General features: G+C 37.6%; 1 protein-coding gene across 2 annotated transcripts; it reads left to right on the top strand.

Annotated features, from left to right (window-relative positions):
• The first annotated feature begins 18,099 nt into the window (after positions 1-18,099).
• HPGD (15-hydroxyprostaglandin dehydrogenase) lies at positions 18,100-44,685 on the top strand. Of its 2 annotated transcripts, XM_037389892.1 has the most exons (7): positions 18,100-18,264; positions 18,395-18,518; positions 22,620-22,726; positions 32,287-32,383; positions 40,476-40,552; positions 42,498-42,661; positions 43,761-44,685. In XM_037389892.1, the coding sequence occupies exons 1-7, from the start codon at positions 18,172-18,174 to the stop codon at positions 43,897-43,899; spliced, it is 801 nt and encodes a 266-aa protein (XP_037245789.1). In that variant the 5' UTR covers positions 18,100-18,171; the 3' UTR covers positions 43,900-44,685. The 2 variants fall into 2 exon arrangements, with proteins under 2 accessions (XP_037245789.1, XP_037245798.1); XM_037389901.1 differs by lacking the exons at positions 40,476-40,552; positions 43,761-44,685 and having other exon boundaries at positions 42,498-42,614.
• Positions 44,686-72,089: the final 27,404 nt, after the last annotated feature.

Genomic DNA, 72,089 nt, shown 5'->3' with positions numbered 1-72,089 from the left:
TCATAATTACAGCACTGAAAATCCAGTTGGATTCTGGGACAAAAAAAATGCTGTCTGATTCCAGAAAAACAGAGAGAACACTTGTCTCAGTGTAGGTTGATAGTCAGCTGTATTTATTTACCTAAATTTTTCCCCCAAAAAATAACCATTTTAAACACTAGTCACAACTAGTTAATGTCATGAGAACTGACATCTCCTGCTGATGTAACTTCTAGGTTAAACGAACAACAATCCCAAATAAGAATTCGACAGACTCACAGATCTTTCTAGTTTATTTCTGCATCTCTCCTTCTTTCATTCTGTGCTCTTCCTGAAAATTATTTTAGCTATATCTAGATGCAATAATTATTCTACAGTTCTGACAAGATGAATTTTCTAATTGGAGTTGATATTTTCAGGATTCCTTTTATTCCCGACAGGGTGAGAAAGCAGCCTTTGCAAGGAATCATTTTGTTTAGACTTTAAATTAATCATGCTGGTACATATTTTAACTTAAAAGCTTAAAAACAAAAGAACAACAAAATTACCTCACATAATCCTGGTTATTTCCACAGCTACATAAAATGATCATTTAGTTTAAGATATACAGGCATGCTTCTGGAAGCATTACTTAAAGTGCCATAGTTTCAAAAGAAGGGCAGTCCTGCATGCCAAAACAGTACCACCATACAGCCTCCCAGACTTATGGTTAAGATACTTTCTAGGGAGGTGTGGATTTGAGTTCATTTGTTTTGTGGAAATTCTTAAACCCCTTAGCCCCATGTTGAATGGGAAAGCTCTAATTATTCAGGTATTCCACAAAACAGAGGACAGCTCCTCTCTCCTACCTATTCTGTAAATGTTAAAAAAAAGTGGCCAAAACAACTACCTTTTTTCTGAAGTTAATATGAAGCAGGACAGGTAAATACCTGGGCAAAGAAATGTCTATTTTCAGAATACTGATCAGATTTATGTTTCAAACAGCTACCAGCCTTAATCCTAGCAAGATGGCAGTCACTGAAAAGAGTGGAATCTTGTGCGTTAGTGGAGTTTCACTGCCAAAAATACAGTTCCTAACACTGTTCAGCAGGGCTTTTGAGAATCACAGTCTTGGATTTAGATGCTTAAACCATCTACAGATCCAGTTTTGGCACTGTAATATTTTTGTGGATTTTGGCGTGAAACTCCCTGAGCCTTGATTTAAGCTAGGATAACCCCAGTACTACAAGAAACCGTAGCTGTTTACTATGGGAAAGTTACTGCTACCCTTGACCCCCACACTATCTGCAGTCAGGAGTGCCAAGAGTTACTGGTGCTAGCAAGTATTGTATCAGCTACCATGAGGACTGCCTCCTCACTAATAATAATGGTTGAAAGGTGTAGGTATGCAATAAAATAAATAAATAAAAATAAATAAAATAAAAAGTGTTAAACAAAGTGTTTTCCCAATTACTGATATTTTCTCCAACTTTGCTGATTTCTCCAGCTCTCCCTTTTGAGTTTGCTACTGTGTTAGCTCTGCCCGATTAGTCATATACCTAAGTGAATCAGCATGAAATAATTCATGTGTGTCTTAGCTTAATTGGATTACATTTAGTCATGCAATATTTGATTTGTCTTGATTCCTAGATTCCTAGTGTATGATTTTGAATTCGCACATAGTTACTCTAAATTTTTGGACATCTTTGCTGGCTGTTGAGACATCCTGCCTTGAACTTTCTCTGCTCCAGATGCCAGATGTGGTTAGTAACTTTGAGCTAGAGCCCAGAAACTAAAAGAAAAGGCCAAAACAGATATGGAAAAAGAACCTACAGTGGTGCCAAGATCCACCCTCACTTTTTATGCGTAGAAGGTACTCTGAAAATTTTGAGCAAACAAATGCTTCATCCACTGTCCCAACACTGAAAAAAAATGAACCTCAGAAAACCTGCCAAAAGGAAACCTGAAGGCTTCAGCCTAGTAGCACAACTTGTACTTACTAGCCACCTCTGATTCAACATACAGAGAATAGCCTTTTGTGTCTTAAACCTGGGAAGCTCCTACAGAACTGATTTCAAGAGAACACATTTTTACCCTACAGAAGATAGACATTAATTAAACAAAAAAGAATAAGCAGGTTTACTTGTAAAAGCAAAAATTCCAAAATAGAATAAATAATTATATTTAGGAATAGACTATCCAATGATAATAAAAGGTACTGTGCTATTATCTTCTTTAAGAAGAACACACACTCTTTTACATAATTCAAGTAGGTCAATAGGCATTATGGAAGCAGAGAATATTTTTAGCTTATATTTAATGTCTTGTAGCTCTGTAATTTGTGAAAATAACGCATTTATGAAAATCTGTTCTAACCAGTGATATTCTTTTCCTTCATCCCCTATAAAATATTGGTTGTCTGTTGTTCTAAACCATATTATAAACTCTGTGGTTGAATTGTCTTTTGTGCATGTATGTGATCATGATTATAACCAGATTCTCAGTCCTTAGAAGCATAAGAACCACAGAATCACAGAATGGTCAGGGTTGGAAGGGACCTCTGGACATCATCCAGTCCAATCCCCTGCTAAAGCAGTTTCACCTACAGCAGGTTGCACAGTCGTGTCCAGGTGGGTTTTGAACATCTCCAGAGAAGGAGACTCCACCACCTCTCTGAGCAGCCTGTCCCAGTGCTCTGCCACCCTCAGGGTAAAGAAGTTTCTCCTCATACTCAGATGAAACTTCCTGTGTTGTAGTTTGTACCCATTGCCCCTTGCCCTGTCACTGGGCTTTACTGAAAAGAGCCTGATGTCCCTTTCTCTTGATGCTCACCGTTAAGGTATCTGTAGACATTGGTAAGATCCCCTCTCAGTCTTCTCCAAGCTAAACAGGCCCAGCTCTATCAGCCTTTCCTCATAAGGGAGGTGCTCCAGGCCCCTAATCCTCTTTGTAGACCTCTGCTAGCCCCTCTGCAGTAGTTCTCTGTCTCTCCTGAACTGGGGAGCCCAGAACTGGGCACAGCACTCCAGGTGTGGCCTCACCAGAGCAAAGCAGTGGGGGTGGATACCCTCCCTCAACCTGTTGGCCCCACTGCTCCTAATGCACCCCAGGATCCCCTTGGCCTTCTTGGCCACCAGGGCACACTGCTGGCTCATGGGGAGCTTGCTGTCCACCAGAACTCCCAGGTCCTTCTCTGCAGAGCTACGTTCCAGCAGGTCAGCCCCAGCCTGTACTGGTGTGTGGGGTTGTCCCTCCCTCAGTGCAGGACCTGACATGTGCCTTTGTTGAACTTCATGAGGTTCCTCCCTACCCAACTCTCCAGCCTGTTCACATCACTGAATGGCAGCACAGCTGGCTGGGGTATCAGCCACCCCTCCCAGTTTGGTATCACCAGCAAACTTGCTGAGGGGACACTCTGTCCCTTCATCCAGGTCACTGATGAATAAGCTGAACAGGACTGGACCTAGTTCTGACCCCTGGGGAGCATCGCTGGTTACAGGCCCCCAGCTCAGCTCTGCGTCCCTGATCACAGCTCTCTGAGCTCTGCCAGCCATCCCGATCTCAATCCACCCTACTGTCCCCTCACCTGACACACACTGCCTGAGCTTCTGTATGAGGATATTATGGGACACAGCGTCAAAAGCCTTGCTGAGGTCAAGGTAGACAACATTCACTGCTCTCCCCTTGTCTACGCAGCCAGCCATTCCATCACAGAAGACTATTAGCTTGGTCAGGCATGATTTCCCCTTGGTCAGTCCATGTTGACTACTACTGATAACCTCTTTTTCTTACACATGCTTTGAGATGACCTCCAGTATGAGCTGTTCCATCACCTTTACAGGGATGGAGGTGAGACTGACAGGCCTGTAAGAGCCATTAAATATCTCCAGATTATCTGAAATTAATTTAGAATCACACAGAAATTGGATTTATAGTCTTGACCTTAATCACACAATCTAGGAGGAGCAAGAACAAAAACTCTTACTGTAAAAGTGCTAAAAATATCATATATCAAAATTTCTTCTCATTTAAACAAGAACAATTTTTTTTAAGGTATAGAAACAGATAAGTTCATTAAAAGACACTTTGAGATACATATATATGTTTTTCTTGGCACCAAACTCTATCAGCCCCACCTAATGTCACCTAATCCAGGAAGAAAAACATAAACTCACTCAGTAAATACTGTTGCTCTTTTTCCAGGTTGTACCAGTTTGGGGAGTTTGTAAAGGGCTAATTTATCTTTCAAGTAGAAATTAGTGACATGGAGAACCAGACTATTTCCTAGGTATAAAAGGTATGCAGGCTACGTATATAAGTACACACATACACAGAAAAATATTTAGATTATTTAATGCATACTGATATATAGAGAAGGACAGATTGGAATATAGCTAGTTTAGGTTAAAAAAAATTCAAACATTCTTCAGAAATACTCTGTTTTCTCTTGAAAAATGTTCTGAAAAATGTGTGGAATAGATTTAGTTAACTTGGTAGGCATTATAGTACTGTCATAATATGAAAAACATGACTGTACTCGTTCTGAGCATATTCTATAATCCTATCTTTGACACGGTAACCAGAACATACATGTATTGTAATTCCTCTGCGTTTTGCTGTCTTGCCTTCAGTGATGGTAATTTGATGTCTAATCAACCTAAATGGCTGAGCATTTTTTGAACCCATGTAAAATTACCATGACATCCTATGGCAATAAGTTCCACAGTCTAACTGCATTGTGTATGTTGTAATAATTCCATCACCACTGGCATCTGTCTTTTAAACAGCCAAATATTCCTTTATTTGAACACTGATGCTAAGAAGTGGTGCTGGAGCCAAACAAACAGACACCCAAAGCACAGGGCTCAGCCCTATGTGAAGCTTAACATTCTTACTCACAAGCTCTAAGCATCTTAGCAGAAAAGTTTCCCCTTTAGATCACACGCCTCATTCTCTCCATGAACGGTATAGAAAACTTATGCGTAGAATGCCACACTTAAGTGATCTGAATCAACCAGCTGGGACTAGGTGCCTCATATCTTGGCATTGCTTTTCTTACTTGGAGGTGGTTGAACAGCCATTCTGTATTTTGGTCATTAACTGTAGATTTATACACGTGAGTGTATATGTGTATATATGTGCACAACAATGCCAACTGGCATCATAAGCCTGAGAAAAAGTTCTGTTGATGTGGACTTCTTTAATTTCAGTGCTGGATTATTAATATCTTTGGATCACCAAAACGTTTTAATTAAATTCTGTTGAAGATTTCTGCTGCAATACTGGAAACTGCCTTATAGATTTTGCTGTCTCAGCTGCTTAGAAATGGATTACGTAGTTCTTTACACCTAGGCTGCAATTCACAAGCCAACACAAAATTTCCTTCCAAAACTGGGAGGATGTTTTTATCATATCCCAGTATACCTAATAAATGTTTCTACAGCACACACTTTAGTATCTTATTGGCGCTTCATGACTTAAAGCAAAAGAAAAGTCAATAATTGGAAGACATTGAATATCGTGGGGGCACTGAATTGATGGTTTCACTCATGTGAATGCAGTCTAATAGTATTATCTTTATTTGTTCTCCAGGCAGAAAATCTGTCTAAATGTATTTGTTTATAAATTTTTTTAAAACACTGACCAGAATGGCTGAGAACTTGAAGTTCAACTTTATGGAAAATTCTCATGTTTCACACTTACTTTTATCACTACAAGGGAGTTCACAGTTAGGAAACTTCACAATTATTCATGGTATTATGAAATTGGAAATTAAGGGAAAAAAGCTAGGAAATTGGAACATATCAAGAAATACTATATATAACAGAAACTACACTATGGCATAACAGAACTGATAGAATATAAGATCCCAAATAAACAACAACAACACAAATTCAGAATGAAACACATTCATTTTTCAAAAGAAATCTTATAATTACTAATGAAATAAGAACAGTCCTATTTTAACGGGTTTTCTCTTTGAAACTTGTCAAAATAAGTGTTCCATAAGAGAACTTTTGGGCTTTCATAATACTGAAACACTGAACATCCCTACTTATGGGATTACTTTATTACTTATAGAGAATAATGACTTGAAACATGGTGTGGTATAATGATTTAGAAAGGTGGAATAATCCACTCTCATTAATTTCACATTTACAAAAATACTTAGACTGTCACTGGGACTCATTCTAGTCTTACATGGTTCACAGATTTTCGGTAGCGTATTTCCCATTTCCCTATATTCATTCTCATATTCTTATTTTGGATTTTTTACATCTCAGTTTTCAGGATTTTTTTTCAGTTGTCTTTTGAAAAAACTACATAGAGATCCTTCATGTCTCAAACATTATGCTGCTATTCAGTAACATTACAGGGAACAAAATAATTTGGATAGGAACAATATTTCTCTCTTAACTGATAAAGCATTTCACAAAAATAGATTTTTTTAAAAAAAAGAATAATGCTAAGGTATTGGCAATCATCATTCCAAAAACTGAAAATCAGTCACATAAGGATGAAGGTCTAGATCCATAAAAAGATGTCTATATCTCTGTAGTTATGTACATGTTTCATTTCTATAGACCTGTTAACTCCATCAATAGAAATGCATTATAAAATATAGGAGGGAAATTGGGTATCCCGATAAATAATCTGCATAGCTTAATACAAGATTGTTCAGCTCGTTCAATGTACACATTTGTAAATTTGTTCAAAGGTAGTAAGTAGGAAACAAGAAGAGGAAGGTATTTGCTGTGTCCCTGCCTTTGTATTTCATTTTGTGGCTGGCCTAATGAAATTTCATTGTTTCCCTGTATCACAAGAATGCCAGAAGCATTTAGACCATAAAGCAGCTTAAACTTAGGTGGGTAAAAAAAGCCTCCCAAAAGATACAGATATGGATTTGAACCTTCCCCTCTCCCTGATAGGAAAAAGAAAAGAACCACAGACTAGGCAAATATTTTGCCATGGAATTACTTTGAAAAGTAGGAGTTGCACATAAATATAATCTAGCAAGAGAGGCGTTGCCATGGTATTATGTACAAAGCCAAAATCAGTATCTGTGCCTGTGGCTCACATCGCAGCATATAGGACTGATCAGGAGACTGGAAGATTTTATGCTTGTACTAGACAAAGATTAACACACAGTTTACACTTCACATATTAGCACTGTCAGTGAGGGAGTTTTCCTGGTAAAAACAAAAACATCCAAATAGCTAAGCACTTGTTTGAAAAACTACTGAAGTTCTTTTACAGATGTAGCTCTGCATGACACAGCCAAAGTACACAAGGCATGCATGTAAGGGAGAAATACAATATGTATCTGTGTTTGAATCTACAAAAGGTCACAAGAATTAGGAATTCTTTTAAATCATCTTGTCCTATGCTGCATTAACTGTTTGAGTGTACCAGACAACATATTTAATGCATATAAACATGACTAGCAATGTCCTTACCTGTATGTCCTTACCTGTTCACATATAGTTCACCTCCTCCAAAGCAACCACTGCTCCATAATCTCAACAATGATGTATTCCTTGTTTAAACCCACCATCAAAACAAATGTCATTAGGTTTAAATGCATACCCCTGTGTTAAATTAATTGCCATTCAAATGTTTTAAGGTACATCAGTTCTTTCTTCACCTTATCTATGACTTAATTTTTAATTTTTTTTTATTTTAATCCTCAACCTTTTAACACACTCCTACATATGCATTTTTAGCATTAAACATCATCTTCAAAATGTTAAATTAAAGGAAAGGTTTAGGAAATTAAATACTATGACATCATGCATTTTATCCCCAAGAAAGTTTCCTGGTTTATTTGTTCAGACTCATCCAGGTTTTTCAATGCTGCAATGAAATATTAACATAAGCAAAGCAGAACTGGAAAGTAAAAAATTATCAAAGCTTTATTAGAAAAGTAAAAATTTTTATCAGATTTAATAAATATGAAAATTGAGTTAATTGTCATAAAAACATAGGTTGGTATCACAAAGAAAATACATTTTGTAAGATGTTATTTATAGTCACTCTACAGCCTTTTTGCACAGCTACTGAAGAATGGAAGGACATAGCTAATAGCATTGGGGCTCAGAGGGACAAATGAGCAGGAAAGTGGAGCCTCTGCTTTGCCAAAAAGGGTAATGTCCCATTAATTTCTCCAAAACAAGAGAACAATGTGGACTATGAAACTTCCAAGGCCTCCCTTCCCTTCTTTTGGGAACTCCATGGCAGACCAGAGCCAATTCAAATTCCTGACTACCATTCACTGGTCTTAATTCTTTCTTTACTTGTCTTTACCTGCCATTTTCCATTTGGAAGAAAAGACCTGGTATGATTTTTATTTTTTTTACTTTTGACATGGTAGAATTATGAAGAACTTTATGTGGACTAATTCTAAACTTCTTAGATTGTGCTACCAACCCTGTTTATAGCTACCCACATAATAATTTCTAGGCAAATGGTTTTATGTTCTTTTTCATTAAGATCTATAATTGTGAAAGTAAAAAACAAAATATTTGTTTAAAAAAAACCAAAATATTTGTTTAAAACCACTAAATTTGAAGAAAATAATTTGTTCACTGCAGTAATGTCAGTGCATGAACAAAATAATATATTTTCTGGAAATCTTTTTTATTGTCCCCAGTTCATAGATATACGTGACCTTAACCTTTTCATACTATTCTTTTCAGGAATGTACATGTATGAGATGAAATAAGGTTAAATGATTTTTAGTGCCAGGTGCTGTCCGTTTTACCTCAAAATGTAATTAATCCACTAATAGCTGAGGTTGGTGGTTTTTTTTTTTAATTCTGTACTGTAACTACTAGTTGAAAAATATGAAAACATTAAAAACAGTGTATCAGTTACTTTACTGTCAGAAACTGTCTGACTCAACTTCCATGGAGGCACAGTATGCACCAGGGACATACTCAGACTATACGCACATTGCAATGCAGTTTCCTAAGTGAGGAAGCCTCATAGAGAGTTTTCATGCAATCCAGCATGCCTTGGTATTAGTGAGGTTTCTTCACCAATGTAATCAATTACTTTTCAGTTTGAAGTAAGTACATTGCTGTGTTGAACACCTTTTAGTTGCTGTGATGTGTATTCAGTAGTTCCTTGTACAGCTGTATTACTTCAGTAAAAGCCACTTTCTGAAAGAGGTGGGAAAGCAATCTGCTTTCCTTCTTTGATTCTACAAAGTGATCCCAGGTTGCTCTGCAATTGTAAATGCATAATGTTATGTTAATGAGCTGTAGGGAGAAATCTGTTGTGCTTGTTTATAGCTTATTTATGGACTTAGAGGTCTTTTTCACACTGGAAGCATTTATCATCTAACCATAGCTATATTCATATTGAACAGCAAAAAGTAAACAAAAGATATTTATGTGTATTTTGATCTACTGGTTGGTGATTTAGCTTGATAACATTACAAGTGCAAACTATCCTTATAATATTCACAGAATCAGAAAATGTTAGGTTGCAGAGACCTCTGGACATCATCAAGTCAGCCCTTCCTGCTCAAAGTAGGGTCACCTATAGCAGGTTCCTCAACACTTCGTTCATTTACATTTTTGGCTACATTCAGGGATAGAGACTCCACAAGCTCTCGGGGAAACATGCTCCAGTGCTCACACTCACAAGAACAAAGAAGTTTTTTCTGCCGTTTAAGTGGGATTTCCTGACTTTCAATATTTGCCCATTGCCAATTGTCCTGTCACTGGGCACCACTGACTTTGGCTGTGTCTTCTTTACACCCTTCTATCAGTTATTGATACGTATTGATAAGATGCCCCTTGGCCTTCTCTTCTCCAGGCTGAACAGTCCCAGCTCTCACAGTGTCTCTTCATATGCTAAATGCTCCAGTCCCTGAATCATCTTAGTGGCTCTTCGCTGAACCTGGTCCAGTACATCCATGTCTCTCTTGTACTGGGGAACCCAGAACTGGACCTAGCACACCAGACGCATCTCACCGGGGCTGAGCAGAGAAAAAGGATCACCCTGCTCGACCTGCTGGTGATGCTTGGCTTAATGTAGCCCAGGAGGCTGTTTACTTTCTTTGCCTCAAGGGCACAGTGCTGGCACATATTCAGCGTTTTGTTCACCATGACCAAAATCATTATGAAAAAATAGCTTCACAGTCAGCTGCAAGGGAACTTTGTGTTGGGCTGAACCTGTTCTTAGATCTTAAATAAATTGCTTGATTTACTTCAGACCACATCTTAATGCTGTATCACGTATCTCCCTTTGTATATGACATTCTCACATTCCAGGTCTTCATTTATTTCACAATAATTCTTGATTGGGTTTTCTGTGTTGTCATTTAAAATTACATGCTGGTGACCTTATTGAACACCTAATGTTCAATTATTTAGTAACCTAAGTATGTTACTGTATTTGACATGGCCGTGGATTGTGTTTTTATATGATTTCTGAAATATCTTGGAAGACTTTTTTATACAGCTTTGCATAAACAATTTTGCAACGCATTACAGGTTTACCGTTCCAACAAAAGTATGTCAGGAGGTTTCACATTTCGTAACATAGTCAAAGACATAATTTTTCTGGAAGCAAAAAAGGCTTTCAGATGCCTTTAGTCCTGAAAATGAATAAGTCTATTTCTGCATGTTTGAATAGCACAAATACAAAATGGAAGAGACATATCTATTTATATCATCCTAGAGGAATGTACTTACTAGTAAGATTTCCAGATATCCTAGAATATAATGGCCAATTTGAACTTTGCTTAATAATTACACTGAGGATTTCAGTTTCTTCCTAATGGTAATATGAAGTAAACACTATCACATAAACAGGAACTAATCTGTAGGTCTCAGCAAATGAATTCAGCATGTGCAGATGATGCCTCCACATAGATTTGTACTAAATATTTTGTTTAGAGCTTTTAATATGGACAGAAGGATGAATGTGGCTGCATTTATAAAAAATAAAGGCACTTATACAGCATGACATGATCCTTTTACCAAGCTGCATAGACAAGTTTCTTAAAACCCTGAATGTTCCTTTGTAAGTCAAAATTCATCTAAGGATCTCAACTAGAAAGCCCATAATACATCATTCTCAATTGACTAGCAAATGCAGTTTATTTTCTAGTTGTAAACATTTTAAATTCTCAGAAACATCCAGTAACTGACTGTGAATTTCTAATAGCTAAAATACTTCACAGATTACTGGCTTAAATTTTAAGTATTAGCTATGGTCTTCCCTCTGACCTAGAATAACTTTATTAAAATATTTAATAATTTTTTTTAATAACTGCTGTTATTTTTAAGATCTACATTTAAGGTTACATGGACCATTCCTGAAATAAAGATTTATGCATTGTTTTTCTTCTTCACCAACTAATATAAGCAGTTACATTTCCTTAAGAAACTGAGAACTTGATTCTGGTAGTTTTATATTTTTTTGTTCTTGTTCTTGTTACTCAGTTTCTCATTTAATTTAATAAAAAATAATTTAAAGGCATGAACTTATAAGCAAAAGTGTCATGGTGTTGACATTTGAAATTTTCAACTCATCTTAATTTCACCTTAACTGATAAGTGTCATTTCTAGTAAGTACATCACTCATCATTTCTTTTGCTTCCCTTTTCATACCTTTTCTTTGAGGTTTGGTTCACTTTTCCATATTATTTCTGAATGCCACCACAGCCTTCTTTTGACCAGGTGGTAATCTATAGTACATTATAAGCATTCTGTAGCACTTCCAGGTTTTTGCACACAAGATAATTATGGCAGTTCTCTGAATTCCCTGAAACATACATATGACAACCACTTGGCAGCAAAAAATACTCTGCCCCACCCCAAAAAGGCTCTGTATGTGATATTTTTTTTCTAAAACAGAACATCCAGAAACTAATCTACCTAGACAGTGATTAGGTGTAGAAGAAGAAAAAAAAAAAAAAAAAAAAAAAAAAAAAGAGGGAGCCAAAACATTAACCTGAAAGATAACTATCATTGTCAGACCCTACAGAAATTGAAGAGCAGAATAAGGAGGATCACTGTATTCCTGGATCCCTGATAACTCCTTATTTTTCAAAGTCAGAATGAAGGTTTTCTGGGATTTCTCTCTCTCTCTCTCTCTCTCTCTAGGTTCTTACTTTTTAAAAGTTACAACATAATAAAAAAACATATTCCCTCTCTCTTCAACTGGATATTTGTCAAAGAAAGTACATTAGTAGTATTTATCAAAGAAGATCATTAATAAGATTCCAGCATTTCAACAAATATCAAAAAGCATGAGTTTTATCTGTGTAGTTATAACCCTTTAAGGAAGTAGACAACAATTCAGTTGCACTAGAATTGTACGGTTCTAAGAAACACAAGTGACTTTACTTTTGGGTGTCTGGTCTCATTAACTGCTCACACTAGCTTTTTAAGAAGCCTTTTACAGTTTGAGCGTAAGCCTACAACAATTTTTTCCAAAGGTATAGATATTTGTACTGCTTGATGAGTTGATAATCAAATGAATAGGGTAGACAGTCAGTCCTTCATATAGTGTCTTGCCAAAGTTGCAAGAGGCATGGGAGGGGTTCACATATTTTTGTTTTGTTTTTACTGCCAGCTGCCATACTGCTGTGGTGTTTAAAGACAGTGCCAAATACAGGGTTTTAAAGGTTCTCCTATAATTATATCAGATAGAGAAAGGGCAGGGCATGCTTTAACACTGAATCCTTCCTTATTCATTTAGAGCCTGGCTCAAGCCTTGAGAAGTTAAACACCTTGCAGAACTGCCTTCCTAGCAAGGCCTGTAGTGCCCTGGCTGTACACGTTCAAGCTCATGTTCTCATTCTTCCAGTAGACTATAACTTTTTAAAATGTGTTATTGGTTCTTAGGTATGGAATTAACCCCATATTCCCTAAATTATCTAGTGACTTTTAAAAAGTGATTTAAATAATAATACTCATATCATCATTGAGCACCCTGTTGCCTTAACTGCTTTTGGTTTGTTTTTTTCTTTAAAAGCATTAAGTATCTAAGATGAAACGCTAGCAGCTTATCGTTTCCCAGTTCTTTGACCTATATGCAGGACAATGGCTTGAAAAATTTACCATTGTGATGCCTAAGATACAGGCTGTGGTAATGTTCAGCACGACAGTAGGAATTTGATCAAGGAAAGGCATGCAGGAAAGCTAGAATGCCTCTCTGAACAGGTATCCAGGACTGGATTCCTAAATCCCCTTGTCCGTAACTCGCTAGGCAGCTATTTCCTACCCCTCTTCACTAGTTTTTTTTTTTTTACTCCAAAACCTTTTTCTCAGTCATAGATGTTTCCAAAGTAGCAGAAAGCTCTCTCACTCTTGGCATTCCTTCTCTAATGCCAGCTAAAAGCAATCTAAAACCCAGTCATCACCTCTCTTACCTCCCATTTACTGTAACATCCTCCCACATGCTCTGACAAATCTTTTCACAAAAACTGCATACTTTCTAGGCATTCTTACAATTCAGGAAATTGCACCCTACAAGTTTCTAATTCCCTTTTTGAATGTCTCCAGTGACTTCCCTTTTCTACTTTATAAAGCAAAGTGATCTAGTCTTCACTTTTCGATCCTCCTTAAGCTACTAAACCAGGCCTTTTTATTCTGGTATACTGCTAAGGCATCAACTTCCAGTTCTATTCTGACATTACTACTAACTTCAATTGCGATTTCTCGTATTTTCAAAAAGCACATTATGCGTTCTCCTACCCTGCCTGCTATTTTTGAAAAGACAGGCAACCACAGGGCTGTTTGTTTTAATGGATTCCTCTAAATCTCACCATGGAAGTCTTGACATCTTGCACAACTCATATAGTATGAGTATGCTCTGATAATAGATTTTTTGTAACTATTTTCTTATACTCTGCTTTTAGGCATCCTGTGTTCTCTTATTTTCCCCTAGTACATGATATTTTTGTGCACGTACTGCTGGTGTCCTGGATGAGCAAAATAATCTAGCCACTGACCTAGCACAAGCTGATATGATGTTGTGCTGTAAAAATGCATTTTGGCAAATCTCAAGCCTGTTGTTCATTCAGTTTCTTGCCCTCTAAGTTAGTTTGACGTTTCTGGCAGCCAGTCTATCTGTCTTGAATTATTTTGTATACACAGCTAGGTATAATATCTGAAATAAAGCATAGCTGCATAACCTCATCTTCTTATGCAGTAATTGCTGTTTTTCTAACAGTGCATACAAAGAGATCACACAGAAATCACATTATGAAAAAAAATCCTGAACACAGAAGACTGTCTTGTATTTGCTGAACACTTAACTTTCTTACTAAGGAAGGTTGGGTCACACCACATTAACTATGTGACCTGAAATCTGTCTTTCAGCTACCCTACACAAAGCTAGGCATTTGGGGCATTTCTCTAGCTTTTTTTTCCTACTCATTCTTTCTCAGCAGAAGTTGGAGAAATACACTAAACTACATACCAAAGCATACGTGCTGCATAACTGTGTTTGGATGCTCTCCTAAATGCATTGCCTGATAATCCATTCACAGAGGTGATACAGTTTATTTAGGTTTCACAGTAACCTGAGTAACACCTTGCAGAATATGAAGAGATGATAACAAAAATGAGGCATGGGTTGCTTTTTGAAAAACTATTTTTGAACTAATAGGGTGACATATGTCTGAGAGAGATCATAGTCCTGTTTCCTTTTCAGAAACAGATTAAAACCATCTGGATCTCTTCATGCTTTGATGCCACTGTGGTCTATGCAGAACAGTGGAGCATAGGCTATGGGCCATGGAAAAGAATAAATGTAAGTAAATGGAGGGAAATGGAAGAGGAAGCACCACAGCCATAAAATGAAAGCAGAAAGACATTGTATCACTAGCCAAAAGATCTACTGGAAAACAGTAGATGAAATCACATTCTGCATACAAATAGCATGCAAATGTTAATATGTAGTCGGCATTGCACTGTTAGCAGGGGTGCGTATGAAAGTTTTACTCTGAACAGCCTCAGCATCTAAGGGTTTATTTAGTATAATGGTTATTTCTTAACTTTTAGCAGAATGTGCAGATTGCCTATATGGAATTACTTCTCTCTCAAAGCACCCAAATCAAACATGCGTGGACTCATTTAGTATCTTTTCATACCTTTGATTTTAGGTAGTAGTTTTTTGTCATATTTTTGACTCTAGCTAACATGTTGGATAACAATCCCCTAGGGTGAGTGTTAGTGCACCTTTCAGCGAAAAAAAATCATAAATATGATACGATTTGGTTTGACTCTACCATTGAATAATGCAACATCATTTTTAACTGTCTCACATTTTCTTAAATTAGTATATCAGCCTCTCTCACAGACAGAATAAGGTACCCAAAGCATATACTCAGTCTTCTGTAAGCTGACTACTTAGGAATATAGATCCTTTACAGTACGTTACTGCCTATTGTGACAGCTCTTCCAACTTTTTAAGTGAAGTCAGGTACTGGTTTTTCTTAAGGATAGATTATCTGAAAAGATAGACCCCCAAAACATTGAGAAGTGGAAGTCCTAACGCTTCTGTGAAAGCTTTAATGAAAATTGAAGGCAAGATTCAAAAACAGTCAATTTTGAATCACTAAGAAAAAATGTTTCATAACTACCCACCCAAGTGTCAGCAAGAAGACTGAGATGCTAACTCCGGATTTCTAACAAAGTAAATGTCTACAAAGACCTTTTTTATTATGGGCAACATTTTATCTTTTATGCGGTTGGTCATATTACAAGTCCAGGGTAGTAAAGGAAAATCTTGCAACAAATTTCTTCAGAGCACCTGTAGCGAGTTAGTAGCAAAGCCAGTGCGGATCGAAGTAGCAGAGCACACACACCCCTTACAGCCAAGCCATCTCTGCTGGCTCCAGGGGTAAATCACAGAACATTTCTATTACTTCCTCCTGGACCTGGAGGACTGACACATACTGTTCTAGTAGGAACACTGGCTCTAATTTCAAATATACTTCGCCAAAGTTATGGGTATTGACATGGAACCTTTCCTGCCATCTTGCAAGACTTGTCATTTAGGTGCTTGAATGGAATAATGGGAAGAGTCTATTCAGCCAACAAAACCAGAGTTAGAAACCCTGGGTTAGTTTATCACAATACTTTTAAACAATTTCAACCTATGATACCCAGGATTATATTCAACCAAGCTGATCTTTGGGACACAGACTTATAAGATTTGTTTTATGGAAACAGTGTGTGCACTCAGATCTTAAAGCATTCCAGCATCTCTGAAGAGTCCAGATTGTTCTTAACATTCATGCCAAGTTATCAACAGTTTAGAAAACAGTTGCCAAAGGTCATTCAAACTACAGCTGTTTGGAAATACAGAGGAGTTTATTGATCTTTTCCTTTGCATAACACTTTAAAACAATATTACTACATTTTGGAAATAAAGAAAGACCATGACAGATATTAATCACGGCTTGGCCGAAAGTTGGAGGGAGGGGGTGTTATGAGGGTTGGGTTGCGGGTGAAGGACTCCACTGCAATGCTATTGTTAGGTCTCTGCATGGTAATACTGTTCTCACAATGTGACTTTGACCTGGCAGCGCACTAGTCTCTCAAGAAATTAGGGAAGCTGGCTCAGCTGGTTGAGAAATAGCTCATTAGGCATGGGACTTTAGGTGGCACAAATTTCACAGCTCCAAAGCAATCTGGAGCCCTCCCAGAAGTACAGGTATCATACTCAGACAAATCACTAATCCCAGAGGCCAGCTCCAACTGCTTTTATGAAGTACTGTGAATCATGATCTTTAGGAAAACTAAATGGCTGCTATCCAATTTAGCAGCTGGATTATATTAGTTCACATTTTTAAGGACAAAGGTTATAATAACAAGATCTTGTGTTACTCAATTTACTCAATTAGGTAACATAGTTACCTTAATGGTTCTGTAACAGTTTGCTGGTGTTAGGAGCAATATAATTTGTTTCTTCTAGGTAATACAAAAGAAAGGAAGTCCGTACATGAAGGCAGCCTAGCAGAAAACCGACAGGGCAAGATAGGCACACTGTTGCTGAGAAGCAAGGAAAAATGACAACAGAAGTTAATGACAGAGATGAAGTCTGAGTCAGAGTACTTCAGGGCCTTGAAAACACAAGCAAAAAATTTAAACCTGGTATACTAGGCAAAAGAAAACAGAGAAGCCAAAAGACAAGCACGTGTGTTAAAACACACACGCACATACATGACGTACATACATTTATGGAGCTTAGAACTGGAACAACAGGGGTTTTCCCCACCTACCCAACACTCCACCACACTGTATTTCCAATGGGATAACATTTGTGATTCTTATAACAGACTAATGATCAAGAAAATCAATTTTGGCTTTTAGTCATTAAGGCTGCTCTTATTTCTACCGTATGGTGATATATATCTTAGTATCGATGAATTTTGGTTGCACATAATTCACATCATGTAGCAGAACTTGGCTTACGAGCTGTAAAAGTGGCTAAACATTTGTTTAAGATACAAGCTATGTTATCCACAGACCCAAAAATTTCTAGAAAGCACTTATCTTGATATGTCTAATATCCATAAAGTTTGACGGCTGGTTTTTCATACAGGTTCTACTGGATAAGGCAGAAGGAGAAGGCAGGTGGGGTATTTTGAAGTGTGAAAAAAAGGCCCCATGTTTGTTTTTTTCGAGGCTGAACTTTCTTTTCAGTTCCTCACCCTGCTGTTCGTGCAGCTCGGGCCAACCAAAACGCACACAGACTGAGGAGCTGCCAAGAGCCCTTATCAAAGCGTGTAGCCATTTCTCACGCGATTTATGGGGGCGCAAGGCTCTTCCCCGCTGCGAGGGGGCGAGCGCTGCCCCGGGACCCCCACCCCCCGCCCGGGGCCGCTCCTCGCTGGAGAGCCCGGAGGGCTGAGGGGATGGAGCCGGTCTCCTCTCCCGCCCTTGATCTCTGGGGTTCCTCCAGGCACCCGGGAGAGGGATTTAGTGACCTACTCCGCCCCTGCTCCCCCCGCCCAGGCAGCGCCGGGCGGCTGTCGGTCACACGAGAGGGGAGCGGGGCGGGGGGGAATGAGCCGCAGCAGCGGCAGGAGGAGGAGGAGGAGGGGAGGAGGGAGGGCAGGAGGGAGGGAGGGAGCGAGCGAGGGAGGGAAGGAGGGAGGGAGGGAGGAAATCGGGCAGGTGACACCGCACTAGGTTGCTCCGGCTCGGCGGGCGCGGGGCCGGCGGCAGCAGCGCGGCAGCCATGCATGTCAATGGCAAGGTGGCTCTGGTCACCGGCGGGGCGCAGGGCATCGGCCGGGCGTTCGTCCAGGCGCTGCTGGGTAAGGGCGCGAAGGTAAGGCCCGGCGAGCGCCCCCTCCCCTCCGCCTCCGCCCGCTGCCCTCCGGCCGGCAGCCCCGGGGCTCGGCTCGGCTCGGCTCGGCTCGGCGGGTCCCCCCCGCCCAGCCTCCCTCGCTCCCGCTCAGGTAGCCCTGCTGGACCGCAACGCCGAGGCCGGGCAGGAGAGCAAGGCGGCCCTGGACGAGCAGTTCGAAGCGCAGAGGACGGTGTTCATCCCGTGCGACGTTACGGACCAGGAGCAGCTGAGAGGTAAGGAGGAAACTGTCAGCGCTGCGCTCCGGCGAAACATGCAGCAACCTGAAGGAGCCCGGGCTGCTGCACCAGTAAGTGTGCCATTCAGGTTTCTGGAGGACAGCCTAATCCCAATCGCTCCTGACAGTGACTCAAAAAGGATTTGTTTCAGAACCTGCAGATGTGAAATATTACCATCAGCATGCGTGTGTTTCACCGTGTTACTTGGCACATCGTAAAGAAAAGCCAAAGAAATCATTTCCATTGAGTGCTGTGTGTGACATTTTTGCATGAAAGCCTCTGCAGAAGATAATTGTTATTTTATGAGTAATATATATATAAACTTTAAAGCAGAGACTAGCTTTTTATGAGGCTTCAGTACAGACTCCAAGCTGCATTCCCTCATCACAGGGGTAATAAATTCTGCTCTGGGTTGCAGTGCTCTTTCCGTACAGCACACTTACTGTGAACGTGTGCTGCTGTAGCTGAACGCACAACTGGCAAAAGCTGGTACATGGCTTTATCATGGTGTTAAACATGGGATGATAACATTTCACATACATTTTGCAGATACAGGGAGTGGCAAGGAGCTTCCCTTGTGTGATTTGCATTTGTGTCTTCACTTAGCGAACAAATTGTGCTCCCTAGTAAGTTCTTAAGAGTATTGTATAACGTTGATGTACCCTCCACAGTATTTCATAACAGGCACATCACTTCATCAAAGTTTCATTATTAAATGATACATTCATATGTACTGACTCAGATTCAGATTTTGACATCAGTTTTGTCAGTGCCTTTTTCCCAGATTCACTCGTGTCAAGCTAGATGTGAACGTTTTTAGTTCTGCTTTTATTCACTATGCTTCACTGGCTGCTTTCTCAACAGCGGGGATTGAGCATGTCCATTCCTCTTTCACAAAATATTGCAGCTAGTCCAGAATTCAGCAATATTGCTCACTGCTCCAAGCTAGCATGATCTAATTACAAAGCTTTATACCGTCTGTTTGTAAAATAGATGCTGGACTTCAAATTTGAGATATGCTGTCATCAGCAAACAAAGTTTATATCAGTCAGGCTGATTATTTTTTATTATTATTATTTGATTACGATTTTGATTCTTGACTTTTCCTTCAGGTGGGAGGAGTAACCTAGGAGGAAGAAAAAGCATCCTAGGGGTAGGAATAGCATGGGCTGCAGCATGGGTGTTACCCCAGTGTGTTTCTCTCCCTTGATTCCTCCTCTCTTTAGTGCCAGGCTAGTGCAGGACCAACAGGGTGTGCGCTGGGAACCACAGTGAGCGGGACGGGTCAGCGAGGGGGGTTTTGGAACCAAGTTAGTAGGAAAAAAGCAAACAGAGTAGGATCGGAATGGGCTCTCGCAAGGAGCGAGAGCAGGAACAGCCAGCTGCTGCTTCATACACATATCTGATACTGCATTATTCCTGCTGCAGGTTTTTTAGTGTAAATTTGCAATTATGTCTTACAATTCTTTGGGGCTTCTAGGGTATTTTTTAGTGGGTTTGTTTGTTGGTTGGTTTTGTGGGGTTTTTTTCCTGCTTTATTTTCCTATTTTTTCACTTGTAATTGCAAGCTACCACTTAAAAAACTTAGATTAATTTCACTCCTAGTGATTAAAGTTCTTGGTGGATGCATCAAGTTCTGTACTTGCTTTTTATGTTAAAGGTCATGTGTGTGTGTGAATAAAGTACCTTTTATTTTAACTTTAGCCCTTTTGGTATGAAACAAGTCATAGTACTAAGACTAGTATCTGTAGTTACATGAGGCTTATGGGTAGGAAGTCAGCTGCTTCCTCTACTCTCAAGTCTTGCCTGTGCTTTTTTCTCTGGTGGCTCTTTCATATAGTCCCCTACAGAACTCTTCTATCTTGTCCCACTTTTGAAAAATCACTATATATTTATTTACTTTTGCTTTCTGTGAATATTTAAGAAGCTTATATAAAACTGCTGTTTGTACTTACTTTCCACTTTTTTCTTCCTTCTCCTTTAAAATCGATCCTCTTCTTAATTTTTAATTTTTCTTCATCTAATATTTTGCATGATCATCTGCTTTTATTTTTTATAATTCTAGAAGCACTAACTAGTGTGCAATGCAAACAGAATTATTCTACCTTTGAAAAGAGAACAACAAGTGATGGGTGATGAATGATGATACAGTAATGGGTGGCTGGTAACTTTATTGAGAACTTATAATGAAATCCTTCTTTTTGGGGATATGTAATAGATGGGACTACTGTAGACAAGTAAACTTTTACCAGAAATATTCCAAGTTTGGTAATCATTCCTTATTTTAACATAGATATGCAAACAGCTGAAAAAGATTTGGCTTTTTTCTCAATATGCAAACTAGAAAACTACAATTAGTCAAGACTGTGTGATTTTAATAAGTATCAATTGGCAAAAGTACCATTATCCATGGTATTTTTTGAAGGCAAAAGATTCTGTTAAGAATGAGGTTGATGAAAGATGCTATTTAGAGAAAGCTGAAAATTTCCAGAATTTGGGAACTAATTGAGGACCCAATTTGTATTTATTTTATTCATTGAAACTAAGTTAGATAACCAGTTCTGCTCCTAATAAAGCCAGAGGTTTCCAATTGCCCTTGCTGATACAGGACTGGAAAGATGGGAATTGATTGAGGAGTTAAGATGAGACACCAGAGAATGCATTAGTAACAAACATAACAAAAGCCAAAAAGGCAGCCAGACAAAAATAGAGGCTTTAGTAATATTAAAATGGTCTAGTACAGAATAAGAATGTTAGAAAAATCTGTACATTAAAGGCAGATGGACAAATAAACAGCTGCCCAGCTCTTGTTTTGATGACAAGATGATGACTGTGATGGACCTCCAGCATTCAGGCAAAGAAAAGGCTGCAACAGTACTGACCATCTGGTGCAAGAGAAAAACTTTGTAAACCCTGCAACTGCTGCAAAAAAGACAAGTGTCTCAAAGCAGCTACTGTGCTACTGATTGACCCTAATAGCCAAAGACTAAAGATCAGAGAATTAAGATGGTCTTGGGATCACCTTTTAACTAAGTGGTTTCATTAAGGCCTGCCAAGCATAATTTCAGCATACCTGAAACAGTCTAGGTTTTTAATCAGTCACCAAATGCTATCTTTTTGTATCAGTATTGGAGTGGTAGTGTCTTGGTTTACATAATAATAAATATTTAGTGATGAGGAACAACATTTAGAGGGAAAAACAAACAAGTTATCTATATATGTCAGACAATGTCTGCAGTCATGGAAAAATCTTAGTCTGGAATGAACATCTGGAGGTCATCTCATCCAATTATCCTGTCAAAGCAGAGCCAGCCTAGATGAGTTTGCTCATCACTATGATATACATCATCATGTTTTTCCATACATGTTTTTTATCTTAGTTCAAACACTGTCACCTGGGAGAATACAATGTCACTGTGGAAGTTTCCCAGTCCTTTATTTTGAAATTATTTGGAAGACAGGTCACTGTTTTCACCAACAGAAGGAAGATTTGATTTTGAGAAACACATTATTAAAGTTACCTGACAAGTAGGATGTGTAACTACTTATTCATAAATCGATATATTTAAACAAGAATTATGATGAACTATTTGTAGTTGAAAGATTCATATTAGTTATATTACTAAGAATTGCATTCTTAGGTTAAATTCAGACTCAACCAAGAAAATTTTTACGAACACCTGATGCTTTTGTTTTTCATTTAAAATAGATGGCACCAAATCTTGAGTTCATTAACTATATCAAACTGTTACAAATCAAGCTATAAATGCTTAATTTATATAATCAGTGTGCCAAACTGATTGTATAAAGCCAAAATGTATGGGTGTTAGGAACTTTCTTTATCTCCTGTTACCAAGTCTTACAAAACTGAATGAAAAGGCAACTATGGTATCTTAAACCTTTCAGTTTTCCTGAGTATGTTTAATATTGGTGAGCAGTTAGATAAATAATTTAATTGAATGTTGTTCATTAGTGGTTAAGAAAACAGTGAAGAAATTTTGGTGGACTAACAAAGCATTAATTTGTATGCATGCATTATATTTTTATACCTTACTTTCTAGAAATACTAAGAAATTTCATCCTTGGATTTCACTATAGGTGCTTTCAAAAAAGTAATTGAACATTTTGGAAGGCTGGATATTGTGGTTAATAATGCTGGAGTGAACAATGAGAAGGACTGGGAAAGCACTATACAAATTAACTTGGTAAGCATTATCTCCTTTCACATGTTCATACTTCAGTATTTGATGCTGGAATACACTTAGCAGCCCCTGGCTTGTATGGAGCATGCCATATTACAGAACATTAATTATTTGATTGGCAAGCACAGCTATTGAAACAATAACCATGTAATTGCACATGTACTAACCAATAAAAGTGTGTGATGGGTCCTTTAAGTTGTCTACCCAAGATGTACAGCACTGTGTACAGGTACTCAGGCTAACACCAGACAACATTCTTTTTCTATAAAACTCAGTGAAATCCCAGGTGTAACATATTAGGAAAAATTTCTTCACCAAAAGTGTCGTCAAGGATTGGGACAGGCTGCCCAGGGAAGTGGTTGAGTGCTTTCTCAAGCAGTACTATCAGGGAACTTCCCTGGATATCCCTGTGAGGTGTTTAAAAGACCTGCAGATGTGGCACTTAGGGTCATGGTTTAGTGCTGGACTTGGCAGTGTCAGGTGTACGGTTGGATTCAATGATCTTAAAGGTCTTTTCCAACCTAAATAATTCTGTGGTTCTGTGATTCTGTTCTTTTTGTCTTATCACCAGTCACTAGGCTGAAGCAGACTGTACGTGGGTTTGAACCATCTCAAGTAGCAGAAAAACTGGAATTCAAGTCTTAGAAATCTATATGCTTAACTATCAAGCTACTGCCCCTAAAAATTAAAAAAGGGAAGTTTATATAGTGTATACATTATTGTACAGGTAAGTTCACCATAAATGTCCTAATGGCTTAATAGCTAAATGTTGAAAAATTTCATCAATACATGCTGGTGACTGGCATAAGAACATCTAAAATGGTCAAGCAGAGTAGAAGTAAAGCCATGTGGATTAAATCAAGGACCCTCTAAAGAGCCAAATATCCTAATTTATCTTTTAATTTAAATATTCTTCCCCTGTCTAACCCTGATTCAACTAACTAGCTTATTTCCATAGGGCATTTCTATCTAGTTATGGTAATTTCCATAAACCAAGATATAACATTTTGTACTTTTTACTTTTTAACCATGGAAGAATAACAGCTGCTGCATGTAATACATTATATTGATGGGTTCCATAAAATATTTTTTGCTTCTTGTACAGAAAGGAGCAAAATATATATGAAATACATGATTTTAAAATGTCTCTTTTGCCCCAACACTGGATATTTGAAGTATCCCTTGTATTGTCCTTAAGAACAGGAATAACTTCTATGGCCACACATTCTGATATACATTATGTGCATATTGTCTACTTTAGAAAAACGGACAAAAATCCTCTACATGCCAGTCTTCATCTTAGTGATATCACATATATTGATACAACAAATATTCCCTCCCCAGTTTAAAGTACAAAGTACAAAAGTAGAGCAGTTCAGAGCAAGATAAATCAGAACAAACACATATGGGGTGTGTTCTTTATGGCTAAAACAGTTCACAGAACCGGTTGGTCTCCAGGAATGTTTTTAAAGGAGTGTAAGGAAGTTCCCTGATAGTACTGCTTGAGAAAGCATGAAGAAGAGAAATGAAGAAGCAGGTTCAAAAAGTGAGACTTAATTTCAAAGGAGTAAGAGGGAAGAAAACACAATTTCTACTTTTATCCATTACAGTTTCCCGAGAGTGAGAAAAGATAGCTTGATAAAAATGGAGGGGAAAGAGTATCAACTACTAAAAAGATATTCCTGTTGCAGTGATTTTCACCGTTTTGCTATATTTTGTGCTAAACATCCACCTTTTCATTACTTCATATATATTTCTATTAACTTCTTTAGTGAAATATTCCAGCGATGCCATTCATTCCACACCTGAAAACTCCAAAGCTGATAGGGTTGACTTGATCAATGGCAGCTTCAACTACTCATATCCATACAAATATACACTCTTGTTATTATAGTACATAAAAAAAGATCTTGGCGACCATACAGGAATTCCATTTTAAATGGATATTACCAGCGCAGTTTCAACAGTCCATGACACACAGACCTCCATGCACAGAATAGCACAAGGACATATGACACACACATTCTTATGAAGAGTCCTACCTACAGTCCTCTAGCATGACAAGAACAGCGTTCCTTGCATTCAACATCATAAGAACTTCATAAGGAATCCAAAAATTTTATAGTCTAACTTTTTTCTCAAGCCCCTAAAGAAAGAAAAGTGCCCACATCTTTATGAGCCTTACACATATGTGTTAGTTAAACAGTTTGGTGTTCTAAGAAGCTTCCCTAATTTTATCTTGTGTTGATGATGTAGGCTTTCTGGAACCACTGTAATTATAGTGGCTGCTGTAATTACAGTATCTTTTCTGTTTACAGATGCACTTAGCACGTTTTATACTAAGACAATCCCAAAAATTATTTGCAGGTTCCTCTTATGCTTGTATCAGAGGTTTCTGCACACTGACATAGGTAGCAGTTAAATGCAGCAGTATGGGTATCACATATGCTTACATTTTAAATATTACCTGAATCAAAAGTACAGAAACACATTACATAACTTTTGACTATTGTTTTCTTATCTCAACAATTTAATTATTTTGTAGATATATTTAAATGGATTCCCCAAATGAAATTAGACTCGTGAAAGAATCTGACAGGAAAATCACGATTATCTTCTGTTTATGTGTTGATTTTGCATGTATTAACACATTATTCTGGCAAAACTTTAAATTGCAGGGCACAACTTGGGCATGCCGAAAAACCCCAGTCATATGGGATCCAATTATTTAGGCGTTGCCCAGAGAGAAGTAGAATTCAAATACACAGATAAAATTTGTTCAGGTGCATGACAATCTCATCCTTCATTGCCAGGCAAAACGTGGTAGGGCCCAACAATTCAAAGTTTTTACATTTTTCAAGGGTTTGCATAATTTAATTCCACAAATGACAAAGGTAACAAGTTTCTGTGAATTTAAAAAGAAAGTCCTTTTCTAAAAGCAAGTCTACCTAACTCAGGGTTTGTCCCTGCAAAATACTTAAATTGGTACTACAGAGAAGAGAATGCAACACCGTATATATACGGGTGGCTCTGTTCAATACAGCTTATGGTGAAGAAAAGGTTCCAGCAACTAGCAAACCTTGCAAAATCAATTCATTTGCTCATCAGTAAGGAACTATTCCTCAAAAGGCCAATTAATGTCTGAGCAGAAACCAGAAGGGTAACTAGGCAAACTTCAGAAGTGACTAATTTTATTTATTTGGGGGACAAAGACTTCATGATCATCACAAAGCTATTCCATCATGCAAGGCATAAAAGGGATCCCCTGGATGTTTGCTGCAACCTTCTTTGGGTCATACACCTTGCTCTCCTTTCCTAGTGTACCCAGAAAAATGACAAGGACTGAACTTCCAACCCTAAATAGTGTGAACAGTGTGCTGGATTCAGCAGCTGGGAATTACCATGAGGTCCCACAGTACAGACAGAGGCAAGCATCATTTCATAATGCTACCAACACAGAAACAAAACAAAACAAAGTGCTAACTGTAGAAGATAAAATGGCACAGGTAACTAGTTCACCAAGCTTGCATTCTAAGACAACCAGAAACACGGCAATTCTGTTGTTCAGTGGCCTAGTTGCTTATTCTTCAGCATAATTTGATGTCAGAAAGAGGACTAAGTGCCAAGGGAGAGATGTGGCCATCAAAAAGTGAGAAGTACCACTTACCTTGAAATCAGTGGCATGGGAGTCAATCCCCTAAGTGCATAAAGCAGCTTGTAAGTATAACTATTTTTGTTGTTCATATTACACTAGGAAGGACACAGACTTACCTCAATTGCACTGTAAGTCAATGAACTTCTTAGCTTACAGTTTTAATGTAAGTTTACAGTAACCAATATTGAAGTACAATGAAAAACAAATGTCTTTCAACTAACTACTTAAGCCCAGCTAGTCAAAATGTAATACTATTCCTCTGTCCTTCAGGAATTGGGGTGGGGGTGGGGGGGTGGGTTTATAAAGAAAGCCACATGGTAAAACACTAAAACAGTGTTTCGTTCCCATGTTGTATAAAAGCTACTGATTTCTAGTAAATAATCAAATCCTACTGCACATTCCTTTCTCCTTTCTGGTTCTCCCTCCCTAGGCTTCTTGTTTTCCACAGTTTGAGCTAGAAATTGAAATTCAAGAGCCTGCAATTTCATTTCATGTAGCAACTAACCTATACATAGGAATGCCAAGGGACTTGCATGCTTGCTATAACCTGTCTGCTTCCTAGAAAACCTACATTAAAGACAAACTCAGTCCCACCTTCCTGTCTAACAGCAAAATGCTAAACTTTTCCATGGATATCACTAACAGCACTTAGTTTCAGACTTTTCAAGTTTGTCTTACGCAGTTCATAAAGTACTTTGAAATGTTTCCTTATAGATAGCCATCAATTTACAACATCACAGTACGAAAGTCAAATGATCTTGGGTCAAATTCCAGCCTTGTGCTAACCTGCTTTATGAAACCACAAGTCAATGGCTCTTTCATTTGTTTTCTGTTCGGTATCCCTAGCACTGAACTGGATTAGCTCAGAAACTTACATAAAATATTAGGACTGATAACTGATTACCATTTTGTTCTCTCAAAGGAATTCATATTGCCTTATCACCTTAATAACTATAGTCATCTTCAGCACAGAAAGAATGCAGCTATAGTTTCTCAGCATAAAATATTAGCATGCATAACAAGACAGCAGAAGTATCAGACAAGATGTGGCAAGGTATATTAAATAGGTATAAGAAACAATGTCAGTTGGAAAACCTGCCTTGAAACACTAGGAAAAAAAGCACTGTGTACTAAATTACTTTCAAAACAATTGTCACTTGCAAAGGATGATGATTAACAATATTCTGGGCACCATCACTAAAGAACACACTTATATTTTGTAGATCAAGGTAAAATGAAACACAGAGTATGAAAATTGACTTACAGTTGGAATACAAGAACATTGTACAACACTTGGTAACATTGGTTCCTAACACCAGAAAAAATTAATTAGTTCTCTATTGAAGAATTGGAGTCTTACTAGAATCAGACTTTAAATACGTAATTTCTTTTAGAACAATACAATTAAAACTATCCAGCTGTGGGATACATAGAAATGATAAGAGTCGCAGATTTTTTTAAGGTTTGTTTCTGATTTTGATGTTTATACCTAAATTGCCATTTAACCATTTGTTAAATAAGTTACTGATTACTGGTATGATACTTCCAACAGCAATGGCAAACGATTTGAATATTTGCACCATTATTTTGCAAAGTTTACCATGCTGTCAGATACTAAGTTTTGGATTTATTATTGTATTTATTACTTGGTGCTTCAGAATGTCTGATCTCCTCTAATGTAAATCATTTATGGAAGCTGATACTAGGAGATATTCCTACACTCACTGTTATAACTTCATTAGAAAGAATCCTAAATTTTCTACGGACAATTGAATAGTAAAATTGCCTCTCCTGGGAGCACGTTCAGACTTGCAGTGCACCTTGATGATCCATATTCATTATGTGCTATAGTAAAACAATGTATTTTGTTAAGAAAACAAACAGCAGTATCACTAAGATCACAGGTTTTTCAACAGTGAGTAGGACAACCATTTAGATTATTTTCTGATTTTAATGACACTAGTTTACAGTAGCCAGGAGCAAAGAAACCTAGTTGAGAATCAGCTGTCCCAATTTTCCCTTTACCTGCATTTAATTGCAAATTTGACTACTTTCCTACTCTTTGTTCTTGACATGTTTATGGACAACATCCATGCAGCTAAATGCAGTTCTAAACAAAGGAATTGTAAAAAATTCAAGTCTAAAATGCAACACGCTTCCTTGTACAAAGTTAAGTATCCCAGCATATTTTCATCTTAAAACAAGTCAGACAACTTTTTTTAATTACGTAATCTTAAATTTAACTTTCCCAGAATTTCTGTTTGCAACAAACTATGAATTATTGTTGGCTATGAGTATGGGATTAAATTATTATTCTTAAAAGTATACATGGAGAACTACACAATCTGAAGACACCTTTAGTTTCTTTCCATTTATTGAAAGACAAATTACAGACATTTGTCATCATATCCCAAAATGAGGAAACTGGGCTGCACAGAACACACCATTCTTTGCCTGTCTTACTTCCTATTGTCTGTTTCATGGTATAGTGAAGTAACAGCTGACAACCTTTCTTCTAGAATTCAGACTCAGTATTCTGATGTCAATCAATAAGAATCCAAAGTCACATTTCGTATGAAAAGATGTCTGAGGCTGCAATTTAGGCACTTGCAAAGATGGATTTCTTAACAAAACTGAAAACTAATACGCTATTGTTCTTTGGAAAACAATAGTCTAAAGACTATTGTTCTTTGGTACACCTCTTTCCCATCTGAGGGTTTGGCACCCAGATATGACAGCCACACTTTATCATCTCAGGTGGATCAACAGGCTCGACCAGAAGGCATCACTAAGGCTTCTAAGCACACATTGTATGACTTCTGTACTACAGTGAATTCAGCCACAGCTGTTCTTCCCTGGATAACTATGGAGAGGACTCTCTCTCCTGGAGAGGGGAATTCTGGCAAGACAGTGGGAGATCTCTCACAGCACGCTTTTCATCTGAATTGCTATCTGCTGAGTGTGCAGACAGCTGGGCTCTTCCCACACTGTATATTTGGTTCAGAGTTTATCTCCAGAATAATTCTTCATGTTATCAGCCCAAACATCAGAAACAGCCACGTCACTGCAGATCAGCCACAAGATAAGGTTTTTTCAAGGGTAACAGCAGGTGTAAGGGCAATATCCAAATGAAAGTCTGCATTTGTTCTGAAGACAACCTCTCACAATACCTACGTAAAGGAGAAAGAAGGCTTCCCCAGACACCTGAAAAAATGCTAAGTTAATGGATTTAGAGAGAAAAAAGAACAGTACAGAGATTTTGATATAAGAGTCAAGCTACCCACTTTTTTTCTTGTCTTATAATTGTGGTTTGGCCAGGGACTCATCTAGCTCTATTATCTCTTTGAATTAGAAGGCTGGAGGAATAGAAAAATCTTCAAGGAGCCCCAAGCTACTTCCTTCTCTAGCTGATTTATTCCCTCTAATCACCTTAAGCGGAATTCTCTTTTTCTGTTCAGCAGGCTGAACCACTGCTCCAGGGTGTGATAGGACCTGCACCTGCTCTCCATAGACATCATTAACCCCTGCCTTTCTAAAATGTCTTGTGTACAGCCTATCATGTGTACATGTTAAAAACCGCCACCCGCCTTAAGTCCAAGTCTAATTTCAGTTGGGCTGCCAATGAGTTTATGTTCAGAATAAGTCTGCCTCACAGCAACAGTGCCCGGCATTAATGATCTTGTTTTTCAATACATTCTTTAAACTTACATGTGACAATCAACATTAACCAGCACTAGACTGCATGTATAAGGGCTCTGCTACTTTCCAGGACATGCAAGAGAAATCAGATTTAGCATGGCATTTGTCAAGCCATTGAAGACAGTTCTTTGGAAAGTTTCTTTTAAAACATTTCATGAGTAACTTTCTTTTGGATATTAATCAAAACATTATTAAAAACCATGTTGCCTGAAACAAAACTTTCCAGGAGAGAAACAAAAAAAGCTTTTTATGGGAGTTGTTGGGGATTTTTTTAAGTAAAAAAAAAAAATATTGTTTGAGAATTTTGAATTATTCATATTTTGTGATTTTTTACACTATTCCAGGAAATAGCTATACTGAAAATATATTAATAGTGAAAATATCATATAAAATGCTGCAACTATAGAAAATTTAAAAAGCTGATTCATTATCAAAATTCCAAAGCAAACTTGGCAACGAGGTCTCAAGTTGTTTTATCTCTGGCAATGGGCAGCTTAATTTGATGTTACTTGGAAAATGAACAAGCGACATTAATAAAGCAGGACATCCAGTCTTCCAAATCCGACTCCTATTAAAACCAACAAACATGAAGGACAACTGAAATTGAATTAGAAGATTTACTTTATGTGTTTTAACATGTATGTCTAAAAATATAAGCTACAAAAATAAAATGTAATACCCATCTTAAAATTATTTCCAATTTTACTTTGAGATTTTTAAATAATAGTACACAAATATTTAACATTCTGATTTTAAAATATCTTTTTTTTTTCCAATACAACTAGCCACTAGCCATTAGGTTTTAGGCATATACAGATTTTTCACTGTGCTTTTTTATTCCTTTAGGAAATTTTTGTCTCCACGGTTTACAGTTCTGTAGAGTTCCCTGGTGAAAAATAAAAAAAAATAATTATGCACAGATGTGGAAATACTTTTAGGGCCACTTCATCTTTTGAACATCTTCATTTATTTGGGACAAATAAATAGCACTAACGAGTAATAAATTATAAATGGAATTCTCGTTTAAAAGTGGAAATAATATTTCCTTAAGAATAAAAAGTGACTCAATGCATTTGTTCATTTTAAGTAAAAATTGTAAACCAAATGTGAACTGATTGCAGGGAGATCTAAAAATAAATAAATAGATCTGTAAATAATTATGACATTCACCACTAATGCAGTAACATTACAACATTTCACTGAAGCTAGTATCTTCCACAAGCAGCATCATCTGCTGCCTTTCTAGTATAACTTGTTAAAATCTCAGGGAAAGGGACTGACTTACTCTCTGGGAGAGACTCTCTCAATTCGTTCAGGAGGCTGAGAACCCCAGGCTTGGTGTATCTTTAGGCATCTCAGTTTAAATGTCTAAGGGTTGGTGAGAGGAATCCCAGCAGAATTTCTGAATGCAGTAGGGTTCAAACATATATTTTAAGGAATCATGGTTACACAGTTCTCAGTAAATTTCTTCCTCAAAGTTTTCTTTAAAAAAAAAAACCCTAAAACAATACTTTTAAAAATCATGTTGCAGCTAATATTATCCTAACAACATTGTACATCTCTTAGAATGCTTTTTTACCTTATCTGTATTTGTCTGTTTGGGCTAACTTTCATTTGAAAGGAATGGTAAAACTCCAGTAACTTCACTCAGAAAAGAATACAAATTTTTAATATCCTGGGTCCAGAAATATATCACATAACTTAATCCTAAAAAGCGTAAATTTATCATGCCTTGAGCCAAACAGAGTTAGAAGTGTGTTATCTTCAGATTAAGTGTAGACTTCTATAATGCCGAGCAGTGCATCTAAACAAAAATGCTGGGATGTGGATCAGTTTATCCACCAATTTTATCCTTAGATAAAGTATGTGTTTCATCTGTAAATTATTTAGTTATTCTTTATTTCATTTTCTTTACAGCTTTTATTTCACATTGTAACTTTTTAGTACGACTATTGATTCTTAGTAAGAAAAATAATTAAGCTGCTATTATTTCTGTCCACTGTAATTGTGCTTCTGAAGTTAGAGTTGCATTACTGTGGAATGTATTCTGTGTTTATAATCTTCAAAGTATAAATAAGATCACTGGTAAAGCAATGCAGGTTCTAGGCACCACAATTAAAGCAAGTTTCAGTTTTTAGAAGCTCAAATATTGATAAATTTTAATATTGATATTTTGAATATAATTATCCCTTTCCCCCCCCCATATCAGACATCTGTGATTAGAGGAACATACCTCGGCCTAGAATACATGAGAAAAGGAAATGGAGGCAATGGAGGAGTAATCATTAATATCTCATCCTTAGCAGGTCAGAATATTTTCTGTATAAACACTTTCTACTCACTGGTTTGTTTCTGAAATAAATAAATCTTACTGATCCATCATACTTTTTCTTCTTTCTTATGGCTCTTCTCTGTTTATTCCAATTTTGATCTGCTTTTCATCATAGCAACAGAAGTAATATCAAAGGACCTCAACTTTCAATTGCTTTTATAAACCCAGTTCTATGAAAAATTCAGTAATTTTCTTAATATGTAAGTCTCATTTAATAATATTAAGTATAATGTAAACAGTTTATTTCAGGTTTCAATACTGTCATAGATTGAGGAAAACCTAACTAGCCTGAATTCATCATGCTTATTCAACACTTCAATATCACTGCTGAATTAAAAGATAATGTACACCACACTGTGTGTAAAAAGCAAAGTGTAACATATATAGACGTAATCTGACTTCTGGGTTACTGTAAATTTAATTATTTTTTATATTATAAAGTATTTACTGGGTGTCGAATATGGAAAATCAGATATCTTTTTCACAGAGAGTGACGAAACAGTAACAGGTCCTTCATTCAACTCCATAGTAGCACAGCTGTAGGAATATTTAAGATCAGACTGCATCTATATCTATTTTATTAAAAAAGATTGTCACACACCAATTCTATGTTCCAAGCCCCCTCAGATGTGATCTACCTCTACTTGAGAAGCCATAAAATTAACACTCATATTTCACTGAGCTTAAGCAAGCACATTCTTTGCTCACTACTTATCTATGCTATAACTGTATTTCAATTTCTTGGCATAAAAATAGAATTATACAGCTTCTAAGTCAGTCAGGGCTATTGCTGCTCAGTTGTGAGGCAAAATTCTGTACCCTTTCCTGTAGGTACGCTAAATGTTGCAGTAGCTGGGCTCACAGCAAAAAAGCACAACTGCAGAGGAAATGGTAAATGGAGAACGATGTCACCTGGCACCCTTCCTCAAAAATTGTGTGGGGAAATAATTGCATTCCCTCATGCTTGTTCGAAGAGTTTGTTCTCTCTTGCTACTGTCATACTGTCTGGGAAAAAGAATACATAGGCTAGCTTACACTTGGATTGTCAGTGCTTTCTTTGGTATCCATGCAGAATACCAAATGATAGCAATTTTACTCCAGTGTACTCCTATGTGTTTTAACAATGAAAAGCCAGTAAGACAGCAGCGGCCGTAGCTCCTGACCGTGGATAGGTATGCATGTTCTGAGTATTATTAAATTCTCTTCTAAACCTTTGCTTTTGTGCTGAGAAGTCCAGCTCACCCCGTTAACATAACGCATGTGGATCTTGAGGGTCTGACTTAATACATGCACCTATCTCATATGGGTGAGGGGTTCTTTATTAAAAGTCTCCATGTTCCTTTAAGTCAGCACTTGCAATACTGCCTAACACATTGCCTACTGCCACCAGTAAGTTTAGCTCCGTTGGCTCAAATAGACATTGTATGGGGACCAAATTAACCCAGAGGAAACTGCTATTGCAGTACGAGAGTTCATCAACACAAGTAAAAGATTAAACATTTTCACAGAAGTGCTGATGCCCATGCAGTGCCTTAAAGGCGGGCAGAGGTAGCAAGTAGTTTGATTCCTTTTCTAACTAGTCCCAAAGGAACACAAAATTTTGATTTTAAGACCTAACAGCTTGGCTCTTCTTGGTTTGTTAAGAGCTTGTAAGTGCCATTTTAATTATTTGATTAAAATTTGCATATATTTACTTACTTTTTAACATTAATATTGTGCCATAATGATCACGGGTCAAAACAAAAGTGTTCTTTGCTTTGTTTGTTTTTACAGGGCTTGTATTTAGTACTAGTTTCCAAGGTCATAAGGAACAACACATTATAAAAACTGACATACACTAATTTTTATTGTTTATTTATTTACTACTATTTGTGCTTTGTGACTCTAATTATCCTTTCCAGTCTGAAGGTCTAAGTCCTGCAGTTTATTCCATATATAAAAGACAAACTGCCATTGGCTTGCTTAAAATTCCATTTGAGTGTTTTCTTTTCTCAGATAGCTTCTGTTGATCATTAAACTTTTGAGTGGTTTTGATCCCCTCGTCCAAGTTCTCCACAATATTTTATCAGATACACTCTCCAGATTGCAAATATTCTTGTGTCTTGCTGAGTAGCAAGAGTTATATTTAGTGCTTATGTAATATTTAATACTATTTGCTTTACACGTTAATTAGCTTCCAGTTCACCATGGGACTTTTGCCAATGATTTGAACTAGGGACAGAATCAAGCCTTACTGTTTTGTATTTCCAAACACCTATGGAACTACTTCAATGATTCGTATGAAGTAGAAGCTTAAAGTGTTCAATCAGCTGGATAAAAGCCAGAGCGTCCACCCTGTCTTTCCCATATTGAATCTTCCTTTCTTTAGTGTCCCCACAAGACAGGACTAAGTAAGAAAGGGAGAGAAGTATGTAAGCACATGCAGCAAGCACCAAAATCCCAACCCATTTAAAGCTGTAAAACATTCTTAATTTTATGGGATTTGTGCATTCATATCAAAAGGATGTAATGCTGCTGAACAACTGAGATAATGGGAAATGTGGTTTACTGCCAACTTCGTCCCATAAAACATAATGCCAATGACTGCAGGTTTCTGCATTGTAATAAAGTTCATTTTAAAATAAAAAAATAAAATGTTCTAAAATTTCTTCTGTAGGAAGCTATGCATGTTAATTTTAATTTTAATTTTAACAGAACAGCTACAAGCACAGAAAAAGCATACAGAAACTCATGACATCATTTACATGATTAAATTTAGCATTCTCTCTTACCTTTTGGTGCCTGGTACCTGTACATTTTTAGTAAATAAAGGGGGAAGTCATGTATGTATGCACTTTTGTTTTGATAGCTTTCATACTTTCAAGAAGGTATTCTGTAAAATTGAATTTGTATCTGTCTGGATTCTGGCAGATAAAAAAATTAGTTATTCATAAAGAACTTAAAAAATGGTAAAATGTTTAGCATAAGATCATGCTAGATTTTTTTGAGAGGTTGTTCAATGTGTAGTGTATCTGGATACCTTTCCAAATAGCCATATTGACAGTTTGATTGCATTCAACTTCAAGCACTGAGGCTCTACAAGCAGCCAGTTTGTCCTCATATAGAAAGAAACCTTTAGCCAAAAGAAATACTTAAAGTAACCCTTCACAGCAAACAGATTTCTTTAGGACCTGATCCTATATATATTACAAGAACAAAGCTGAGCATATGGTTAACATCATTGAGTAATGGCAAGACTCTTTTTTTGATAGAGTGGAACAAAGGTGTGACAGGCTGTACAACTGGTGCTTTCAGTTCTGCGTCATGAAAATGCTTCTGGTCCCTCTCCTTTGTAAAAAGGAGGATGCTGAGCAGAATCCATAAGGATGAGGTTAGAAAATTTAGAAACTTCCCTTGGGACTTCGGTTCACTGTTAAAAACTTTCCTAGAAATGACACAGCTTAGATTTTTTTCTAGGATTTCTGTGTTTTCCTTGTTTTGACACAGATCACGTCAGTATAACGGACATAACAAATGTGACTGTGTAATTCTCCCTGTTCTTAAGAACAGGGTATTATATAACCCCTTTAATAAATTCTCTCATCACTCTGTAGGACCACCATGCCCCTAGCTCCTTTCCCTAGTTACATATCAGCTTCTTCAAAAGAAGCTTTGGCCTTCAAAAGAACGTTGTAAGCACATTCCATACGCTTTATCCAGACTTGCCTAAGGGCGACAAAGGAGATTTCTGTAATGTGGTTTGGAAAGACATTTCATTTCAGTAAATACAGCTAAATCTTGCAATGTTATTTATTTATAAGCATTCTGTGTTTTGCAATAGGCATTGCTAAGTATATTTTATAAAACAAACCTAATACAGAAAGGAAAACAAATTACTTTGGCAATATTTTCCAGCATAGAGAAGTACACTTTTGGTTCGCTTTTAAATACGTTCCATCCGCTTGCCAAAACTTACCTTTCAATGTTTCCACGTATCTGTTCCATAAACAAGGAAAATTTTAGAATTTTAGAATGCCACACAATACCGTGATTATCACATTAGAAAAAATGTGAATATTTTAATGGAATATTTAAATGTTTTAACAGTGAATATATTTGTCTACAGCATAACTGGGAATAGAGCTTGATCACTGCATAATCACAGCATAGCAGTAGTGCTTTCTGATGAACCCAAAGCTTCTGTGAGATCAACAGCTCTGGTAGAAACCAGACTGTGGTTCTTTATTCTGTGCCACGCTCATCCAAACATGAAGTACACGCTTGTAACAATTAATGAAACTTAAAGATATCATCAAACAGAAATTATATTTGCCTCTAGCCGCCTAACAGTGCACCCATGGAACAAACAGTGGGCAGAAAGGTCATCTAAAAGCTAGTAAATCTTGTTCAGAGAAAGAGACTCGTTCAAATCTCTGAGGGCAACATGTTCAGTGGTAAAGCACACCTGGGGAAAAATTACTTAATTCTATATTCATCAAAGCTCTTCAGGGGACTGAAGGGAAATACTGGTTTCAGCAATGCTTACTGATACAATTCAAGCTTATTTAAACTACCCTCTACCTCCAATACTAATTTCTCAAGATGTGGATACTGAAGCTATTGACCATGACAAATAACCCATTGTAGTGAGAAGCCTGACACTATGTTTCAAATGGTAGAGTGGTCTTGACACTGTAACAACAATGGGACTTGAGCATAACCAAGGGCAAGACCTGTCTCTTTCAGCCTGCCAGGAACTGAGAAAAATAAAAAAAGAATAATTAACACTGGCACACAGGATTACTACTTGTCTGCTTAAATTGGTTTTGGTAAACCAAAGAGCACCTTCAGTCATCATGAAAACATTTGCATTCAAAACCTAATTCTCAGTGAACATTGTTTGAGGGGAGAAGGAAGTTCCCCATCTTCTCCCTTGTAACAATTCAGTGATGCAGCAACATTCAGAGAGAGGAACATCTAGGCATAGTTGCCTCCCTTTGCTAAGAGAAACATAAAACCACAGGTACCACTTTCCGGCAATACACTGCCCCATCACCATCCATTAGAACATCCTCCCCTTCCTCCCCCTGTTATTTTGTGCACAATGTTCTCCAGTCTGTCACTTCCATTCCATTTTGCATAAGACAATTAAATATTCATGGTAGCAGCAAACAGAATCCAGATTTTTCTAACAAATGAATGCCCTAATATGCTATGAATTCATCTTTGCTCACTGGTTGAATAAATGCTCAAGCAGAGCAAGCTCAATGTCACACATTGTTTCATCCCAAGACACTTGCTAGCAGTGTCCCTAGGGCACACTGTTAGCAGATCGAGGTTCAGCTCTTACCAGGGCAGGGAAGTGGCTCAGAGCTGGAAATCCGACACCATAGTTCCAAGTACTGAACTCAGGAACAAAAATGAGACAGGACTGTCATAGTTTTGGTGAGTGATGCTAGGAGTTGTTTTCATTGTCACTGCTTTGGCTGAAAGTGAGGCAATTGCTTTCTTACTGGTTCTCCACTTTAGCAAAAATAATAATTTCAGTTAGAAAATAACTGGGTTTAATACTTCGATTAAAAAAAAATAAAATTGTTCCCCCCTTCCTGCCTAGTTATTCCTCCTGTCTTTTGACATTTAAGTCTTTGAATCTTATTCCACTTTATCATTGTGAGCTGTGCCCTTCCTTCGTTTATTTCTTGACTTTGTTTCTCTTCCCTCTCAAGTAACAAGTCATTTGTCTTACTGTGTTTAAAAAAAAAAAAAGAAAAGAAAAGAAAAAAGACCTTTAAATTACTCCTCTGTATTTCCTAGTAGATTTCATCTTTTGTATGTCTGTTAGCTGCAGCCTCATTGGAACGTTTTTTTCTCTTTAAAACATGTAAAACTACTCAGGAGTTGTTTTTTTTTTTAAAAAAAAGGATCACTTCTAACATGCTAATATTCCAATGTTGCCAATTATTTGAAGAATGGTGATGATCATCAAAAGTCACCAAACAGGAATATTAACCCTTCATTGTGACCACAACCCGCAGGAGACAACATAAAAGCCATTTTTCATAGTGAGCTTCACAATCAGAAGCATAACACATTAATCCAAGCTAAGATAAATACAAATTTAAGAGAACCACCACTAGGTTAAGTTCCTAATTTCCCACCACTGGATAGTGCTAATAACAGTGTTGCTTCCACTGGATCACCAATGTAGCTTGTATACCAAGATAAAACCTTGAAGCTGTCAGGATTGTAATTAGAGCTTTGGACCATCATAGAAAGTGTTTTCCTTCAGACAAAATGCATTCCAGAGCAAAGAGCCCATGCAAGTCTCTGGCATACATAATTTTTTCTGGCAAATCCCTACTTAAAGCTATCTCCACTGAGATAAGTCACACCCCTTCTTGATTATATCACTTAAAGAGATGAAATATGAAGAATGAAAAACATACTTGAGATATTAATTGGGATGACTTCCATTAGAATCAAACATCAACACACCAAAATCAGTATCCAGTTTTACAATACCACATTCAGGAACATTGGCAAATTTTATCCTCTAACTTCAGGACAAGCTGTGGTTTGCTATTCACAAAACCCTACCTTTCAGGTGGACTACAGCACCTATTGTGGTCCAGTTCAGCTGTCATTGTGTAGTGGAAATTGTTGGCATAATGGGCAGAAATGTATATACACTCATGGTCTCTCATGTCTCCTTGGCCAGCTTGTTGACATCAAACTCAGCCTTATTAGAACTGAGTTCTTAATTTTCCTCCAAAACCTGTTCTATTCTTTCTGTACTATAAATGATGATTTTATGCTCTCCTTCTCCCACCATAAAGGTTCAGCAGTCATTTTTTATTTTGCTTCTCAATTTCCTTACAGAAGATGGCAATGATATTACCCAGGATTGTTCTTTTTCCTGTTCCCTTCTAAAAATCTTCATCCTGGCTTTTCATTCCAGAACCCACTGTAGGAGGTACCATATCATTCAATCCTTTTCAGCCAATCTAATTCAGTCTAGAAAACACTTCAAAAAGCTTTCCTATCCACATCTCTGCTTTCATTTCTTTCTGCTCATTACCTGAGATCTTCTTATCGTTCCACTCCCAGTGTTTACTCACTTATCTCTACACTCTCTCTGCACTGAGATCTTACATTCACTTTTTAGTGCTTTTTCCATTTACTTATTGCAAAATGGCTGCCTTAATTCACTTAAATCTCTTTAAAAAACCTATCACCTATGAAATATTATCAGAGTAATATTCTAAAATAAATTTTACAATGCCTCAGATGGTGGATCAAGTCTGAATTACTTTGCTTCTTTGAGCAAAATGCACTATACAGAAGAGTATGCATACATTTGTTACATACGTTGTCAAACAAACAGGCAGGAAGAACATTGCGCGGGCAGATGTATTGGCTCACTGTGCTTCACTCAGCTGCGCAGCACGCTCGTTCCTACCTTTTGCATTAGGGCTATGGGAAAAGTTTTATCTGAGGCTGTTTTGTCACTATTCCACAGAAGCAACATAAGCAAGGGATTTAAGTAGACATTATGTTTTGATATATTACAAAGATAATAAATCAGTTACAGTAGTCAAAATGGATTTTACTATTTCCCTTACTTTTGCCCACACTTCCTCCCTAAAACCACTGTAAATGATTGCAGGTGGCTGGTTTACATACCAACAGCTGGAGTGTCAGCAATCAGAGTTTATCTAAAATACTTTACATAGTTTATATACTTTAACTACTTTACAGATTCATAGAAGGCTCAAAAGTCTCATCCTTGAGTGTTTTCTTCCAGATCCTGTCCTTCATTTTAAGTCATACTACACAGATACAACCTTTCCTCTTCAAAGTTACACTTTTTATTACTCTTCTTTTGCCTCCTCATGTTTTTATCCATCTCAATTTTTTTTCCCAGCCTATCTCAGATTACAAAATACAATTTGAAAATTTTTACTAATCTATACTGTTACAGCTCTATAAATCGATCACTTTTTACATTACAGACTTATATGTGTGTTTAAAGTAATCATAAATAGGAGTACCCAACATCCTTATTCAGCTACCTTTTTATTTTAAAGGACTCATGCCTGCTGCATTCCAACCTGTGTACTGTGCTACAAAGCATGGTGTAATTGGATTCACACGATCAATAGCAGTAAGTATGTGTTTTTGAAAATAGTTTCAGCAGCAACTTGGGAACATCCTAAGTTTCTCATGTTCCCTCTCTCTTATCACACAACTGGAACTAATTTTCTTAAAGAAAACAAAGTGTCTGAAGCAGTGGAAATTAAAGGGAATCCAAAGATGGAATAAGTAAGGCATGTGTGTGTTTATGACTGCTGTAAGGTTTTGGGAGCATGGAAGAATGATGTTGCAAAGTAATTTAAGGACAGTCAGAGGAGCCCAAAAGTTTTATCCAAGCATTAAAAATATTTTTCATAACTTTATCCCAGTCATCTAACATTTTGCCTTCCTTATTCATAACTCAGGTTGATGACTTTTATCATAAACAGGCACTAAAGTGTACAAAAAGTGATGAGCACAAAAATGTTTACCATTATTTGTTCTCACCAAGTCTTAATATGCTGAAAATATAAAATGACACATTGAGGATGGGACATGTTAGACGTCATATGACCACATAATAAGTCTTAGCCCCTGACTACGTAACTTTCTAGTTAAATTGAACAAGCAGTATGATAAAATAACTTGGAGGGAGCAAATATTATTACTTTCATAGGCTAAGCTTAAAGATAGACTACTCATATAAGATTTCCAATCTAATTTCCAGAATAAAGCACGAGAAATGATAATGTGGATAGTTTATCCATATTTTATGCCCCCAACCCCCACTCAAATAACTTCTCTTTTAGATTAACCTAAACAGATTAGTATAGATAAGTGTTGCATATAATATTAGCCACAGCATAAACCTGACACCTGCTTTTCCATTTTCTTTTTCTCATGATAACATAACCATCATCATGTAAGTTCAAAAATAAAGGGTCTGTTAGAAAATGGGAAGAAATGCTGTCTCTATGGAACATGAGAATACCAAGGAGAAAAAGAATAATAAACACAACGAATCACTCTGTGTACCAGAAAAGGCAGTACAGCCTAACATTGGGCCGGTATGATACAAAACATCTAGGACTGCCATTTCTTTTCTCCTCCAGACCAAAAGAGCAGGCTACCATATCATGAAGATGACACGTGATTTAAATAATACCAGAAAGGATTCCTGCTAAATGTTAAAATAAATAGAACTCATTGTTGAACAGTTATGGTTATTCTTGGATGTATCCCCTGTAGTTTCTAAGTTCTGTGCTATCGCTAAGTTCATCCAGCCTTCAACATACGCCTGGATGCTCATCAGACTCCTTTGCTGCACACATGCATCAGTAGCACCACAAGTGAAGAGTCCTACCATTCCCAGCACAATTTGTGCTGCCCGTTTTCATCATGCTCCTGAACTGCTTCCTGAAAAAACTCCTGACTGTTTCCTGGAGTTCACAGGGGCTTTCCTGTGAAGATGCTCAGTGGCAGACTCATACCTTGGCAGGGACAATAGAGCAGCTGGAATGGAGTAGCATTACAGTTCTAGGGGTAGAGATCAAATCGTGTTTCTGTTGACGTGAGGGAGCTAAATACAATCCTCAAGTTAAATCTCCATTTGATTTCACATAGTTTTCTTTTAATAAGAAAGTTCGTATAAAATTGGAAGCATATATTTGGGAGATATTTTTTCATTTGGTTTTGCTTATGAAAGTTGCATCATCACCCTCAAATACTGTTAATGTACAGGCCAATAGCACTAATAAGAAAAATTTGGGGAAAAAACAGCTGCATGGAAAGAAGAGCGTTGATTTCTTGTAGAATTGTTCTCCCTGCAATGTTTCTTTTCTAGTAGTCTAGTACAATTACTAGAGAAAATGTGCTTCAAACCTAGTTGTTGAAACAAAACGATCAGTAGTAATAAAATTTGCTTGCTAGGTAAGGTTTAAGAGTACTCAGTGGCAAATCTCATTCTTTGAAAAATTACTTACACAATACACTTCTATAATGCTGATGACAAATGCCTAACTTTTTCTCTTTTCTAGTTAGCTGCTAATATGGAAAACTACGGTGTGAGACTCAACACAATTTGTCCAGGATTTGTGAACACACCAATTCTTCAGTCAATAGATAAAGAAGAGAATATGGGTCAATATTATTCATATAAGGATGAGATCAAACATATGATGCAGTTCTACGGCGTGATGGAGTAAGTCAAGTCAGATACAGAGGGTTTTCGCCATCTGTTAGTGAAGAACAAGCACGAACAACAGCACTTTCAGAAGAGTTACAATAAAAGGGAAATGCTGCCTCAGATAAAAGCCTATCAAATATGTCATCCTGCATACAAGGAACAAATGGCAGATATCTAAGGCTATTTTAAGACTATCACCTATATAGCAATATTTCCCTTTATGCATTCCTATTTCCCAAAGTGAAAATCAAATTCCCAAGTTAAAGGTGATGGGGTGTAGTTTTTAATAGCCCTTGGCATTCTTCCATAAATTTGTTTGATCAGGGTTATTGTGAAATACAGGGTATATAATTTGTACTGAACTTCCACAAAATTTGCAAGCGAACCAAGGTAAAAATCAGACCAAGAACTAACAAAACTGGTCTAAGCTCACAAGAGACCAGTAGCACCAATGATGGATCAGATCATTTACCTAGCCCATCACGGTATGGCCAACAAAGGCCAAAAGCAGACAGCTAGGAAAGAGTGTGAGAACAAGATAAGCATAAAGTGATATTTTCTTAACACTTTCTTGGCCTCTAACAATTAGCTGATTGGGTACTTCTCCACAAAGGAAATTGTATGACTGTGTTGTTTCACTTTTTCATATGTAAAATATATTGTACCTATTGACCACAGTAAACTGCATGTGACAAAATTCTCCTTAAGCTAATTGGTATGTCAGTCCTGCTACAGAAACAGGATAAATCAACAGCAAAGTGCTGCAGAGGATTGTGTAAGGATTCCTTCTGTCCATTGCCATGAGAGAGAAGAAAAAAAAAAAAAAAAAAAAAAGGAAGCCCAGTGGCAGCTGGATGTCCACTGGGATTTAGCAGCAACTACAGCAAACAAACGATTTGCAAAGTTGCTGCTTTATGTTGTATGCCCTGATTGACGAGACTGGATTTCTCTCCTGAAGCACTCATACCACCTCTGCTTTTCTTGAAAATTAATTTGTTCAAATATCAGTTTGTTTCATTTTCAGGTACATAGATTTACATTGAGTTTCTTTACTTCTGTTTTCCACATGTTCTATTACACCATGATTCTGAAATAAAAACTTTTTTTTTTTCAGCCCATCGATAATTGCTGAGGGACTGATAACTATAATTGAAGATGATACTCTAAACGGAGAAGTTATGAAGATTACAGCATCCCAAGGGATTCATTTTCAACAATACAGCCAAACACCTTTTACATCATCAAAGAGATAAATAACTGGTTTATGCTAATTATTTTTTGCTTTTCTTAAATGTATAAAAAAAATTAAAGAATTATTTTTGGAAAAAAGGGTTCATATTGTATCTAGAGCAGTGGCAGTGTTCAAACATTTGCATCCTAATAACAAAGAGATGGACAAGAAAATCTGGTGTGGTAAAATGTTACCATCCTGGTTTGATTCTATTAGTACTAATAATAGTATTTATTCAGATAATTATTCAGTAGAATAAATACACTGCTCTGAAGATTTTTGATTATGTAGTAATAGGGGCCAGGGTTTTTTTTTTCCTTCTGGTACTTCTGATCTACATACTCCAAGCCTATTTTGGTGGACTTCATATAATTCTTTTCACTGTCGTAAGCGTCTACTTACCTACATCTTGAATTCTTCAGTACAAAAATTCAGTTCAGGAATCTAGAACACAAATACCCCTATAAGGAGTTAAGAATTTACTTTTTCTTAGGAAACATAACATAGAACAAGAGGCAAAATTCTCTTTCCTCACTTGTATATGCAATTGGATATGTTGCATATCACACAAGTACAGTTTTTTTTTATCTGCTTGGATTTTAGCTATTTATAAATTAGTTCAGAAATATTTTTGTTTTCTTTTATGGATATATATATATATGAATTTTTGCTCTCTGTATATACAAGGATGAATACTTTGGCATTGGTTGAAATGTCTATTTACTTATCGAATCTCATTTTCTAATCATTTAAATCTAATTTCTTGCCTTGGCTGATTGAAACCTCAATTAAATCCTGAATAATCTGATTTTTTTGTGTTTTATACATGTCCATTTTGGTATCACAATATATAACCTTAGATGGAGCATGTCATATAGCAGCAATGAAAATAAAAAATTAGCTTCCTACCTCCTGAGTGCCACCAGACCTCCTGAATCCAGGTCAATCCCCAGCTATATTTATGAAACAAACCTTGGTAGTCCATGGGTTACATGCCTGATAAAAATAAATTTTTACATGGCAATTTATTTATGCTTATAGCACAAGAAGTTTTAATAACTCCTGGGAAAGGCGGGAAAAGTTAATATTTACCCTTCCTAGGAGTACTGACATTAATTTCACTGATGTAAGCATTGGGGTTTTCAGCATTGTGACTGAAAGAGTGGAAACACTATTTACCTTGTAAGGAAGTCGGGGAGTAGTAAAACTGTAGAAAGAATAAAAGAAGCAGACACATGTACCTTGAATTACTCATCATTCTCCCACCACCTCCACTTTTCACTATGTTAACAGTATTTTTAAAGCCTATTTTTAATGCACACATGATGCTAGCCACACCATTAGCATCCCTGAAACCATCTGTGTATGCCTCTGGTCTAACAGTTACCATCTGATTTGATTGCATTAATTTCTACTTTGGTCTCATTACAATCAGAGCATTTCCTAACACACGACAGAGTAATGCAAAAAATGTGATGCAAACTTGAAGTCAGCATACTTCTTTAGTTAGGTCTTAACACTGATAATCATCCACCTCTGCTTCTCTCCTTGTTAAGCAGCAGTATTTCAATGTAGTTTATAAACAAGGGAAGGTTTAATGATAGTCTATGCTAACACCATGCTGTTAGATAGTGACACAGAAGCTTCTTCTAATAACATACTTCAACTAACGATAGGAATATTGTAAATGCCAATATGTATATTGATGATATATTGTTTCCTTGACTGCTTTTTTTCATCTCTACTCCTTGTTGCCCCAAAAGAAATATCTGTTAAATAGTGAGGGTTGTGTTTTGCAAGGGATCAACGAAAGAATATGTAAGAACGTTAGTAATAAGAGGCCAGAGGTCCAATATATGCCTCCTGGAGGAAGAGAAACAGAAAGAAATTTAAAGTTAATTAAAGCCAATCACTTCAGACATTGCACAATTAACTTGTGGTATTGCACAGGTACAAAATTTAATTCTGTGAATTGGCAGTACTCTAAAAATGGATTCCATGTATGTGGTGTATCAATAGTCACACAAGAATAAATTAGATATGTAATTAAACTCTAGGACACCTGGAAAATCTAAGCTTATAACTGGGAAAGATTTAAAGCCATATCTTTCTTCTATGTATAGGTCGCTTCTGGATTCTTCTTGTAACTCTTCTAGAAGAGATGTTTTCAAATCAAAGCCATACAGAAAACTTCATGAAAGGCAGATACTGCATTCACTTCCATCTGATAATTTGATAAGGAAGCCTCAGAATGCAATAGATGCTCATTTGATCAAATGTTTATACTAAGATAAATCTTAAATTATTAGCACATCTGGAACTCACTGAAAGAAACAAGGAAGTAACAACGAAGTAAAAACCCTTGACGCAAATTCTAATATGAAAAATAGAAAAATCAATTTTCTACCTTTTAATTAAAAAAAAATGCCCCAAACCAAACATTACAGTTTTCCAGTTTCAGTTAGTCTGTATTAAAACACATCTGAGGGTTTTATCGGTACAGGAAGAACAAGTCCTAAATATGTTTTGGAAGGGTTTCCTGTAAGACTTCCCCCTAACCTTTGGAAGTCTTCCAGAAAGCAAGAAAAAGAGCATGTTTGATTTACAGACAGAAACACCCAGAGAAGCAGTAAGTAGAAAGATGAGTTAAAGGAAGAAAGTGAGTTTCATTTTTGCACAAAGATTGTTTTGAAACTTCATCTTCAGTTAAAAGTCTTGACACAATTTCAAGACTTAATTTATTTTGCCTAGGAGATGATCGTTTTTAAGAAGAGTGTTCCAGTTTTGTAGGGAAACTCAGCCAAAAGGAAAAATAAATATTTTAAATGAGATACACTAATTACTAAGAACATAAAATGAGAAGTAATAATCTAGACTCATATAATAATCATTATTTGCAGTGAACATTTAATCCCATGTGACAAGAGTTTACTTTTCAGTGGGTCCTTACAGTTTCAAATAAGAATCTTTTAAGGGTAAAGAATAAATATTACTAGTGAGCTCCATTTTTTCAGTGCTTACAATACTAAATGAAAGCCCAAATCATAATGCATTTCAACTGCTTTGTGACACGACAGTGTTATTTTATTTGTATTATTTAATGTCTTGATTCAAGGTAATTTTTTTAAAAGGTACATAACCAGTCATCAACATAATTATGGGGGTAAGACATTATATTCTCTATAGTTCAGAAGGACCTGGAATCTACTTGTATTACATGTACCATAAAATTACATGTGTAATATTTTTATTATCAAGGGGATGATCCATGCAGTAACAAATCCTTCTTGTAGTTTCCTTAAATTAAGAAAGTTCTGATATGAGAGACTAGACCTCTTCCTCTTGCTTGGAGCATAAGCTTTACAAACAGCAAACCAAGATTAAACTTTCGTAACACCAGAATCTGGTTTCCACTGAAATCTTGAATATGAGCCCGATCTTTAAAGGAACAGCATCAGATACCTAATTCTATGGCTTTTGAGCAGGATGGGGCTCTTCTGACAGATAATGATTTCCTTCCTCCAGTGCTGAACTGCCATAAACTTTCTACAGGATGATTCTCCAGCTTGAACTTCCTTTTTAGCTAAGTCTATTTGCTTTGCATCAAGGGATGTTGACAGTTTTCAGCTCTAGCTCCAGAAGTCCAGATGGTTCAATGAAAGTGAAGGATAATACCATATGACTTAGATTACTCCCCTTTTTTTTTTTTTTTTCTTTTCCCTCCAGTACAAAAAGGAACAGCTTAATGTCAGGTCAAATTTGCAATTCAAACTGAGAGGGACAGTAAACAAGAAGAGTTACGCTCTTAGTCTGAAGGGACAGTAAGCAGGAAGACAACAGGTTGGGTAAAAACACATAAAATGCAAAAAGGCTAAACCTAAAGCATCTTTAAAATAAGTAACTTCACTGTTTATGTGGAAGGCCATTATTATGAACCGTGAACTAAATTTAAACTTGTACAGAGACAGTCTAACACACTATTCCCAGGGATTCAGAGGATAAAATGAGGATTTTCACAGTAAAAATTAACCTTAATAAAAAAAATAAATATATATTTCAAGCAATCATTCTTTAAGCAGTGAAGCATTCACAACAGTTACACATTCAGTTCTTTTTAGTTTTCTACAAGCTCTGTGCTAATTCACTGCTGGCATCTGCTGGGCAAACCTTACAGAGACCATTACCACTGCCAAGGCAGAATTAATTTCTTGCTACAGAATTGCACTTTTTCAGCATTGACTTTCATCAGAGGGTTCCTAGCCCTCCTGCTGTCAGCCAGAACAGAGGCCACGCAGGACAGTATGATCATCTGGTGACAAGATTCTGACCTCTTGTCCAGGATTTCTGGATGGTTTAAGGCTCTTAATTCAGCCTCATGAAGCACAGATTTATTGCAGTGACATCCAAGAAGAATGCAAAAGATCAATCACCCTGACCTTGCCACCGCCTTCCCTGCATGTTTCCATTGGATTACTTTAAACACAAGCATTTCAGCAGTGAACTGCGCTCCAGCTACACCAAAACACAACTGTTCCTCCTCTTCAGCAGTCACTGAGAACACACTCACTTAAGACATCACCCATTTCGCTGACTTCAGAAATGCTGTAAGGCCAGTTTATTAGCTCACATAGCGCTTCACTCCACAGAAGTGACCCAAGGTATCTCAGCAGCATTTTTCACTTTGTAATGTGAGCTTTCCTCAGCAGCCACCATCTTGAGAAACTAAAGAATAGGAAATAAGGCTCTCAGTTACGCAGCTTTGAACTTCTTACTATAGGACATGAGAATAAGCACACTTCTGCCTGCTTTCAGAAAAAAAAAATGCACAAAGACAACTGTAAGTGCACTTTCCCACAGCTGCAAACAAAAGCCACAGAAGAGAAGACGAAATAAAGATATTTTTGGAACACAGGAATGTAAAACGCTTCAGAAAAATGGTTGTGTTTCAGCTCATCTAGCCATTCCTATTTACATAAATGACTAACACCTCAGAATCTTGTACAGCGTTTGACCTTGAAGACGCATTTCTGCAATTAAGACTACAAGCAGTTAACGCCATACACTCATGAATGCTGCCATTCTCAAAGACCCACAGACGGGCAGAGAATACTGTAATCTCTGCCACTCATTCTGGAGCAGCTCTTGCAAAAGTAAATCAGCTTCCTTGTACAAAATCCTTCTGGCAACTTCGCTTCAAACAGATATACTGTTCCTTTACAAAGCTTTTTTTTCTTCCCTGCATTCATAAGGCTGTTTAAATACACAGCCCTCAGCAATGCTTACAAATTAGCTGACACTTATCAAAGCCGTTGCTGCTGCTGTTTTGATTTAAGAGAGTTACTTTCTCTGGTATGTATTAATGCAACGCTAGAGAAAATGCAGTTAGGCATCCACACATGCCCCGTGCTACACCAGCCCTTCGTCTAATACTCATATTCTCCTAGAGGAAGAACACTAAATATTGACTTCATACAGGGACTACTACACATTCATTTTTACATACTCTATATGTGACTTTTTTTCCACACATATATGTATTTATATATATATCTACACACTCACAGAAAACACATAGAATGGAAATTATTTTTTGTTCTAGAGCAACACATACTACCTATGCATGTACCTGCAACTAGTAACTTTTATAAAAGTTGTAAAGCATTATTTTTCAAAGACACTCATCTGCCAGATCTGTTCTCTGAAGTTCATGGAATATGCTTAAATCTGTATAAACTACATTTCCTTGATCGGGTTTTACCTCATCTAAGTCTAATTTGCAATTTAATTTTTCTTCTCTGTTCCCAAGTACATAAAAATTAGATTTACTCTTTAAACATTCACACATTAGCTGACGTATAATCTTTGACTCAGTATGTATTCTAAGTGTCTACTTGCTGAGGCAAACCTATGGCCTTATCTGTTATAATTTCTTATATATTATTTTTATATATTATCATAGATAACTTTCCCAGTCACTGAAATGCTTGTGATTCTATGCATTGGACACTTCCCAAATATTTTGTGAGAGTCTTTAGAATCATAGAATCATTTAGGTTGGAAAAAAAGAGCTCTAAGATCACCGAATCCACCATTGTGGCAGAACAAATTTACTTTTTTCCATACAGGTCTTCCTCCTGCTGTTTGAGCTGCTAGCATTATTACTTTTTCCTTGCAGAACGGAAAAACAGAAGAAAAAAACCCCGAACTCCCAAAAGAACAACTCGCCTTCAAAAGCTATCCATCCAAAGAATAATGACAAGTCAAAAAAGGCACAAGAGAACATACATTGCATTTATTGAGCATAACTGTCTACAGAATGCAACAGTGAGTTCTGCTTAAAAAAAAAATAAGATGTTACAGCGTGGCCAAAACCAAAAATGTGATCAGGAGGTCCATCTCTGGGACTGTGTTCTTTGAAAAATCATCAAATATATCATCTGAGTAGCCTCCTTATTGTTTGTCATTCCTCATTATGTCTAATAATGTCAACCATTCAAAAAAACCCAAACAGAATAAAATGTTTCCATAAAGTACAAGCTGGACTGAAGATAAGTAGCTATTTCTTCCAGTATAGATATTTGTCTGTGACACGTACATGGTGCAAACTCTGTGGCTGAAAGAACAGGACTCGCTTGTATCAGCAACAAAGAGTCTGTATACATATTGTTATGAATAGTAAGGTTGCTTTTGGCCACTAATTTTCCCTCAATTTTTCATTAAACCATACTGCTGGAAAAAAAATATTTATACAGCTTAAGGAAGAAAAATGGTTCAGTAATTACTCTACATGCTGAAATGGCATCCAAACTTCATTTCCAAGGAGAGTTTCCTAGAACATTTGACCACAAAAATATGATTATTTTTATAAACATAAATTAAAATATTACAGGTTGCCAACAAAGATCTGTGGGGTCTGTTTAACAGACACAGGGACTAAAAACCTATTACACTTTGTTAATGGTATTTACAATTACTGATAGCTTGAAAAGCAATCATAATCATTTAAATAAACTAAACATGTTTAATTTCTGTAGATTTGGTAGAATTTAAATTCTGTAGACCTTGGTGCTGCATTTACAACAAAATATTTTTGTTCTCAAATTAAATGGAATGTCAGCACTGAAACATTAGTCATTTTGTAGAAACATCTGTATATAAGGCAGTATTTGAAAATGCACACTCAGCTTCAGGGAAATGCTTAGACCCCATCAATTTCAGTGAGACTGAAACCAGCATACAAGTCAACTGAATCAGTCTAGTTCTGTGCTATAGACAAAGAGTCATGAGTTAGCATATAGCAGTGAAGCATTAACTGCATACAGCTCCTGAAGGCACAGAGCTTTCCTTATGTGCCAAATCCTCTTGTAAGGACTAAGCATTTTGGACAGCGCTTGTAGTCAGAGAAGGCAAGAGCTATGCAAGAATCCCTCAAAGAAATTAGTTGGAATTTTCTGCCTCACTCCAACGCCTCCTGCACAACATTGCTCTCCACCTTCTGGAGAAAAGCCGTCTTCATTAGCTGTCTGGGTTGTAGTTAGCTCTTTGCTTCCAGCTTTCCTTAATTTCTAGATATTCAGATAAACATTCAGTTAAAAGCCATTTTTAGCCTATACCAGAAAACTAAAGTTCATCTCCATACGTATTGGGTCACAGCTTCTGAGCTGCACAATTCTAGAGAAAATGCAGAAGAAAGTGTTAATTTACATGGATTTGGGCACTAATTAACATTAAATGATGCTCCACAGAATGTGACAAACCACGAAGATTTGCTAACAGTAGTTGCAAAACTGCATAAACTGAGATTTCATGTTCAATTTCTAAATGAAATGCCAATGTCAAACCCTACTGGCCACACACACTCTTTCCCTCCTCTCCATGGACAGGTGACCAAGTCCCCAGTTCTGGAAATCGACAAACAACATTGGAAGAAATTAAAAGAGAAAGAAAGAGCTGACATAAGATGAGACTTTACAGTCACAGGTGCATATTAGCACAAATCTACCTATAAAGACTCTAGCACTATAGCGTAGTAAACATTCTAAATTTTCAGTATTTATAGGGATTTGCTTAACAGGGCTTGCTATCAATTAAGCAGGTAATTTTATGCTAGCAAAGGTATCCTCAACAAATATTAATACTTAACACTCATTGCCATTGAACTCTGGGGTATAAACACATTACACTTTTATAAACTGGCAAATAACAGCTAATAAGCAGCATGACTATTGTCTCTTGGAACTCAGCTACCTCTTTCATATTAGAACTTTGAGGAAAGATCTGACCTGCAGAATCATAGTTACTGGTTTCTAAATACTTACATTACTTTTTTTTTTGTCCTTGCATGCTGTTGGTTTTTTGTATATTTAAACCACTCAGAACATATGAACAGGCCTCTAATCATCTGCAAAGCAACCTGCAAATATCCTCAATGTTTGCCTGATATTCAAAAACAGTTTTTGCAGGTGATCAGCCATTATGACAGCGCTGCTTGGCCCAGGAGTTAGAGCCCCAAAGTAGAAGTGCAAACAGAGCAAGAGAATGCATTTTCATTTGCAAATCTTTGCTTTAGATTTTGCAGGTCTGATTAAAACTCAGAGACTGAAATACAACTATTACAATTGAATTTATAAATTTCTACTCTAATTTTTCAACTCATTAGCAACTTACGCATTTTGACCAAATTACACTCTCTAGTAATTCTTAAAGCATACTTTGAAAGTGAGCTGCATAAGAAGTTCTATGATTAGACAGATTCAAACCAATTCAGTAGCTTTGTTTATAGGGCAGCTGCCAAGACTTGAGTCACTAAGTCAGCCTGTGACATGCCCACTTGTATAACTTGTATTCTTTGGCAGCATTTGAGAGTTTTGTGTATCTGTTGTTGGATACACAATTCTACTCCCATATAAAAAAAAATCAGTGATAAATTTGTACAAAATTAGTTTTAAAACTGTACTCAAAGATCAGTGTATTTTTTTTTTCTACATCCTGCACCATACTCTTAGTTGGTGGCCAAAAGCTGGTAAAAAGCAAACCTCTTGCCACAAATCATACTTGTGATTAAAAGAACAGATTTTAAATCCACCAGGATACTGTATCTTCTCTGACAGGAGAACTTGGTGGACATACCAAATGTGCAAACTCAATCAATTCATCACAAGTAGCATCGACTTTAGCCTGCTGCATACTGATAGTGACCGCTATGGGGAGAGAGAAAGCACATTCTGTCTGCTTCTTTCTCTCTCCCCCCACCCTTAATCAAGTTAAGGAAAGAGTAGTAAACTGCAAGCACATTTGTCTGCTTTTTAAGCTAAAGTTGGATGTAATGCTGAAATAATGTTTCTCTTATCACTCAGAGAACTGTTCCATTACCTTCCTGCAGAGATTTCATACCTCCAGGAGTTGTTTCCTAAATAAATGGCTTGAGAACAACAAAACACAATAAATGTTTTGAGAAATTATTTGCTTTGCTTCCTCTAACATCTAGCAAACAGTTAGGCTTTCTAAACCATCAACTTTTAGTCCCAAAGACAGCATTGCAGTTCTGGATTAAGAGTTTCTAGTCACCAGCTGTTACTTTTTTCCTCCTAAACCAGAGGTTTTTTTAGTGGAACAACCAACTTCTATCAATTTGATGACTCTGGCATCCTCTTTAGGTGGTATAATATAATCCAATTCCATATCAGACCTTAAAGCTTGTCAGAGCTTGCTTAGCTGTTCCTATTTATCTTTCTCTGGAAAAGAAAGGAAATGTTTTGTTTGCTTTCTTGTCTCATTTTGCCTTTGAGGATTCCAGTGGGCCAGGTTGAAATCCAGAATATTAATTACCTTGTATACCATTACGTCAACACGATCTGGAGGAAACAGATTTTTCTGGGTTTCCTGTTCTAAATGGTGTGGGTTAGAGTCAGATAGAACATCTGATAGTTGAGGACTGGGGCCTCTCTATATGCAATCAGTTCTTCCTTATCTAGTAAAGCATTGTTTTTAATTTCTTGTTCTGTCAGTGCCAGACTGAAACGAAATTACACTGTTCTTTTTTGTATTTGACCTTTCTACACCTACAACTTCACAGTTTTACACTTTGAGATAGGGTGTCTGATGGTCAAGGATGAGAAGGTGCAGTGAAGGTAGTCATTAACAAAGTGAATCTGTAGAGCTGTAGAATCAGTGGACACTGAATCGGTGTTTCCCCGCATATTTAGAATCACATTAGTACCAGGTTAGTTTCACTTGAATTCTGGTGAAACACATTCACTAGATGGCTAAATAGAAAAGAACTTGAAGAGGAATTTGTTACCCACTGGCTGGAGATCAGCCCAGAGCCCGATGAATTTTCCAAATTCCTATGGGGAAAGAACATGAACCAGTGCCAGTGAAGAGAATAAAGGGTAAAGGAGACAGACAAGAATCCACCCAAGCTTCAGGAAAGCCTTGTTAGAGGCATCTGCTTCAGGACAGAGAACTTTATCTAGATGATCATAATCTCATCTAGGCTCCCTCTCCCATGAAAGGCTGGACCAGATGGTCTTTCAAGGTCCTTTCCAACCTGGTCTGCTCTATGGTTCTGCACATTACTTTTTTAATAGCCTCTACATGGGCCATACTATGGTGCTTCAGGAACTACTCATTTGCAGACCACCATAGCATTCCAATCTGTTGACAAATTGCTCGTGACAGATGGTGGCAAGTAATGGCATAAAAACCCACTTTACAGTGGACAGCTATGAATTTCCTTCCTAAAAAAAAGTCAGTTTTTAGGCTTTGGGTCAGAAGGAAGAGAAGGGAAAAATACTTTTTTGGATGCAAAGTTCTTGGTTTCTCTTGAAGTCACTGAGCATGGCTGCAAAGTTCCACTTCCCATGTCAGATCCAGTGGTTTAGAAATCACACATAGAAGAACGGGTTGCAGGATTTTATCTCATACCAACTGATAACAGCCGTGCTAACTGTAGTGTAATGGGGGGGGGGGGGGGGGGGGGGAACAAACAAAAAAACCCCCACCAAAACACAACACAAAAACCTGAAACCAGTTGTGAGGTTGTCTGAAACAGTAGAAGTGCTGCTTCCATGTGCACATCCTGATGAAGGAAGGGAAACTTTTGTTTATGGTAGAAAAACCCCAGCACTACCAGCAGCATGAGGACACCATGTGCAATGCCTTCATTGTTTCCAAGTTACCATTAACGGACAGAAAGTAGACATTGAATTCAGTCTGAGAAAAGGAAGGGTTTTTTTCCTAAGTTGGCCTGGAATCAGCTGTGAAAAGGAGGTATCTAACATTTCAAAGGGCTTCCTAGGCAGCCAGATGCTGCTACATTAAGGAAACTCCAGACTTGACAGACTGGAATGGAGTAGAATAATATGAATGCCTGTATATCCCTCCAGCATCAGCTCTGCCCAGGAGGAGGTCTGGGGACATAACTGTACCTGCCCTTCCTCCCCTGTTCTTGGCCCATGCACCAGCAAGAACTGATCAGCTGATACGGAGTATGCATCAAGTGCATCTTTGGCTGGTCCTAACTCCACAGCTTGCCAGCTTAGGAAAAAGCACAGCTGCCAGCTTAGGAAGGAAGCTGGCAAGAGGGACTGAAAGGCTAAGGAGGGGACTTACACTCATAGGCCCCTGCTGCAGCATTTACTGAGATATAGTATTTTTTGCCCTTGCAAAAGCAGACAGTTTTCAAGATGGAAGGCAAATTTAATGGGATTACTTTGGTAAGGCAGGCTTCCTCGCATAAAAATATCACATTCTTAATTAGTAAAATAGTCTCATACTTCTAATTTCCCTGTATACTCTTATTTCTCAGAAGACATCGTTGGCTGTGTTAGCATTATGTTCAAAAGGCTTTTAATATTTTCTAGCATTAAGGGGAAAGGTAGAAGTTTCATTTTATCCAAAAGATGAAAAATGCTTCACATAAAAATGTTATTGTCAGTGATAAACACAATCCTGAATTTGTTTGGTCTATTTGACACTAGGAGCATTAGATGCACTTAAGTTATTTTCCTTTGCAGGTAGTTTGAGCTCAGGGAAAAACACTTCTATTTCAAAGATAATGTATACTGTTACATCATAGAAAGTATTTCCAGCGTTACTGGCCTGAGCTCATATCATTTAGTCTCAAGAATCCATGACCTGTTTGGAACTGAAACTCACTTTGACCCTGCATAACTACGTACTGCAACTACCCTATTGTGTAGGGGTAGCAATTTTATTTTTTACCTAGTAATTGATATCCAAATATGATTTATATTTACTCACGAACACTAGCTGTCATATATTTATCATACTACATTGCAATAGATTACATAGATTAGACTTCTATGTACAATATATTTTAGAAGGAACGAAACTAATTGGGGAAAGAAATTAAATATTAATAGAAAGAAATGATCTTTCAAAACATCTACGTAGCAGAGCACACCATACCTTCCTTACTCTCTTGTAAACATTTGAAGTAGCCAGGCAGGTTTTTGAAGGTCACATTGCATTATTATGGATGAAGCTCCAGAAAAAAGGCTGAATTGCAATGTTTCTGATATCACATGTGGCAATATGTACCAACAAGCATGTGACCTGTACCACAGACTCTGTAATTCATAAGTTTTTGAAAAAACAAACATACTTTAGATAGCTCCAACTTACAGATAATCACTCTTACTACACAGGCTCCATGAGAAAAAAAATGGAACAAATGTATGCCACCTTCTGTATCTTGCATAAAACAAGAATAACACAAGTTTATTGAAAAGCCACGGTTTTGGAGTTTATGGTTACATACACAGGTAAGGCTGAAACGTAGGATGTCAGGTTAAAAAGGAAAAGAAAGTGGAATCAATAACCTGACTATACCCATGCTGCCCCTTGCTCCTTCACTGCCGGCCATTCATCCCATTTGGTCACGCTACAGGCCTTCTTAATGAGCTGTTCCTGTAAACAAGCCAGCTGCTGATAAAGTGGCACAAGGAATCCAAGAGCTTCTCTGCAGTCTTGTACCTCGCAATATGTGTAACTCAGCTTTCAGAAGGATGAACCAGTTCACACCACCAGGGAGCACCAGCATCAGCGCTAGTATGGGATCATGGAGGCATGAGAATGACTAGCAAGCCCAAAGCCCACATCCTGACCACACAGGAAGATGTTTTTAAGTACAGACCAGGCTTGCACATTCTGCTTTTCTTTCTTACACTTGGCCCAAGGAGGAAAGCCTACTGGATTAACTTTTAATAACATTTAATTTCAAAACTTCAGAGGGCACTTGCCAATGCAGAGATGCTGAAATTTTGGGGGAGTTAAATTACGCATTTATAATTTTCTCTATTTTGGTCTCAGGTTTTTTTCTCTGCCTTTTAGCTGTCTGCTGTTAGTTTGTTATCTTTTACTTCTCTGCACTTGTATGATTTCAGTCATAGGTTTCCATGTATCCTTGGTTTCCAAAAAAATTGTGATTTCTGGTATGCTATGAAACCATTCTTTACTACATATGAATGTCCTCTCTCTCACTAGAAACCTTGCACCAGCCAATGCTGCAGAAGAATATGAAAGGTCTGTGAGCCAAACATCAAGAGAAGATTGAGAAAAACATTGCAAGTAAAATGTCTTGTGAAATTCCTGCCTCCTGGGAGGGACATTTCCATGTGAAATTTGTTCTCAGCAGAAATAGTACAGTGTAAAATCAGTAGCCCTAATTTAAGTAAAAAAAATTTGCTGCAGAAAAATTACATTCATAAGTAAAGCCTGACTCCCTGCTACAAGAAGGTTTGCAGACAGAGTGTATATGGGGAAAAACAAGGAAAACTGATGAAGTACTAAGTGGTTGATAAGCAGGCCCTTTCTTTGTCTTCTCTCAGCAAGCTCTTTTCAGCAAAAGACAGAAAAAGAACATAAAAAATTACTTTATGCTTACAGGGGCAGATTAATTATGAACCTCATTTGTTCTCCTCTTGTTCTTCGCTAGACCACACTCTAGTGCCTCCTTCATCCAGAAGTCTGTTGCAGCTTCTTACTCTGTCCCTGGTTCTACCAAACCACTGACCTTGATCATAAACCTTTTTCTCAAACTGCCTATACTGAAGAGGAGGAACTTTCAAAAGTTAACAGTACCCAGCAGCTTCTGGCTGGGATTGGCAAAGGGATTTAAAAATGAGACTAGAAAACAAAGAGTGAATAATGATGGTCATAATAAATAAAAATGGAATTCCAAGTAACATAAAATGATACAATAGAAATGTTATACAATGTTTACTCTGAATCTCTTACTCAGCTTGTTTTGACAGAGCCCCTAAGCGTTTACATGACTAATAATAGCATAGCAAACCCAAAAATCTTTCTTAAAACACTTTACCAAGAACCTCTTTCTCAGAAGAATGACTTTTGCTGAATATGGGTTCTGTAAATGAGCCTCTTCTAAGAAAAGCAGCCTAAAGGAAAAAAAAACAAGACTTCACCAGAACTGTGATGAAACTTGCAGTGATGATTTTACTGTCCTATGGCAAGTTTCCCCAAAGGCAGCATCTTGGGCTACTTTTCAGAAGAGTCACCAATGCTTCCACAAGACCTTGAATATCTTAACTTTAAATTTACATTGCTATAGCTAGCGATAGTCAATCTTGACTTAAGGCTGTGTGGTAAACTACCTTATCTTCTTTTAACATTGAGACCTGGATTAAATTTTCCCTACAGAACTTGATAGGGGTAAAATGCCAGTATACTATCATTAAAATGCTTGTAAAATGTGCATGAATTTTGTGATATTTTGTCTTCGGAAAAATATTTATAAATTATGAAAAAAATATTGAAATTAAATGTTATAAATGTTAAGTTTTAGATTTGTTTAAAGGAAAAGGTTTTTTTTATATGCTTCCACTGAATAGTAAGCATTTTGTTTCCCTTGAAACAAAAATTGTCAACTGTCACATTCTGTCTCTTTTTTTAAAATATTTTTTATATTTTTTTTACACTCTGATCAATTTCTATTCTGATAATTTCTAAGCACTAATGAAATGAAATATGCATTACTTAACTTGCTTGCATGCTTTCCTCTAGAGTCCACTGTATGATTTCTGGAATGCTGATTACTTCATATTTTTTCTCTGCACTATCATAATCCTGCTAGGGATCCAGACAGAGACAAATTTAAGCAAAATTAAGTAAGTTATAGAAAGCCCAGTCTTGCAACCACATTCTGCACTGCTCTCATGTGTTACTACATTTCCCATCCTCACATGAATGAAGCACGTTGGGTTTTTTGTATGCCTGGTTGTCCAGTAAAGAACAACTATGATCTACAGGGAAGAACCTGAAACTGAGACATTAAATCCTACCTTCAAAAAGTCTATGGGCTTTTACAGTTTTCTTTAATGGAGACAGTATTTTGTATATGGGTGCTTCATAGCTATGGGGCATTGAAACAAATTTCTGAGTAGCTCTCTAACCTCTTGACCTGTCCTTTTTATATAAACCAGTGCTACGCTTTGCTTCTAGCTAGCATTTAATTAGTGGAGGAGAGGAAAACAACACTTTCTCTGGGAAACACTAAGAAATGAAACAACCTGCAAGATTATTACCAACCCCAACGCCATTCCCAGCTACCACACAGATGACTATTTCACTCCAAGTGTTGTAATTTCATATTCTGATAACTTTGACTTGCAGATTGTATTTTAAAGGAAGAGTTCCTGTAATGTGCAAACTCTGTTCATCTCGCCAAAACTTCATTTTTGTTTGTTCTGGAAGCTGCTTGTCTGAATCTAAAACAAAAGCAATTGGTTTGCCCTCAAGGTTTAGTACAAACAAAGATTTTGAGAAGATTTAATTTAAATGTAGAATAAGTAGTGAAGGAAGAATATTCACAGATAAAATTTCATTTTTCAAAACATTCAGGAAAAATCAGTGGACTGCAGGAAATATGCAACTGGAAAATGAGATGGTCAGATAAGCAATAAGCTTTTTTTTGCTGAACATGATATCAGTTTCAATTTGCAAGAATTAACTGTGAAATACAACACGAAAAACGTGTGGTTGAGTCAAAAATCCAATAGCAAGATACTTAGCTAAACTTCAACACCAAAAAAAGTCCTTATGGAGAATATATTTATAGAAGGATTAAAGAGCATATGCATACTATAGAAACATAAATGTTAATAAAGTCTCCTGAGAAAGCAGTGAAAGTACTGTTGGTTGAACTGTAAATAAAACCTAAAAAAATACCTATTAATCATAGAAAATAACACATGCAGAGGTAAACGTACACACTGCACATGTAGAGGTAAACATACACGTTATTTGATCTGTACTAAAAAAGGAGGCAAAGTTCTGGAAATTAAATTGTGGTTTATTATCTCAGCAGGTTTAATTTGTTTCATATACATGGTTTGTCTGGGGCTTTTAATCAATCTAGACAGTTCTCCTGTTAATTATTAAAATGCCTAAAGCCTCTGCATGTACTTCTTGTAGTTGACATAATGGAAACAGAAGTGACAAGTTTTTCTAAGCAATTCTGTGAACATACTGTTCAGAGCATAAGAACAGGGACATCCTACCACATTATTTGACTGTTAAGAAAGGAAGTGCTGTTAAGTAGTTAAGTAATTCTGCCTCAGATGCTGGTGTATTACTGGTGACATCCTAAAAAAAAAATTAAGAGTTAACAACTCATATACATGCAAACAAAATTAATTCATCATTTCAAAAGCTTTTGTTGTGCCTAAATACGTGGGGATACCTGTATCCTATTGCCCAGACATTTACATGTACTTTCATGATCTTCCATGCATGTTACCTACAATCACCACACTTATTTTGTTCCTATATTTAAAAAGGATCCAGGAGGAAAATTACTTCCTGCGTTTATGGCCACAAGTCACAATAGCCCTGAGCAATGTTCGTAATGACATTCCTTATCTCTTGCAATCTTGGCTTCCTTTTGTTTGCTGGGCTTGTTGGGAACACTTTGTATAGTAGTTACTCTAATCTTGTTCTCTTTCCTAAAAAACTTCCACACAAAAAAACATATTTCAATGCAAGAGAATTAATTTACACTGTTAGAAACAAATCCAATTACCTAGGAACATCTATCGATTGCAGTCACTGTAAAGAGGGCAGATCCTGAACCCCAGAACTGACTACAGTCGGGCAGATGACGTAAGTGGGAACTTTCAGTAGCTGGTCTATGCTGTTTGTTTTTTTGAACACAAAAACAAGGATCAAAATTGTTACGAAATCTCAAAAAGTGGGACAGCATAGTCTTTTCTGTTGTTCCTCCTACGGGGCAAGGAAAGGAAAATTAGTAAAGTTACACATCTGAAATGCATAGAGCTTCTCCTGCATCTTTTATGAAGTACTTCTCTGGCACACAGACTTTTCATTTAGTATTTTTGGATCTGTTTTCTCCATTAAAACTAAAAGCAATGTAGAGCAAAAGTATTTCCCTCTCCTTTATGCAAACAATGCACATATCTGAGGGTACACAGGAATTGTCAAACTTCCATATCCTGTCTCTGACAGCAGTCACTATCACTGTCAGAAGAAAGCAGGCAACAGTAACAAGATCCTTATCAACATGGAAAGCTGTACACACCATCTGAAATTGATTCATGCCTAGAAGATATCTATCCTCAAGATAACTAAAAAATACAAATAATCTTGTTACCTCTACAAAGTAGCAGACTGGTTTTTAGTCCTTTGGCTTTGACATTACACAAGAATTCTTGACCTTCTGGTGTATTTTCAAAAAAACATCTCATATCTCCATCACAGCACAAGATCCCATCTCCCACTCAGTTCTATTGCCTAATGATAGAAGACCATTTTTTTTCCCAGCTGAGACACATGAACTTCTAGTGCAGGACTGCCAACAGCAGCAGACAAACATATTGTACAAAGTTTCTACTCTACAACTACCCTCAAGTTGTATCAATAAGGTTCAAATTATGCAGTGGGTTTGGTCATCATTAAAATTCAGAATAAATTATTATGCAACTTTATACAGAAACGTACTAGTGATATCAAAGTACTTTCCCTTATATTCTCTACTTTATCAGTGACAATCTACAGGACTTTAGCGAACCTAGTGCTGCTTCTCAGCATCAGACAACATAATCTGGAAAGTCATTCTGACCTTCCTAAAACACCTCTAGTTTTTAAGGCATACTGTAAAACCAATCAAAAAGAACAATTTCATTTTTTCTACAGGTCTGGTACTCTGATTACCTGTAAGAAACCATGTCTTCTTCAAAGTCATCTCAAATGTGAACTGAAAAACAAAATTAGAAAAGGAGCTTTTTCAATGTGAGTGTTGAATATTCCCACTGGGAAAACTGCAAAGAAAATTCAGCATAAAGTAAGTTTAAATAAGCCTGATAAAAATAATGTCACTTGTAAACTCATTTAACTTCCTCCATCAAAAGCTTCAAAAATGTTATTCTCTGATATCTGAGGTCACATAAATACAATTTCTTGTGAAAGTCAGTTTTCAAAGATGATAATGAAAAGTCACAATTAAAACATGTTCTTGTATTGCATGGGAAATACATGTCCTTCTAGTGAAGGAATTAGATGAAACTTTGGAGTGAGTTTTCATTTTGCATTTCACCTTAATACTAATTTATTTTTAGAATGCTAGTATAGGATTTCAAAATTAACTTTTTTCTTTATCTTTTGCATCCAGTCTTTCTATGCTGTTAAAAAAAAAAATAAATGCTAGCCAGACCTGCTGGATTAGATCATCCAGCATATTTCAATACAGGCTGCTCCTCACAGACAGGATTTGGTGTAGTTTTTTCTACAAAAATCCACCATACTGGGATTTCCACAACTTCTATCAAATGTCCCTTTCTTCATAGATTTCAATCTTAAGAAGCTTTTACATATTCAAATCTTAATTTTATTTTACAGATTTCACCCTGTTGCATTGGCTTCTAGCTCAGTGGATTACAGTAAGTAATTCCTCTTATTCTTTGTATCTCTACATGCAAAAACATAAGTAACTACAGGTTGATTTTTGCTTTTTTCTTCCTTGTCTTTTTTCTGCCACATTTCTGAACTAATAATCGATACCAGGAAAGAAATGAAGGCCATGTTACAGCTGAGTGTGAAAGAAGAGGGACAGCAAAGAGAGAGGCCACAAAGTGCTCTTAAAGAAAAGGGAAATAGCTCACAGCTAATTAGTATGAGATACACTGGGAACCAGCACAGAGATGCAAACTTCCAAAATAACTTACACTGAGAACTATTCTGTTTAACAAATAATCAGTGACTAATCTACTTTCTTTTCCAAACTAAAAACAATGTGAAGAGGGGAAGTATAATGTTTACATTCTTTTCATGTAGCAGTATTTTTTTATGTACAGTGTGCATGTAGAATTAGTTGATTAAAACCAGCAGACCATATAAAAAAAAATTTGAACAAAACCCTTCAATCTTTTGGGATGTTGGATATCTGCATTATTTTCTCCGTAAGTATTTGATTAATTCAGGATCCCCACAAAGGAGAGCCTTACTATGAATCACCTCAAGTCTGGCTGGTTTTCGCAAGGCCACAGGAATGTTCCCACTCTGAAACGTACATTTAATTGGAAGGAATTAATCAACTGTTTAGAGTTGAAGAAAAATACAGTAGGCTCCATCTGCTTGGGAGCTCAATAGTGAATAATCTTGCAACTTTTTGATGGTTTCTCTAGCTTACTAAGAACTTGAAATATCTTTAGCATAAAGACAACCAGATTCTCATCTCTGTTTTCTGTTCTTCTTTCCTTTCTCTTCTCACTCCATGTTCAACAATGTGAACGTTGTTGTATATACAGATGGTGCTAACTATTGCCTAAGAAATACTTATCCAGGAACCCTAAAATGGTTACAGTTTTTCCCATTAAATTATTCAAGCTGCAAACTTTGCACAGAGGAAAGTTTCTACCCCTACACAACAGAAGTGTAGTGGTACCTGGCAAACCCCATTATTTCCAGAACATGAATGGATTAACATTTTAATGTGTTATGATGGAGGCCAGTACTGCAGAGGAATCTAGTCATCCCACAAAGGAAAGGTACACTACATTGCAACACAAAGGTCTCTGAACAGTCTGTACAATTGTCAGTCAATATCACGTCAATGCTAATTAAATAAAGCTGACAACTTTTGTAAGAAGGTATGGAGAAAGATGTCTCAACTTGGGAAAACTTGTGTAGTTTTCTTGAGTAACATTTGGGTTTAGTAAGTATCTGATTTATATAATGCTTACCAGTTCTACTGGGAAAGAGACAAATATGTTGTGTGTACTCAAATCTGAAAGGAAAGGAAAGTTAATCTGCTTGAATGCCATAGTAATGTAATACATAGCATGTAATAAACGGATAGCATGAGAAAGAAAAATGAAGTATTTGTACAAAGTAATTCCGTTTCCAGGGTAGAAAGATTCCTGGTGCCTTTGGTGGATGGAAATTCACTAAGATTACACGTTATGACAATAACACAACTCTTTTTTCATATGAGTTGCTAGATGGGACATAACTGGTCAGTTGCCTTATTGATTTAACAAAATTTGCAAAACAAATGCATTTAAGAAGATAGTAATCACTTCACTGATCACAAAAGTAACATTCTACATTTATTTTAAACAAAATGACATCTATATGCTTTCAATTCTATCTCTCTTTTAGATAATTCCATTGTGCTATCTTACGTGGTAACCACCCTCACAGTGTCATCTGAATGCTTTCAATATGAGCAGATTATTCACTTGAAGCCAAGGATTATCCACTTTTGAATAGGTAAGAAGGACAGATCAATAAAAGTCTTCACACACAGTACATACTCCAGAGTTCATTAGGAGAGAGGGGATAAGAAAAGTTTGGAGCAAGACAACTTACTGCCATGGATAGTAGGCAGCCAAGCCCCAGCCAGCCGCTCACACACACCCCCCTGCAGTGGGATGGGGGAGACAAACTGAAGAGTAAAAGTGTGAAAACTTCAAGGCTGAGATAAAGACAGTTTAGTAGGTCAAACAAAAGCTGCATGCACAAGCAAAGCAAAATAGGGAATTCGGCTGTGTCCCCCCCCAGCTCCTTGTTTCCCCCAGCCTGCTCGCTGATGGGTGGGTGAGAGGCAGAAGAGGCCTCAGGTCTGGGCAAGCGCTGCTCAGTGATAATTAAAAGACCCCTGTATTACCAACACCGTTCTGGTCACAAATATAGCACCCTACAAGCTACTGTGAAGAAAATTAACTCTATCCCAGCCAAACCCAGTACACTCAGACACAGGGAAAAATAAAACCCTAATCAGAACAAACACAATACTTTAACAAGATATAGATCAAATACACCATCAGAGTCAGGTCAGCCCAATTTATAAGTCAGGCTGTTACAAGCTACAAAAAGAGAAAAAAAATCAAAATGGAGGGGTGGAGGCAGTCCCTCTGAAATCACCATCTACTCAACATTTTCCACTTAAGGAAAGCAAAACATTAAATGCAAAGGGTAGGTGTATACTTTACAGTCTTTTTTAAAAAATGATTTTTTCCTGTGAAAGCAGATGTATACAGACAACAAACAAAACTGCACTCTCAAGGTTTCAAGTCAAATGGGTTTTGGAGAGGAGGAATTTAGTGAGCATTTAATAGCATGCACATTGAATTTGAGATATTTAAGTGCTGGAAGGAGGACATATTGCAAAAATACTTCTGAGATCCCAGGCACAAAGGTGTTTTCCCCATGGCACAGGAGAATTCTGTTCAGAAAGACAAATAAGAAACCTGAAGTTGTTGTTGGACAGTTGTTTGTGTGAATGGTGCCTCAAAGCAAGTACAAGGTCAGTGAGAAAACAATAATGCAGAAGATGAATTGCAATGAAAATTGCAACATTTTTTCTTCTCCATAAAAAAAAAAAAAGAATGAAAAATACAGCTAAAGAGCATGTATGGAAAACATAAATTTTACAGTGATCTAGATGAGAGGAGTGTATGGGTGTTAAGAAAAGTGCTTGACAACATTTTTTCTGGAAATGTTTAGGAAGTAGGTCTTGGCCCACTTAAACACTTGACACTGGAAAATATGAATAATTTTCAAAAAAATCGACACAAACATGGTCAGTAAAGGTATGCCTGGGGCTTTCTTTCTCTGCCTCTGCTTCTGAAAGACACTTAAGTTATTAGTTTACACAATGAAACTATGTTGGCTGAACAAAGGAAGAGCAGTGGCCACCACAGTCAGAGGCACTGCACAGACAACAAAAGCAGCAGTTCTATGTGCATTAAATATACCAGGAAAAGATGACAGTTTGTGACACACCAGGCTAGCCTCCACTTTGAGCAATGTGTAGGGAGGAACAAAATCCCCAAGGGCAGGAAGCTCTGTATCACATTGGATACCAACTGGAGTATATCATAGTGGATAGAAATTGGAGTTTATCACGATACTCTCAAGTCTGGCTCTCATCTCTCTCTTTCCTTTGACCCGATAAAAAAACCCAAACATCTGCAGCAACTAGAAAGTGTAAAAGCTCTCTTACAAGTGGACACACCAGCAAGGAAGTCCAAGACATTGTCCGACAGCTGAGCAAAACAAGCTTCACACTGTTCCTCTGAAGCAAGCGAGTTCTCCATGACCTGGAAGCATGTGGGACAAGCAGGTACAGTTCAGCATTGAATTGTGAAGATGGCTTCAAGGCAGTAGGAATTCAGAGTAACTGTCACAGCAGGCAGAGTAGCATGAGGTCCCAGTTCAAATTATTTGGTGGATATGCAAAAACTACTGTAAGCTGGAGGAGCAAACACGTCTACTATGTGGACAGCAAATTCATTGTCCTGTCCAGTGAACATATTCAGAGTGGCTTTCCTGTTATCTGACTCATGTGCCACTTTAAATACTATAAATTAAATATATTTGTTGACAAAATGCACTTAACACACAGTAATTCAAGGAAATGCCCAGCAAATCTCAAAACAGCAGCACTAAGGACTGGGAAAAAAGTCAGCTGCTACAGTAGCAAAACCATTAAAGTTTATTGCTTTATCTTGGCACTAGAGAATGGCGACATCTCCAGCAGCAACAACCCTGCACATCTACTGTCATTGCTTACAAAGCTGCTGTTGGAATGACATTCGCAGTTCCTTGTGTTGCTTCCCCAGTATCTACACACAGCAAGTGCCGCAAACAAAACTGAAAATGTCTATTAATGTTTACTAGCAACTTCTCTTTATTTCAAAGGATGAATCATCCCTTGGCTCCCCGAAACTCTGAGTTAATCTTAGCCACTCCTGCATTGACTCATACTCACTATTATTATTATGGGGACTCCAGTGAGATACTCCAGTCCATACTACTAGTGCCATAACACATGTCTGATTCATCCCAAACAGCATATTGTCAGCAAGCACAGTATGATCCCAGGATGTATGGGACAATGGAAACATAAAATCAGAAATTTGAAATAAATTTGTTGAAGGATTAGCAACTGGACAAGGCACTTGATAGCTCCCAACAATATGTTGCTGTTCAGGTGATTTGCATCAAATTAGAAGGTACAAGAGCCTTGTGAAGCCCCAACGAAAATAAAGAAGGAAATCACTGACTTGTGGGCAGAGTGTCATCGACTAGGAGCTTCCTTATTTGTGCTCTTGCCTCAAGAAAAAGGGGAAAATGCACTCTGACCCCTAGTGACTATTTTCATCATTCAGGCTTCTCCGGAGCCTGCCAGAACCTATTGTAAATGTGCACATACCTGGTAATCTCTCCACTAAAGGATGTTGCTATAAGCCTACCACTATCATATATGACAAGTGCTTACAATAAGATCCAGAACAAGTCAGGATTGTCAGGGCTCCACACATGAGTCTTCACAACTCCAGAACTACCTTACTAGAAACATGTAATATAAAAAGTGCTATTCCTTAAACCTTTTAGTTAAATAACCATTTGCTAAGGATTTCAGAGACAGAAGAAGTAACAACGCAGTAGCATGACCCCTTAATGGACTTTTTAGCTTCAGGTTACAAATATCCTGCTGTGACTCCCATCAGTACAAAGTTTGTATCCAGGTCACAGATAACACAGTCACAACTCCTATCCAGCTCTACAGCACATCAATTATGTGGTCTACTCCCTCTGCTCTAAAGCAGCCTCCCACTCCTGTGGAGTTGATTTTTGGGTTTGGTGTTCAGTGGAGGGGCGGAGGGGTGAAATTTCCCTTTCCTGTTCCTCCCCTAGCTTTTCCCACAAGAAATCTGAATAGGAGAATAATCCACAGCTCCATCAATATACCAGCTGGGGAGGTCACCTGATTTAAAACCAACTCCAGAGCCTGCTTCGACTGTAATGCACAGACCCCTTGAAAGTGTTATTCTAATTGAAACAATCTGAATGTAAAAAAATAACAAAATAAAATGAAACAACTTCATTCTGTTTTTATTGGAATGGAGTTGGGAAGGATAATTCAGGGAGAAGAAATGATTTCTTGCTTTTAATCACAAAAATACATTTTTCCCTACTTATCTTACCTCCCTTTAGTAAATGAAACATCAAAACTTTGTTACTGAATTTAACATGGATTGTGAATACCAGATAGGATGGTTCACCTGCATCGTTGCATTCAGTATTCAGAGTTATCACAGAAGATAAACCTAATTACTAGTAATTAGCCCTCTTCCCTCTCACAATCAAACCCAGACATTTTACTCTAAGAAATAACCTTAATTGAGTCTGATGGTCTGTTCTGTGCAAGGATGACATGTAAACTCTGTCACACTCTGGATCACAGAATCATAGAATTGTTTCAGTTGGAAAAGACCTTTAAATATCAGAGTCCAACCACTAACTCAGGACTGCCAAGTCCACCACTAAGCCGTGTTCTTGAGCGCCCTATCTATGCGTGTTTTTGAATACCTTCAGGGTGGTGATTCCACCACCTCCCTGGGCAGCCTGTTCCAATATCTGACCACTCTTTCAGTAAAAACATTTTTCCTAATATCCAACCTAAACTTCCCCTGGCACAACTCGAGGCTGTTTCCTCTTGTCCTGTCGCTTGTTACCTGGGAGAAGAGATCCACCCCCACCTGCCTACAGCCTCCTTTCAGGCAGCTGTAGAGAGCAATAAGGTGTCCCCAGAGCCGCTTCCTCTCCAGGATAAACAACCCCAGTTCCCTCAGCTGATCCTTGCAAGACTTGTGCTCCAGACCCTTCACGAGCTTTGTTGCCCTTCTCTGGACGCACTCCAGCATCTCTACATCCCTTTTGAAGTGACGGGCCCCAAGTTGAACACAGGATCTGAGGTGCAGCCTCACCAGTGCTGAGTACAGGGGGACGATCACTGCCCTAGTCCTATGGCCACACTATTCCTGACACAAGACAGGATTCTTGGCCACCTGGGCACCCTGCTGGCTCATATTCAGCCAGCTGTTTACAGCACCCTCAGGTCCTTTTCCACCAGGCAGCTTTCCAAGCCACTCTTCCCCAAAGCCTGTAGCGTTGTGTGGGGTTGCTCTGACCCAAGTGCAGGACCTGCAAGTTCTCTGTTGAACTTCATACCGTGGCCTCAGACCACTGGTCCAGCCTGTCCAGATCCCTCTGCAGAGCCTTCCTGCCCTCAGCAGATCAACAGTCCCACTCAGCTTGGTGTCATCTGCAAACTTACCGAGGGTGCACTCAATCCCCCCATCCAGATCATCCATAAAGATATTAGACAGAACTGGGCCCAGTACTGAGCCCTGGGGAACACCACTTGTGACCAGCCACCAGCTCGATGTAACTCCATTCATTCACTACCACTCTTTGTGCTTGGCCATAGAGGTAGTTTTGTACCCAGCAAAGAGTACACCCATCCAAGCCATGAGCAGCCAGTTTCTCCAGCAGAATGCTATGGGAGACCACGTCAAAGTCTTTACTAAGGTCCAGGTGGACAACATCCACAGCCATTCCTTCATTCACTAAGTGGGTCATCTTGTCATAGAAGGAGATCAGGTTAGTCAAGCAAGACCTGCCTTTCATAACCCATGCTGTCTGGGCCTGATCCCCTGGATGTCCTGCACATGCCATGTGATGGCACTCAGGATGATCTGCTCCATAACCTTCTCCAGCACCGAGGTCAGGCTGATAGGCCTGTAGTTTCCCAGATCCTCCTTCCTGTCCTTCTTGTAGACAGGTGTCACACTGGCTAACCTCCAGTCTTCTGGGACCTCCCAGTTAGCCAGGACTGCTGATAAACGATGGAGAGCAGCTTAACAACCTCTTCTGCCAGCTCACTCAGCACCCTCAGGTGGATCCCATCTGGCCCCATAGACTTCCGCGTGTCAAGTGGAGCAGCAGGTCACTGACTGTGGTGACTTCATTCTGCTCCTCATCCCTGTCTTCCAGCACAGACGGCCAAGTACCCTGAGGGTAACCGGTCTGACTATTAAAGACTGAGGCAAAGAAGGCATAAAGTACCTCACCCATGATCAAAAATACCAAAATTCAGCTGGTGACCCAGAGCCAGGTATTGATCAGTGTGATCTTTCAATTACTTGCACCATCGTTCCCTGCAACTGGCAGAAGAAAACACTGCTTGAGCTCCTGATCCCTCAACCAGTTGCCACAAGACCCTGAGGTCTCTCTTGATTGCCCTCAGTTTTATTGTTGTTTGGACTTCATTGCTGCTCACCTGAAAAACTAGTAATGTATAATAACCAGAGGGCTGTACCAGACAAGGGAGTTTTCTAGTAACATCCCTTACCTGGGTGCCATGGGGGCAGCAGATTTCCCTGTAGGTTGGGTCCAGTCAGCATAATGAGCCGTCTATTCCTCTCAGAGTGGAGTCACCAACAACAATCACCCTTCTTTTTTTCTTGGCAGAGGCGGTGGCAATGTGTGGTGTTGACTGACTCACCAGCCTAGACAGCCCCTCCAACCCGGACAGACTTTCATACACATAATCATTTTCCTGGCCCTCAAGTTCCAGAGCCTCAAACCTATCGTACAGGGGTAGCTGGGAAGGTGAATTAGCCTGCCAAAAGCTAACCCAAACAGGAGAACTGTTTATGCAGACTTTTTGCACAGGGAATTTCACCTTAGAAAGCATATCAAAAAAACTACAATATAGAAAGGTTTAAGTTACTTTACAAGTTAGTAATCTACACAATAATTAACCAAGGTAAAATCCTGTTTAAAGCGGAAAGAATATTTTCATACTCTGAAGTGTTACTCATGAAGCCTCAGGACCTTGGCTTTTATATTATTATTTTTAAATCCTTCTTGGTTCCTATAACTTATCCATAAATGTCTCTGCCTTTCTGATAGTTCTAGCATGCCTCTTATCCTCAGCCCTTCCCCCCTACCACCATACACCATAGCTGCTTTTTTTAGAAAATACTTTCTAAGCCTTCTCTTCATTTTGCTCCACTGCCTACTTTTATTAAGTATTCGTATGGCTCTTCCTTCTACTTACCTGTTTTTATCTCCTTTTGCCCTTTTAAGTTCACCTCTTCAAAGCTCCCAATAACATCAGTCTTCTGGTTTTTAATCCAAAATTCTTTTTACAAGGGCTTGTGACTGGAAAGATTATTGCTTTTCTCCTTACAGCACACAGCTTCCACCTTCTGTTTTCTGACGAAGCTTTTTTCCATCTGAACACATGAGAACATACACAATGCTGTAGAATAAAAATGAAAAGGAACAAATGAAACAATGTAAACTCAGCCAAGTCTTGCAATAACGTAGCACATAAACGTGAATACAGTTCATACAGAAAAATTAAATAAGGAAATCATAACAATGTAAAAAAGGTGAGAGAATCCAGACCACACAGAAGTTGCATACAGAAAATCAAGATTTACTCAATCCATCTACCTCATCCATCTTTAAATTTGAAATTAAAGAAACAAATTATTTCTCGTGTTTTGTTTATCTTTGCCATATAACTGCACAAAGCCAAGATAAATCTGTTCAATAAAACTACACAAGAATTGCAGTGACCTTGACAATGGATCTGTAACAATTGTGCTGTATAGATAGCGATGGTTTTACTGACAAGACATTCAATTTATGTACAGTGATTCTCTTGTAAGTGATAAAAAACATCACTGTCACTGTTTGATGAGATAAGAAAGGACAGCTTTAAGTTTGACTAAAATTCAAGGGCCTATGTTAGCACACAACTACGTGGGACTTGCACTTGAATGCTCCATGAAGTACTGACACCAATGCGGTGAAGTAGCGCGCTCTGAAATTCAGCACAAAGCAGGCTGG

Source organism: Falco rusticolus, chromosome 1, assembly GCF_015220075.1.
Source record: "Falco rusticolus isolate bFalRus1 chromosome 1, bFalRus1.pri, whole genome shotgun sequence".
Taxonomy (NCBI): Eukaryota; Metazoa; Chordata; class Aves; order Falconiformes; family Falconidae; genus Falco; species Falco rusticolus.
The sequence above is the reverse complement of the archived record's forward strand: the minus strand, read 5'-3'. Positions and strand labels throughout refer to the sequence as shown.

What these genes read in the sequence shown, in the direction of transcription:
- HPGD (XM_037389892.1), top strand. Translation starts at nt 18,172, where the DNA reads ATGCATGTCAATGGCAAGGTGGCTCTGGTCACCGGCGGGGCGCAGGGC. An exon ending in GATTCACACGATCAATAGCA is followed by an intron (nt 40,553 to 42,497) that starts GTAAGTATGTGT and finishes TCTCTTTTCTAG; the next exon opens with TTAGCTGCTAATATGGAAAA. An exon ending in CAGTTCTACGGCGTGATGGA is followed by an intron (nt 42,662 to 43,760) that starts GTAAGTCAAGTC and finishes TTTTTTTTTCAG; the next exon opens with CCCATCGATAATTGCTGAGG.